The 72,089-nt window shown below is 40.4% G+C and overlaps 1 protein-coding gene and 1 long non-coding RNA gene across 2 annotated transcripts; one reads left to right on the top strand and one right to left on the bottom strand.

Annotated features, from left to right (window-relative positions):
* Positions 1–43,616: 43,616 nt before the first annotated feature.
* LOC311052535 lies at positions 43,617–44,494 on the top strand. Its single transcript, XR_014601516.1, has 2 exons — positions 43,617–43,757; positions 44,153–44,494. It is a non-coding gene; the product is annotated as an uncharacterized lncRNA (long non-coding RNA).
* Positions 44,495–44,596: 102 nt separating this feature from the next.
* On the bottom strand, positions 44,597–69,248 carry slc30a7 (solute carrier family 30 member 7). Its single transcript, XM_084067530.1, has 11 exons — positions 69,088–69,248; positions 67,726–67,827; positions 65,501–65,614; positions 62,635–62,722; positions 62,288–62,417; positions 61,390–61,599; positions 55,572–55,616; positions 54,722–54,857; positions 50,232–50,322; positions 49,818–49,967; positions 44,597–46,760 (listed from the first exon to the last, which is right to left on the bottom strand). The coding sequence occupies exons 1-11, from the start codon at positions 69,168–69,170 to the stop codon at positions 46,713–46,715; spliced, it is 1,197 nt and encodes a 398-aa protein (XP_083923656.1). The 5' UTR covers positions 69,171–69,248; the 3' UTR covers positions 44,597–46,712.
* Between the last annotated feature and the right edge of the window lie 2,841 nt (positions 69,249–72,089).

The following is a 72,089-nucleotide window of genomic DNA, read 5'->3' as shown; positions in this document are numbered from 1 at the left end:
CATTGAGCTAACAGATGGCTGACAAGTACAGCCTTCCTGGTAATCTTCACTTGATCTTCTGGAAGCCAGTCTGCAAAGGAAAGAATCATAGGAAAGACATCAATGGGATTTGAACTCATGGCCTCTGGATCATGAATACTGCGTCTCAACCCATTGAGCTAACAGATGGCTGACAAGTACAGCCTTCCTGGTGCTTTGACTTGAACAACAAACAAGACAAATACATTTATTTTTTCACCATTGTGTCACTACCGAAACGAAAGTTTGTCACTACCGAAACGAAAGTTAAATCAGAAAAAATCACTAACTGTGGAGGCCAAAATCGTCCCCCCAAAAACCTGTTAGGAGTATGTTTCAGACAATTTAGAGTTGATTGGTAATTTTCGTTTCGGTAAAATGTATTTTACCAAAAGGTAAAATTTATTTTACCGAAACGAAAGTTAAATCCGAAAAAATCACTAAGTGTGGAGGCCAAAATCGTCCCCCCAAAAACCTTTTAGGAGTACGTTTCAGGCAATTTAGAGTTGATTGGTAGTACTTTGTAGTGACTTTTTTTGGTCCCTAACATTGAATAACTTAAAACAAATGTGTTACTTTTCACATTGGGGTCCACTGCCCAAATACATGTCAATTTGGGGGGTTGACAACAAAAAGTTTTAGAACCACAGACTCCAAGGAAACAGCTGTAGGTGAATGGATAGAGTCACTGACTAGTGAGCCGCAGGTAACAGGTTCAAGGCTCAGCCACAGCAGCAAGTCAGGATGTCAAATCAAATAGGTATTATTAGGAGTGAAATGGTTGTGTTTTTTCACCCCAACTGCACAGGACAGCAGTTTTATATCTGTTTACATGTACGTGATTTTCAGTGATGGAGACAAACCGCACAGACGTTCACTGTACTTTAGTACATTTTGTAAACTTATGACTCTGAGTAGAGCATAGCCTGACTTAAACAAACAAATAACAACTTAGTATAGTCAGACTTTTTTTTACACAACTTACATTTTATAAAGCTTGACTCTGACTCAGTATAGTCAGACTTTTGTTTCCTTTCATTTTCTGACATGATGTTAATCAGAGTGCCATAGCAGACTGGTTAGTGGGCCTGCCTGGTGAACCAGAGGTCCTGGATGTCCTGGGTACGATTCCAGGTCAAGTCAACAATGTGGCAATCTTAGAGTGATTCGAGGCTGTTAGTTGTTAAAGTGCAGAGGACACATTTCACGTATGTGCCTAACAGTATATACTTAGCGAGCACACTGGCGTTATTGTCACTACGTATTCGTATGACAAATGAGTTGACATTTAGATTCACCTCAAGCAACTAGCCTTTCTAGCTTTGCATACAGAATACTATGTTATGTTGGGCTATAGTGCTAATTTATTTTTGGTTCATTATGAAAATGTGATGGGATGAACTGGACACCATATTCTCAGTAGCCTACACTATTTAATGGGAAACTGCAACTCAGTATCTGTTGTTTACACACAAACATTGACTGTATTGACCTCAGAGATGACTTCTGTGTACTTATACTGTATATTATTCAACTCATCATGAGCAGAGCTTTCATTAGAGCCTAATATTTGTTTTTACTTAAGTAAAAGTATCAATACTGCAATGGAGAAATACTCAGTAAAAGTAAAAGTCCGGAATTCAAAACTGAGTTGAGTAAAAGTACAAAAGTTCCAGGGACCACCAGGGACCACCTCATAGCTATGAGCTTTAGATCTGCTTTTTTTTATCGTGAACATTTGTGCAAATCTTTGAATTTACAATTTTTAAAGAGAACATTTGTAACTCAAATCTTTGCTACTAGGGGTCCCTGGCACAACAGCTTTTTCAGGTGGGGGTCCGCGGCCCCATACATTTTGGGGGTCCTTGACATGAAATTACATCTTTTTTTTTGTTGAAGCAAACATTTGTAACTCAAATCTTTTGGGGGGATTTGTCTTCTAAATCACAGTTTTTGGTAAAAAACTATATGTTGCTATAATATCAGTGATTCTTTTTTCATGTCAAGGACCCCCAAAATGACACGTATTTGGCCGCGGACCCCCCATCTCAAAATATGTTATTCCAGGGACCCCCCAGAAGCAAAGATTAGAGTTAAAAATGGTCGCTTTAAAAGATTTGCGCACATTTTCTCAATTCTTCTGAAATAGCAGATCTACAAGCTCCGTGCTATGAGCTTGTAGATCTGCTATTTTTGAGTAGCCAAAGAAATGTAAAAATGACACGGATGTGTTCCCGGTCTGAATGGGTTAATTAAGAACAATGCAAAGGTTCTACAGACGATATTCTGCTGACCGGCTGACAGTGGTGTAACTAAGTACATTTACTCAAGTACTGTACTTAAGTAAAATTTGGAGATACTTATACTTTACTGGAGGCTTTCCAATTGTCTATACTTTTACTTCTACTCTTATTTGAAAACTTTAGTTACTAGTTACTTTGCAGATATAAATGATTACATTATAAACTAGAAAATGTGCTCCTCGGAGCACAAGTCTCCGCCAGCAAATATTGGAATTTATTCCAAGATGATGGAACTTTGATGATACGTCAGATGGCACATTGACTGCATTACCGTGGATTGCCTTGAACTTGTTGGCAAGCCAACAAGTTTCATGAAGGCAATACGTTGACTTACCAACCTTTCCTCTAACGGGTGCAATTCCTGCAGTTCTCGGGGTATGGCATCCAGTAATAAGTTGTTAGCCCAAGCCTGTGGAGGGAGTTTCCCCATTTTAATGGAGCGATGACATGTGTGACAGATCCAAGTGTTGTTTTGCTTGATTGCAGTTGGGTCTTTGTCCAGGAGACTTACAGTATCTATTGTTGCTGTGTACTTTGCAGGTTTTAACTTGACCACTGTTTCTCTGTAGAGCATTCGTTCACAGGAGAAACAGACATAATTGGGTCCACTTTCTGACATCTTCTTTAAGAATGCGGCACCAGCTTCATCAGCTTGAACGTCTTCTTGTTCTTTAGGTGATCTGTAGCATCTCTTCTTATTGGTGTAATCTGCTCGTTGATGTTGTCTTTCATCTATTGAATACTGTGAGCAGTGCCTTCTTTTCCTTTCGATGTTCTTTACAGACTCTTGTACTTTTTATTCCAGAGAATGTAGCAATCTTTGCTGTGTCATGTTGTCAGCATTTGTGGCTCGTCTTTGTTTTTTGTCATTTAGGGATTCAAGTGGTCTTTGTCTCTGTTTCTTAGCTTTGGCTTTCTGCTGTCGGCATTGCGCCTTTGCTTCTTCATGAGGTTTCAGATGATAATTTCCTGCTTCTTCAGTTTGCGTAATGAGAGTTAGTTGCATTGTGTGATCTCAGCTGTGATCTCAGCTGTAATCTCAGTTTGTACTGGAAAGTGCTGTTCCTGACTGTTCCTGAGCACAAGTCTCCGCCAGCAGCAGGATTTTTGGTAAGGAATTTATTCCAAGATTGGAACTTTTTCTGCTAATATCTCCTGACTAAATGTTAGCTTGGCTGATGGCACTGATGTCACTTCGAAACATGCACCGCAATGTTTCGAAGTGATTCACCTATTTATAGGTGTGTATTTCGTCATGCGTCTCGCTAGCCAATCAAAGCACACCCTTTCAACATATTGTCACGTGTCACGTGTCACGTGTCAAGCTTGACCAATGTTAGCTTGGTGGAACCAACGAAAATCAAACGAAAACATACTCTCCACCATGCCTTCGGCCTGGCGGAGACAAACATACATTAACCACTTCAGCCCTATTTTACACCTAGGCTATTTGAAAATAGCAGATCTACAAGCGTAGATCTGCTATTTTCAAACATTTTAAGTACTTTTTGATACCAATACTTTTGTGCTTTTACTCAAGTCAATTTTTAATTCCGGACTTTTACTTGTAATAGAGTATTTCTACATTGCAGTATTGATACTTTTACTTAAGTAAAATATTTGAGTACTTTTTCCACCACTGCCGGCTGATAGGAGGGGAGTCGTTGCCATGGTGATACTGGACACCATCACCATGACCAGCAACCTGGGCTGTAGGAGGTTAACCCTTTAAGACCGGGAACGCATCATCATTTATAGATTCCTTTGGGCTATTCTAAAATAGCAGATATACAAGCTCATAGCGCGGCACCGAGTGCCGCGCTATGAGCTTGTAGATCTGCTACTTTTGAAAAATCTCGAAAATGTTTAAATATATGTATTTTTTACAGTGAACATTTGTAACTCAAATCTTATTGCTTCTGGGGATGGGGGGTCCCTAGCCTGGTAAACCCTCCCTCCGGAAATCTCATTTCCATTTGATTTCAGGAGTGAGTCTGGCCTGAACTGCCTTTCTGCAATATTGGCAGTGTACGCCGAACTGACGAGCCTATCAGCGTCGTCGCACATCGTTCTGTGATTGACAGCGACAGTTGGCCAATCAGGTGGCGAGTTCGAGTGAGCCCGAATGAAGCCGAGTGCAGCCTGAGTGGCGCCGACAAAAGACGAACAGCAGCCATTGTTGTTGTCCGAGTGCCTTCACTTCTTACTTTTGTTTTTAAAACGGTCTCAAACTTCTTTTTTGAGGCACGGAATTTACTATTAAGATATCGTTTGGATAGAATTTAGTTTAACTTCATATATGTGGTCAATTAATCATGACAGAGCCTATTTAAAAATATAAATTTAGAGAACCGGCAGGGGCGGGCAGTGATACACATGTATCCCAATAAGGCAACCTATTTTGGGCATGGCCGTCCCAAAAGTCCCGTTGCGTCACAAGTCCCGTTGCGTTTGGTAGTGACACAATGGTGTCACTACCGAAACGAAAAAAAAATTGTTCCCCCAAAAACCTGTTAGGAGTACGTTTCAGGCAATTTAAAGTTGATTGGTAGTGACTTTTTTTTTGGTCCCTAACATTCATCGAGCTCTGGACTTAGTAATTTTTTTTCCGTTTCGGTAATGACAATGGTGTCACTACCGAAACGAAAAATGTTTTTTTCCCCCAAAAACCTGTTAGGAGTACGTTTCAGGCAATTTAAAGTTGATTGGTAGTGACTTTTTTTTTGGTCCCTAACATTCATCGAGGTCTGGACTTAGTAATTTTTTTTCAGTTTCGGTAGTGACACTACCGAAACGAAAAAAAAATTGTTCCCCCAAAAACCTGTTAGGAGTACGTTTCAGGCAATTTAAAGTTGATTGGTAGTGACTTTTTTGTGATTTTTTTTTTCCGTTTCGGTAGTGACACTACCGAAACGAAAAAAAATGGTTCCCCCAAAAACCTGTTAGGAGTACGTTTCAGGCAATTTAAAGTTGATTGGTAGTGACTTTTTTTCCCGTTTCGGTAGTGACACTACCGAAACGAAAAAAAAATTGTTCCCCCAAAAACCCGTTAGGAGTACGTTTCAGGCAATTTAAAGTTGATTGGTAGTGACTTTTTTGTGATTTTTTTTTTCCGTTTCGGTGGTGACACTACCGAAACGAAAAAAAAATTGTTCCCCCAAAAACCTGTTAGGAGTACGTTTCAGGCAATTTAAAGTTGATTGGTAGTGACTTTTTTGTGATTTTTTTTTTCCGTTCCGGTAGTGACACTACCGAAACGAAAAAAAAATTGTTCCCCGAAAAACCTGTTAGGAGTACGTTTCAGGCAATTTAAAGTTGATTGGTAGTGACTTTATTGTGATTTTTTTTCCCGTTTCGGTAGTGACACTACCGAAACGAAAAAAAAATGGTTCCCCCAAAAACCTGTTAGGAGTACGTTTCAGGCAATTTAAAGTTGATTGGTAGTGACTTTTTTGTGACTTTTTTTTTCCGTTTCGGTAGTGACACTACCGAAACGAAAAAAAAAAATATTCCCCCAAAAACCTGTTAGGAGTACGTTTCAGGCAATTTAAAGTTGATTGGTAGTGACAGTTTTGTGATTTTTTTTTCCCGTTTTGAAACGAAAGAAAATGGTTCCCCCAAAAACCTGTTAGGAGTACGTTTCAGGCAATTTAAAGTTGATGTGTAGTGACTTTTTTGTGATTTTTTTTTCCGTTTCGGTAGTGACACTACCGAAACGAAAAAAAAATTGTTCCCCCAAAAACCTGTTAGGAGTACGTTTCAGGCAATTTAAAGTTGATTGGTAGTGACTTTTTTGTGATTGTTTTTTTCCGTTTCGGTAGTGACACTACCGAAACGAAAAAAAAAAATGTTCCCCCAAAAACCTGTTAGGAGTACGTTTCAGGCAATTTAAAGTTGATTGGTAGTGACTTTTTTGTGATTTTTTTTTTCCGTTTCGGTAGTGACACTACCAAAACGAAAAAAAAATTGTTCCCCCAAAAACCTGTTAGGAGTACGTTTCAGGCAATTTAAAGTTGATTGCTAGTGACTTTTTTGTGAAACTGTTTTTCCGTTTCGGTAGTGACACTACCGAAACGGAAAAAAAAATTGTTCCCCCAAAAACCTGTTAGGAGTACGTTTCAGGCAATTTAAAGTTGATTGGTAGTGACTTTTTTGTGATTTTTTTTTTCCGTTCCGGTAGTGACGAAAAGTGACGAGTGACGAAAACGAAAAAAAAAATGTTCCTCCAAAAACCTGTTAGGAGCACGTTTCAGGCAATTTCAAGAGGATTGGTAGTGACTTTTTTTGTGAATTTTTTTTTCCGTTTCGGTAGTGACGAAAAGTGATGAGTGACGAAAACGAAAAATAAATTGTTCCCCCAAAAACCTGTTAGGAGCACGTTTCAGGCAATTTCAAGAGGATTGGTAGTGACTGTTAAATGATTTTTTTTTTCCGTTTCGGTAGTGACGAAAAGTGACGAGTGACGAAAGCGAAAAATAAATTGTTCCCCTAAAAACCTGTTAGGAGCACGTTTCAGGCAATTTCAAGAGGATTGGTAGTGACTTTTTTTGTGAATTTTTTTTTCCGTTTCGGTAGTGACGAAAAATGATGAGTGACGAAAACGAAAAATAAATTGTTCCCCCAAAAACCTGTTAGGAGCACGTTTCAGGCAATTTCAAGAGGATTGGTAGTGACTGTTAAATGATTTTTTTTTTTCGTTTCGGTAGTGACGAAAAGTGACGAGTGACGAAAGCGAAAAATAAATTGTTCCCCCAAAAACCTGTTAGGAGCACGTTTCAGGCAATTTCAAGAGGATTGGTAGTGACTTTTTTTGTGAATTTTTTTTTCCGTTTCGGTAGTGACGAAAAATGATGAGTGACGAAAACGAAAAATAAATTGTTCCCCCAAAAACCTGTTAGGAGCACGTTTCAGGCAATTTCAAGAGGATTGGTAGTGACTGTTATATGATTTTTTTTCCCCGTTTCGGTAGTGACGAAAAGTGACGAGTGACGAAAGCGAAAAATAAATTGTTCCCCCAAAAACCTGTTAGGAGCACGTTTCAGGCAATTTCAAGAGGATTGGTAGTGACTTTTTTTGTGATTTTTTTTTTCCGTTTCGGTAGTGACGAAAAGTGACGAGTTTCAAAAATTCACAAAAAAAAGTCACTACCAATCAACTTTAAATTGTCACTCGTCACTTTTCGTCACTACCGAAACGGGGGGAAAAAACCACAAAAAAAGTCACTACCAATCCTCTTGAAATTGCCTGAAACGTGCTCCTAACAGGTTTTTGGGGGAACATTTTTTTTTTCGTTTTCGTCACTCGTCACTTTTCGTCACTACCGAAACGAAAAAAAAAATCACAAAAAAAGTCACTACCAATCCTCTTGAAATTGCCTGAAACGTGCTCCTAACAGGTTTTTGGGGGAACATTTTTTTTTTCGTTTTCGTCACTCGTCACTTTTCGTCACTACCGAAATGGAAAAAAAAATTCACAAAAAAAGTCACTACCAATCCTCTTTAAATTGCCTGAAACGTGCTCCTAACAGGTTTTTGGGGGAACATTTTTTTTTTCGTTTTCGTCACTCGTCACTTTTCGTCACTACCTAAACGGAAAAAAAAGAATTACAAAAAAAGTCACTACCAATCCTCTTGAAATTGCCTGAAACGTGCTCCTAACAGGTTTTTGGGGGAACAATTTTTTTTTCGTTTTCGTCACTCGTCACTTTTCGTCACTACCGAAAAGTGACGAGTGACGAACAGGTTTTTGGGGGAACAATTGTTTTTTCGTTTCGGTAGTGTCACTACCGAAACGGAAAAAAAAATTCACAAAAAAGTCACTACCAATCAACTTTAAATTGCCTGCAACGTACTCCTAACAGGTTTTTGGGGGAACAATTTTTTTTTCGTTTTGGTAGTGTCACTACCGAAACGGAAAAAAAAAAATCACAAAAAAGTCACTACCAATCCTCTTGAAATTGCCTGAAACGTGCTCCTAACAGGTCTTTGGGGGAACATTTTTTGTTTTGTTTTCGTCACTCGTCACTTTTCGTCACTACCGAAACGGGAAAAAAAATTCACAAAAAAAGTCACTACCAATCCTCTTGAAATTGCCTGAAACGTGCTCCTAACAGGTTTTTGGGGGAACAATTTTTTTTTCGTTTTCGTCACTCGTCACTTTTCGTCACTACCGAAAAGTGACGAGTGACGAACAGGTTTTTGGGGGAACAATTGTTTTTTCGTTTCGGTAGTGTCACTACCGAAACGGAAAAAAAAATTCACAAAAAAGTCACTACCAATCAACTTTAAATTGCCTGCAACGTACTCCTAACAGGTTTTTGGGGGAACAATTTTTTTTTCGTTTCGGTAGTGTCACTACCGAAACGGGGGAAAAAAATCACAAAAAAGTCACTACAAATCAACTTTAAATTGCCTGAAACGTACTCCTAACAGGTTTTTGGGGGAACATTTTTTTTTCGTTTTCGTCACTCGTCACTTTTCGTCACTACCGAAACGGAAAAAAAAAATCACAAAAAAAGTCACTACCAATCCTCTTGAAATTGCCTGAAACGTGCTCCTAACAGGTTTTTGGGGGAACAATTTTTTTTTCGTTTTCGTCACTCGTCACTTTTCGTCACTACCGAAACGGGGGGAAAAAAACACAAAAAAAGTCACTACCAATCCTCTTGAAATTGCCTGAAAGGTACTCCTAACAGGTTTTTGGGGGAACGATTTTTTTTTAGTTTCCGTCACTCGTCACTTTTCGTCACTACCGAAACGGGAAAAAAAATTCACAAAAAAAGTCACTACCAATCCTCTTGAAATTGCCTGAAACGTGCTCCTAACAGGTTTTTGGGGGAACATTTTTTTTTTCGTTTTCGTCACTCGTCACTTTTCGTCACTACCGAAACGGAAAAAAAAATTCACAAAAAAGTCACTACCAATCAACTTTAAATTGCCTGCAACGTACTCCTAACAGGTTTTTGGGGGAACAATTTTTTTTTCGTTTTGGTAGTGTCACTACCGAAACGGAAAAAAAAAAATCACAAAAAAAGTCACTACCAATCCTCTTGAAATTGCCTGAAACGTGCTCCTAACAGGTCTTTGGGGGAACATTTTTTGTTTTGTTTTCGTCACTCGTCACTTTTCGTCACTACCGAAACGGGAAAAAAAATTCACAAAAAAAGTCACTACCAATCCTCTTAAAATTGCCTGAAACGTGCTCCTAACAGGTTTTTGGGGGAACAATTTTTTTTTCGTTTTCGTCACTCGTCACTTTTCGTCACTACCGAAAAGTGACGAGTGACGAACAGGTTTTTGGGGGAACAATTGTTTTTTCGTTTCGGTAGTGTCACTACCGAAACGGAAAAAAAAATTCACAAAAAAGTCACTACCAATCAACTTTAAATTGCCTGCAACGTACTCCTAACAGGTTTTTGGGGGAACAATTTTTTTTTCGTTTCGGTAGTGTCACTACCGAAACGGGGGAAAAAAATCACAAAAAAGTCACTACAAATCAACTTTAAATTGCCTGAAACGTACTCCTAACAGGTTTTTGGGGGAACATTTTTTTTTCGTTTTCGTCACTCGTCACTTTTCGTCACTACCGAAACGGAAAAAAAAAATCACAAAAAAAGTCACTACCAATCCTCTTGAAATTGCCTGAAACGTGCTCCTAACAGGTTTTTGGGGGAACAATTTTTTTTTCGTTTTCGTCACTCGTCACTTTTCGTCACTACCGAAACGGGGGGAAAAAACCACAAAAAAAGTCACTACCAATCCTCTTGAAATTGCCTGAAAGGTACTCCTAACAGGTTTTTGGGGGAACGATTTTTTTTTAGTTTCCGTCACTCGTCACTTTTCGTCACTACCGAAACGGGAAAAAAAAATCACAAAAAAAGTCACTACCAATCCTCTTGAAATTGCCTGAAACGTGCTCCTAACAGGTTTTTGGGGGAACAATTGTTTTGTTTCGGTAGTGTCACTACCGAAACGGGAAAAAAAAAATCACAAAAAAAGTCACTACCAATCCTCTTGAAATTGCCTGAAACGTGCTCCTAACAGGTTTTTGGGGGAACATTTTTTTTTTCGTTTTCGTCACTCGTCACTTTTCGTCACTACCGAAACGGAAAAATAAATTCACAAAAAAAGTCACTACCAATCCTCTTGAAATTGCCTGAAACGTGCTCCTAACAGGTTTTTGGGGGAACAATTTTTTTTTCGTTTTCGTCACTCGTCACTTTTCGTCACTACTGAAACGGAAAAAAAAATCACAAAAAAAGTCACTACCAATCCTCTTGAAATTGCCTGAAACGTGCTCCTAACAGGTTTTTGGGGGAACAATTTTTGTTTTGTTTTCGTCACTTTTCGTCACTACCGAAAAGTGACGAGTGACGAACAGGTTTTTGGGGGAACAATTGTTTTTTCGTTTCGGTAGTGTCACTACCGAAACGGGGAAAAAAAATCACAAAAAAGTCACTACCAATCAACTTTAAATTGCCTGAAACGTACTCCTAACAGGTTTTTGGGGGAACATTTTTTTTTTCGTTTCGGTAGTGTCACTACCGAAACGGGAAAAAAAAAATCACAAAAAAGTCACTACCAATCAACTTTAAATTGCCTGAAACGTACTCCCAACAGGTTTTTGGGGGAACATTTTTTTTTTGTTTCGGTAGTGTCACCACCGAAACGGAAAAAAAAAATCACAAAAAAGTCACTACCAATCAACTTTAAATTGCCTGAAACGTACTCCTAACAGGTTTTTGGGGGAACATTTTTTTTTTCGTTTCGGTAGTGTCACTACCGAAACGGAAAAAAAAAATCACAAAAAAGTCACAACCAATCAACTTTAAATTGCCTGAAACGTACTCCTAACAGGTTTTTGGGGGAACAATTTTTTTTTCGTTTTCGTCACTCGTCACTTTTCGTCACTACCGAAAAGTGACGAGTGACGAACAGGTTTTTGGGGGAACAATTGTTTTTTCGTTTCGGTAGTGTCACTTCCGAAACGGGAAAAAAAATCACAAAAAAGTCACTACCAATCAACTTTAAATTGCCTGAAACGTACTCCTAACAGGTTTTTGGGGGAACAATTTTTTTTTCGTTTCGGTAGCGTCACTACCGAAACGGAAAAAAAAATTCACAAAAAAGTCACTACCAATCAACTTTAAATTGCCTGAAACGTGCTCCTAACAGGTTTTTGGGGGAACAATTTTTTTTTCGTTTTCGTCACTCGTCACTTTTCGTCACTACCGAAAAGTGACGAGTGACGAACAGGTTTTTGGGGGAACAATTGTTTTTTCGTTTCGGTAGTGTCACTACCGAAACGGGGAAAAAAATCACAAAAAAGTCACTACCAATCAACTTTAAATTGCCTGAAACGTACTCCTAACAGGTTTTTGGGGGAACAATTTTTTTTTCGTTTCGGTAGTGTCACTACCGAAACGGAAAAAAAAAATCACAAAAAAGTCACTACCAATCAACTTTAAATTGCCTGAAACGTACTCCTAACAGGTTTTTGGGGGAACAATTTTTTTTCTCGTTTCGGTAGTGTCACTACCGAAACGGAAAACTAAGTCTAAGTCCAGAGCTCGATGAATGTTAGGGACCAAAAAAGTCACTTGAAGGGTCCTTCAAGACATAGGAGCTCTGACTGGAAGGGTATAACTATTCTTTACGCTGCGAGGCTCTGTCTTCTGATATGACATTTTATAAAAAGTACACATGTGAAGCTAGAATTATGGGTATTGAATTCATTGTTATATGGGTATTGAATTCCCATTATATGGGAGCGCCAATGGAGTGGGAAGGCTGCTTCCGTACACGCTCCTCAGCGTGGCAGCGTTTTTCCTTTTTAGTATTTTTAAGCCTTTTCTTTTTTTCATACACCGTCGGGTGTCTAAGGAGCTATGACAGACAAGCACTTCTGGTGCTATCCCGTCACAGTTCATCCATTTACCAATTTAGTTTAACCACTTAACACAGCTGCCATGTGTTGTGTATTTTCGATCCAAAGGGCGGGCTATAATACCGATTTCCTGGAAAAGCAAGCTTAAAGTAGGGAAAAGTCCATAGTCCAAGGATTCAAGTCAAGCATCTTTTATTTCCGCCCGACATTGGCAACTGCCAGGTGGGTCTGATTAGCAGCGCTCCAGTCACAAGTAAAACACAACAACTTATACTCAGTTCGAATCTTGCACCAAGAGGTGGGGCCAGGTGGTTCAAAAGCCCAGCCCCCAATTTCTATAGTTCTGACAGGGAAGTCGGGGCCGAGTCCCCGCCCACAGTCAGTTGAAACACCTTAGAATGTATTCTCTTATATGACACATACAAATTATCAATTATACTTAGACACAGTATTTCAAAATATAACCTGGGTGCTAATTCTTATTCAGCATCTCTCAAGCTTTAAAATGATTCCACACACTTCATACTGTCATGTTTACAAACAGCTGTTCGAAACAATACATCAATAAAGCAACATTTACTCCAGAATGAATCTTTTCCTTAATGACATTTCTCTTTGTTAACAGCACAGGTCATGGTTATCAACGTTATTCATTTCAACTATAGCATATGTTTTCACACAAAATGAATAACCTTTAGGAATAACTTTGTTCATTTCAACCACATACGGCAATCATCTTGACCTGGTTTTCATCACTACCCATTTGTTGTCTGTGGCCAGCTGCCTCCTCACCAGGGAACAATGGGATCTTGATTCATTCAAATTAAGACAAAAGAATGGCTTGGTAACTTGTTTTGGGTTCACACTTAAGACTGGTATCTTCTGCTCCAGAACAAAAAGGCAGGAACTTCTGGGTGTGACTGATTGAATCAGACTTCACATAAACATTCCTCTGTATTCAAATCTCCTCCTGCTGACTTGGGCCCACTTGTATTTGTCTCAAAATCAACCACAGTTCTATGTTTACCAATTAGGATGAAATATCGTGATTATATCATGTTCCCATGTTTGGAAGGATGCTTCACATGTTAAAGTCCTGACTAAAATAACAGCCTTTTTTCCTACTTATATTGATCCCAAATGACTGCCCATGGAAAATTCATGAACAGACCATAAATAGGTAGCCATGTTTTCACTCCCCAAAAACCTTTAGGAAAACTCCTTAGACAGAGACTAAGCAAATATATTAGTGTTTTATTTTTCATGCTCATAAAGAGCTCCAAGTGCTAAAAGTGAAAAGTGCAGCAGCAAACGTTTGGGTCAAAGGACCATCGTCAGTGCCTCGCCTACTGACCGGTGTGAATAATGAAGCTTTACCCGCAAATGACAACACATAAATCCACATCACATACAGCGCCTATGGTCATATGTGATGTGGACTTATGTGACTTATAAGTGACGAGAAATGATAAGACGAGACGCAAATCAAATGACGCGAAATGATACGAGACATAAGTCCACATCACATACTACACTACACTACACTACACCACACACTATGGTCTATTATGTGATGTGGACTGACGTGATGAAGCTTTAACCGCAAATGATTAGATCTGATGATATAGCACTGACTGACGATGGTCCTATGACCTAAATGTTTGCTGCTGCACTTTTCACTTGGAGCACTTGGAGCACTTTATGAACATGAATCAAATAAAACAAAAATAGCTTTTCTTGGTCTCCGTCTAAGGAGTTTGTGGAGGGAGTCTTTTTTTCTGCCAGTTTTGCTTTGTTTTTGAGACCAGCTACAGTCAGTAAATATTCCTCTTTCCTTTTGGTTTCCTACAAATAAAAAATAAAACATTTGCAGAAATAAAGTTTACATTTTTTAAAGAACCTCATATATTTAAGGCAACAAATGGACCCTGGTCCACTGTTTCCCAAGTTATGGGTCGGGACTCAATAGTGGGTCGGGGACACATTTTCTTGGGTAATGAGCCCCCCCCCCCCCTGTTAATAAAGTATTCAATCAAAGCGTCCAGCAGGTGATTGGCCCGTGGATTACAGTTCATTGAACATTCATTTATTAAATACCTTTGAAAATGACATTGTTTGTTCTGCATGGAGCAGATACTGTATGACATACTGGAATATTGTTGATGTCCAAAAAACATTATAAAAAGTGAAAATAGACGATTATTTTCAATGTCACGAAAATAGTCAAACATTCAAAAGAATGAAATTTAAGAAAATGCTATATAAGAAATTCCATAAAGAAAAGAAAATAATGAAAATCTACAAGAGTGAAGATCTACAAGCTCACACAAATTTCACAAAGTAAATAAAAAGAGAGCAATTCTATAAAGTAGGGAGAAAAAAAAAGGTATTACGATACATTTATTTATTTTTCTCATTTGTTTAACGTACAACTTACATTTAGTTGAAATTTAAACCAGTGGTTCTCCGCCTAAATAATTGGCAAAAACTTTAAGATTTAATATAAAAAAGTTATACCAAATACATAACTTAGTACTAAGTTAGTTTCAATGGATTGATTAGTCTTTAAAGCATGCTCTGAAAAGGCCCACCCATCTGTCCATTTAACACGGCTGCCATGTTAAGTGGTCAGATCCAGAATAAGGTTGAGAACCACTGATTTACACATTTCAAAGATCTACAACTACGGCAGATGAAGACATAACCCTATCGATTAACGCTCTACATGAGCAACATTTAATTAACTTTCATAATAATTTTTAGAGGAACTATATTTTATTCAACACTTTTTTAAAGCTCTGTGGAAATTGTTTCTTTGTTTTAATAAAAACCTGATAATGCTTTTAATCGGGTAAACGAGATATAGATCATATTTTTTATCAAAAAACTAAAATGTCCACAGAACTTACAAGTGTGAAATCAAATCTCGACTCCTCCAACCATTTAAAAAAAAAAATAATAATTTAATCCTTTACAGACCATAAATGTGAAGCCAGGTTAACATCTTTATACAAAAGGAAAACCGGTAGAAGAAAACGCTCACTCCACAAAAACCTTAAGGAAAACTCCTTAGACAGAGACTAAGAAAATAAATTAGTGTTTTATTTTGTCATGCTCATAAAGAGCTCTAAGTGCTAAAAGTGAAAAGTGCAGCAGCAAACGTTTGGGTCAAAGGACCATCGTCAGTGCCTCGCCTACTGACCGCCGTGAATAATGAAGCTTTACCCACAAATGACAACACATAATTCCACATCACATACAGCGCCTATGGTCATTATGTGATGTGGACCGACGTGATGAAGCTTTAACCGCAAATGATTATATCTGATATAGCACTGACGATGGTCCTATGATCTAAATGTGTTTGGTGCACTTTTCACTTGGAGCACTTTATGAACATGGAAAAAATGAAATAAAAATATATTTTCTTAGTCTCTGTCTAAGGAGTTTTCCTTAAGGTTTTTATGGAGGGAGTCTTTATTTCTGCCAGTTTTCCTTTGTTTTTGAGACCAGCTACGGTCAGTAAATATTCCTCTTTTTCCTTTTAGTTTCCTACAATTTTTAAAATGAAATAAAATTTCATTTACAGAAATAAAAAGTTCTCATATTTCAAAAGAACCTCATACATTTAAGGCAAAAAATGGACCCTGGTCCGCTGTTTCCCAAGTTATGGGTCGGGACTCAATTGTGGGTCGTGGACACATTTTCTTGGGTCATGAGTAAATAAAGCCCCCCCCAACCTGTTAAAGTATTCAAAGCTTCCAGCAGGTAATTGGCCGTGGATTACAGTTCATTGAACATTGTAATTTATTAAATACATTTGAAAATTATATCTGTTTGTTCTGCACAGAGCAGATATGACATATTGGAATATTGTTGATGTCCCAAAAACATTATGAAAAGTGAAAATAGCCGATCTAAGTCGGAAATGGCACGAAAATAATCAAACATTCAAAATAATATATTTTAAGAAAATGCTAAATAAGAAATTCCATAGAGAAAAGAAAATGGAGTGAAAATCTCCAAGAGTGAAGATCTACAAGCTCACAAGCGCAAACACATTTCATAAAGTCAATTTAAAAAAAAGCAATTCCATACAAGTAGGGAAAAAAATATTAGCGAACATTTTGTTTTCTTCATTTGTTTAACATACAACTTACATTTAGTTGAAATTTAAACCAGTGATTCTCCGCCCGGCCCAAGTAATTGGCAAAGACATTAAGATTTAATATAAAAAAGTGATACCAAATAAATAAGTTAGTTCCAATGGATTGATTGGTCATTAAAGCATGCTCTGAAAAGGCCCACCCATCTGTCCACTTAACACGGCTGCCATGTTAAGTGGTCAGATCCAGAATATGTTTCGTTTAACTTTCGTTTCGGTAGTGACCACGCAATGGTGAAAAAATACATTTACTAAGTCCAGAGCTCGATGAATGTTAGGGACAAAAAAAAGTCACTACAAAGTACTACCAATCAACTCTAAATTGCCTGAAACATACTCCTAACAGGTTTTTGGGGGGACAATTTTGGCCTCCACACTTAGTGATTTTTTCGGATTCAACTTTCGTTTCGGTAGTGACCAACTTTCGTTTCGGTAGTGACCACGCAATGGTGAAAAAATGAATTTACTAAGTCCAGAGCTCGATGAATGTTATGGACCAAAAAAAGTCACTTGAAGGGTCCTTCAAGACATAGGAGCTCTGACTGGAAGGGTATAACTATTCTTTACGCTGCGAGGCTCTGTCTTCTGATATGACATTTTATAAAAAGTACACATGTGAAGCTAGAATTATGGGTATTGAATTCATTGTTATATGGGTATTGAATTCCCATTATATGGGAGCGCCAATGGAGTGGGAAGGCTGCTTCCGTACACGCTCCTCAGCGTGGCAGCGTTTTTCCTTTTTAGTATTTTTAAGCCTTTTCTTTTTTCCTACACCGTCGGGTGTCTAAGGAGCTATGACAGACAAGCACTTCTGGACATTAGCACAGCGATCGCACACAGAATTCTGGACTTTTTCGCGGAAAACCCTCCAACCCAGTTGGGTGGATGGGAGATCTTCCCTTTGTCTCGGCAGGGATCATAGCGTGGAAACGGCGAAAGAGGCGAGCGTGTCCTGTCCGTCGGGGGACAAGAGCGGGCCTTCGAAAATGTTCAAAAATAGCAGATGTCCAAGCTCACAGCGTGGCGTAAAGTGACACGCTGTGAGCTTGTAGATCTGCTATTTTTGAATAGCAAACATATAAATGGTTAAAGTGTGTCATGGCTGGCTCTTGCCACGACAAATAATCGGGGAGGGAGACCACGGAAAATATAACAAAAGTATTTACTTAACTAATAAACTAACACATAACTGAGAGATAACTGAGAGAATGTACAAGGAAAGCATAACAATACAGGAATGAGGTGTGTGGAGTCAGTAAATCAGCGGTGTAAGTGTGGATGAGTGAAACATAGTGTAGTGCAGGGTGTGTGGATGCAAAGAATAATCAAAGGGAACAGAACAAAAGCATGGGGAGTTGGCTGAAGAGGACAGCAGTCCTCTCTCCTCTGGATCTCAGCATGAAGTGATCATGGGCTGGAGGCACCGGGCCCAGGTGCTCTCCAATGAGCCATTAGTACATTGACTGCCAGACCCTGTTCACCTAGAAGGCACAGCATTAGTAGAGCACACTCCCATACTCCATATAAGGGAGTGGGGCATCACACCTCCCCCCTTAAAGTCGTGGGCCCATTAGGATCCACGGCTCCCCAATTTAATAATAATTTAACATAGCAAAGTATTAACCCAAATTCAATACAACCCAAATAAATTTGACATCACACAATTTTAACCTTAACATTTAAAATTATCGTATTTTGCTCTTGGCAACTTTGAGATTATTTTTTACCGCTGGAGTTAAATAACCTCCTTAGAACCCTGGCTTTGCAGCCCTCTGGACTCTCCTCCCCCCTCATAGTCAGGGGATATTAGCAGAATATTTTCCAATCTTGGAATAAATTCCTTACCAAGAAAAATCTTCACCAATGTGTTTGTAAAGGTGTCTAGTAATACATCTCACAAAGACTGAAATTCAGTATCCCTAGGATAATTTTTGACAGCTCCTTAAAGTTGGGGTACCATCCATAACCTTGGTTAAAAAAAAATCCCCAAAACATTTCAAAATTTAATTCTGTAGTAGCATGTGAGGGGTCAAACTAGGGTGTTTTTATGATTCTGAATCCATTGCAAGCATTTGTTTTGCACCAAAACCACTCCTTGGGCTAAAAATGGCCTAGTTTGGCCCTTTGACCCTAGTTTGACACCTCACATGCTACTTAAAACAGAATTAAATTTAGTTTTTTGGGGGGATTTTTTTTAAACCAAGGTTATGGTGGGTACCCCAACTTTAAGGAGCTGTCAAAAATTCTCCTAGGTATACTGAATTTCAGTCTTTGTGAGATGTGGTACTAGACACCTTTACAAACACATTGGTGAAATTTTTTTTTGGTAAGGAATTTATTCCAAGACTTTTTTAATATCCCCTGACTATCAACAGCTGGATCCAGGTTTTTCAGCATGCAATAGGGCTGTCGAGGAGCAGGACAGGCCAGGGACCACAACGCCAGGTTTCTAAAAAAAAACACAAGACATAAAATGTTAGACACAGACATTTAAACTGGAGCACGAGACAATGCATCTGCAACTACATTATCTTTGCCTTTAATGTGTCTGATGTCCAGCGAAAATGACTGCAAAAGCAAAGACCACCTAATAAGTCTTTGGTTAGGACATTTAAGAGAGCTAAGGAATCTGTATCCACTATAACAGGCACCCCAGACCCCACATACACACTGAAATGCACCAAAGCCCACACCAGTGCCAATGCTTCTTTTTCAATGACAGAGTAATTAAGCTGATGCTTATTAAACTTTTTAGAGAAGAAACTGACTGGCCTGTCCAGCCCCCCACTGTCAGCCTGCAACAATACTGCACCTGCCCCAACATGACTCGCATCAACCTGCAACTTGAATTGCTGATCCATGCGAGGAGCTGCCAACACTGGGGCAGAGCACAGCAAGATCTTAGCATTTTGGAATGCCTGCTGACACTGGGAGGACCAGACAAACTTCACCTTGTCCTTGAGAAGGTCAGTCAGAGGACAGACAACAGATGAAAAATTTCTACAGAAACTTCTATAATATCCTATTAACCCCAAGAACCGCATAAGATCTTTCTTAGTAGCGGGAGGAGGGTAATTCTCGACAGCAATGACTTTTGCGTGCACTGCACGGACCTCCCCCTGGCCGACCACACGACCAAGGTACGTGACCGTTGCACGAGCAAATTCACATTTAGCAAGATTGACTGTTAACCGAGCGTCAGCCAAACGCAGAAAGAGAGAGTGGATGCGTGCCATGTGACTCTCCCAGGTATCACTATACACAACCACATCGTCCAAATAGACGGCACAGCCCTCGAGGTCACCAACAACCCTATTCATAAGGCGTTGGAACGTCGCCGGCGCATTTCGCAATCCAAATGGCATGACCTTATATGAATAGAGACCGGATGGAGTAATAAAGGATGAGATCTCACAAGCTCTCTTTGACAGTGGGACTTGCCAATATCCCTTTAACAAATCAAATTTGCTGACAAATTTTGCAGACCCTACCTGATCAATACAATCATCCATTCTGGGCAATGGAAAGGCATCTGGTTTTGTCACATTGTTAACTTTCCTAAAATCTGTACAGAACCGAAATGACCCGTCAGATTTTGGAACCAAAATGCATGGTGAAGCCCAGCTAGATGAGGCCGGCTCCGCAATACCATTCTCCAACATATACCGGACCTCTGCACCCAACACCCAGAGTTTGTCTGCAGAGACCCGATAAAAACGCTGTCGAATGGGTTTTGCATCAGTCAACTCAATGTCATGCTCAATGAGATTGGTTTGTGAGGGTGTATCACCAAATAAACCTGGGAAACTACCAATTAAACCCGCCAACTCTGAACGTCGAGGCCTGGGGAGATGACCCAATAGGTTATCTAAACTATTAAGAGTCTCAGTGTTTTTCAACCGGCCATACACCAATGTCTCGTCAAATGTGCTGGTGTCCTCGGTCTCAGCCACTGCCACCGACTGAGACGTAGGACCCACACCGGCCGCCAAACACACAGGTAGAATCTCTCCAGACTCTCGGCCATAATATGGTTTACGTGACACAGTTGAGTAGGTTTACGATGGTTAGGAGTTGAAATTACATAATTTTCCTCTGAAATCTTTTCCACAACAGTGTGTGGACCTGTAAATTTAGCTTGAAAAGGGGACGTCACAATCGGCAAAAGAGCCAATACCTGATCGCCTGAACTGAACTCCCTGCGTTCAGCCCGCCGATCATAGGAGCGTTTCACTTTAACTTGAGCCTTTGCCAGATTCTCTTTAGCCAAAGTTCCAGCTACATACAAGCGCTGCCTGAACCCATTGACAAAGTCAATCAGATTTTTGGGTGGGTCAGGAGGCTTAAAGTTCTCATGAAGCAGTGCAAGAGGACCACGAACTAAATGGCCAAAAACTAACTGGTTAGGACTAAATCCGGTACTCTCTTGCACCACCTCACGAGCAGATAGCAGTAACCAGGGCAAGCCCTCCTCCCAATCTTTGCTCAACTCTGTACAATATGCCCGCAGCAATGACTTCAAAGTTTGGTGAAATCGCTCTAGCGCCCCCTGACTTTGAGCATGGTACGCCGATGACTGAGTGTGTTTCACCCGGAGCTGCTTCAGAACCTGAGCAAACATATGGGAGGAAAAGTTGGACCCCTGATCACTTTGGAGAACCCTAGCAATACCAAGTATGGACATAAACTGGGAGAGAGCTTTAACCACAGCCCTAGTTGTTATTGAACGTAGTGGATATGCAGCTGGATATCTGGTCGCCTGGCACATAACAGTTAGCAGGTACTTCGCACCCGACCTAGCCGGAGGAAGAGGACCAACACAATCAATTATGATGTGCTCAAATGGTTGCCCTATAGCAGGTATGGGATGTAATGGAGCAGGCTTAATAACCTGATTCGGCTTACCAGTCATCTGACATGTGTGGCATGTTCTAATGTATGCAGCAACATCCTTCTTTAACCTAGGCCAAAAGAAATACTGCAAAATGTGGTGGTAAGTTTTCTTAACTCCCAAATGGCCCGACTGGTCATGAGAGAGTTTCAACACTAAATCCCTATATTTAGCTGGAACTACCACCTGGAACACTGGTTCCCCTGCCCCCAGTTCCCCACAAGGCATCCACTTCCTCACTAGCAACCCATTATCCAGGAAATACCCATTTGCGCTATCCTCCACCTCACTACCTGTCAGAACTCCCTCAAACAGGCCTCTGATGGACGGATCGGAATGCTGCTCTGCAACCAGCTCTGTCTGGGAAACAGAAATAGGCACATCAGACAAAGAAAAAACGGCCTCCGAATTTTCAACTTCTTCACGTTCAATTTCACGAGCCCCGGCGCGCATCACGGCCGCAGCCGCAAACACCTGCGGAAAATCCCGCTCGCTCTCGTCTGGCTCACTGCCCACCATCGGAACAGAACTCACCAGTGGTGCCGGTGGCACCTTGGCCCATACAAGGCCACCCGCATGCATATTTCCCAGGAGGACATCGACCCCAGCCATCGGGAATGCCGAGCGCAACGCCACCTCCACCTCACCATGGACAAGTTCACAATCAAGTTCGAGTTTGTGTGTAGGAGAAGAGATGATGGACATGCCCATACCACGGCTCAACATGGCATCCCCAGTTGCAGACTTTGAGGAAAACGGTAGAACAGAATCAAGCACGTATGTGCCCAGTGCCGCTGTGTCCCGCAGAATTGTCACAGGTATTTTTACACTGGACCCAACAAGGGAGACAAAGCCCCTCTCCACGAATGGACGGTACGCCTCGTCTTCATCGCCGAGACTCCCCTCACGCCCATGTAGAGAACTTACCGACCGCGACACCACGGACACCGGCGCAACAAACGCTGCTGACTTCACGTTCCCGTGCGTTTTGTTCCGCTGTTGGAGTGAGTAACAGTCTGCTTTTATGTGACCTTTCTTGCCACAGTAGTGACATGTTTTTTCGCCGTCACGGGCAGCCCTACTTTTCCTATCCTCCATTTTAAAACTCCTGGTGGAAGGTGCGTTATTATTATAGCTGGTTGCGTTATAATGATGGCTGGGTGCGGCGTTCTCCCGGTACGCACTTTGGGCACCCCGCGGTACCCAGTCCCGGTGTGTCAAAACATATTGGTCAGCCAAAGCGGCTGCTTCTGCCACAGTCTTAACCTGCTGTTCTGTAATATACGTGGCTATACGAGCTGGAATGGCATTTTTGAACTGCTCTAACATCATCAAATCACCCAAGCCTTCACAGGTGTTCCCACCGGCAACCATACGCCACCGGTTGAAGTTGTTGACCAGTTCACGTGAAAACTCTAAGTATGACTGTTTGTCCTCCTTTCTGCCATTCCTAAATCTCTGACGGTAACCTTCAGGCACCATCTCGTACGCTTTAAGAACAGCCGATTTGACTGTGGCATAGCTTACACTATCTGTTACGGACAACGCGGAGTACGCCTCCTGTGCCCTCCCAGTCAGAACACATTGCAGCATGACTGTCCGATCCGCATCAGGCCAAGCTCTAGACTCTGCAAGTCTCTCAAACAACGAAAAAAATGTTTCTGGGTCTTTCTCGTAAAATTTAGGCATTAAGCGCAAACTGCTCACTAAATCAAAAGGGCGCTGTCCATAAGCTAAACCTACCTCCCCTACCAACAGCTTCTGGTCCATCTTACCTTCCCTTACCAGCTCCAACTTCTCCCTCTGTAAATTAAGTTTTGCCTGTTCTGTTGTATGTTTTGCCTGTTCTGTTGTATGTTTTGCCTGCTCTGTTGTATGTTTTGCCTGCTCTGTTGTATGTTTTGCCTGCTCTGTTGTATGTTTTGCCTGTTCTGTTGTATGTTTTGCCTGTTCTGTTGTCTGCCTTAACTTTTCCACTTCAATCTGTTGCTTGTTTCTATCCATCTCTAACTGTATTAACATCAGCTCCTTCTGCTGCTCAAAAGAAAGTTGTGTTTGCATGCTTTGGATTGGCAACGGCACCGCAGCGCCGCCTCCCTCCCCTGTTTCACCACCCGGTAAAACATCCAAATCCTTTAGGTTAACTATCAATATTGCTTTTAAAGTTTCCAGTTTACGTCTCTTATCCCCAATGTCTATTTTATAGTGTTCTGCAATTTCATAAATTTGCTCCTTTGTGCATCCATTCAAAAACTTCTCAGATGGAGCCACAAAAAAAATCACCAATTTGAGCCATTATCAAAAATCACCTGAATACAACGGACATAAGTCAACTAACACACTGAAAAACACTTTGACCAAGTATTCAGGAGCGTCCCCTAACTGCCTAAGTAATCTTCTCTAACTCACCCTATCTCTTCATGAGGTAAATTGCGGGGGTATTTATGCACCAAATATACGTTGGGGACAACGCAACCCGTTAATAATCACGTTGTCAGCCACGTATCGTGCCCCTTACCGCGTTCACCCCAACACTACCAAAACAATACAAGAAAAAAACAAATCCACGAAAGTTTAAACACTAACCGTGGCTATGCCTCACATGGGACAAACAGCAGCAGCTCCTATGTGAATACTTCATCTCAGTAACAGTGTGTAAAATGACCTATATTCCATCTATATTCAATTACCTCCATGCTTCCAATGAAAAAATGTACGGGGAAAAAACTACCATTTAACGGTAACGAAACATTAAACAACTCAAAACACGCACGTCCTGAAAAAGAGTTGAATTTTCGCGTCATAATAGCCCAAAAAAGGGAATCCCGAGCCAAGCCCACCAAACCCACGCATCTGATTGGCCTAGCTATACAGAGACGTCACGGGGAAAACCCCAATTACTTCAACCTGACCGGCTTTTAACACAAGCCTCAGTAGGTGCGCATAACCAATACTGTAACTTTAAATCAAACAATACTCACTTTTGGAACGAGCCCCCATTTGTCATGGCTGGCTCTTGCCACGACAAATAATCGGGGAGGGAGACCACGGAAAATATAACAAAAGTATTTATTTAACTAATAAACTAACTAGAGGTGGGCATAGATAATTTTTTTTAATCTAGATTAATCTATCTGCAATCCTGGAGTTAATCTAGATTAATCTAGATTAAAATGGCTCATTTGAAGTCTGCCGAAGGCGTTCAAAATATTGTTCTAGGGATGCACCGATGTGACATTTTGGCCGATATCGATATCCGATATGATATATTGCTGTTATGGCCGATAACCAATATAACCGATGTCGATATGATCGATAAAACAAAACAGTTTTATCCAGTCTGAAAAACATGTGTAAACACTGCATTTTAAAAAGCAATCCCTGTTTATTCCAAATTATTTTATATTATCATCTGGATAATCCCCAGAGCAAAAAACATATGTGTCAACTGTAAAAAGTACCAGTGACAGCAGCTTGGAAACTTGGCAAATATCATTTCTGTGAAGAATAAAAAGTTTGGCCCCCAATACTGACCCCTGGGAGACACCACAAGCAATGTCCAAATGATTTGAGCTGTATTTGCCCAGCTTCACAAACTGTTGACGTCTGTCCAAATAACTTTGTTTTAATCCAGTCTACTGCAATGCCTCTAATGCCAATTTTCTCCAGTTTGTTTATTAATATGTTGTGATAGATAGTGTCAAAAGCTTTCTTGAGGTAAATTCATATTCCAATTGCATCTGTGATTCTTTCAATGGATTCCATCAATGCCTGAGATGTTGATCTGTTAGTTCTAAAAACCATATTGACTCTCTGAGAGTAGGCTACATTAAATCTTTCCAAAAAATAATCTAGTTTCCCTAGTAGGCCTATCTTTGAAAATTGTGACCAATTGGTTCCATTTGGACACTGAATTTACAGACCCATAAGGGTCCATTTGGTTTCTAACTACCCATCATTTAGCTGGGGATCCCCAGACCCCACTTTTAGAACCACTGTCCTACACTGTGTGTGTGTGTGTGTGTGTGTGTGTGTGTGTGTGTGTGTGTGTGTGTGTGTGTGCACCCGCACGCTTAGTTAGCACGTAGCACTCATTAGCATGCTCTATAGCAACAAGCATTGCCAAACAGCGCCCAACTACTGCTATATTTGTCCACCAACACGGTCGCGGAGGCTCTGCTTTTGCCCAATGACCACTTTAATAAGCTTCGCTGGGCTTACACTCCTGAATCAAATGAATTAACGAGTGGAGCAACACGCATGCACCGAGTAGCGACACACACTCAGCCTCTCTCTGTCTGAGTGAATGAGAGGCAGCGCGCACGGAAATGTGAAACCCGACACCTAACCCCCCCCCCCCCCCCCCACCCTAACACACACACACACACACACACACACACACAGAGTAGGCCTACTTCGACCAGGCGTTGGTACACACTATACATCAGCTAATGTAATCTTCTCCCAGACCCAACTTTGAGAATAGATTAACGGCGGTATTTTTTTTTATCGCACGATCAGAGTCCGCCGTTAACTTAGCCCGGTAACGGCGTTAACGGCCCGGCCTTAAAACTAACACATAACTGAGAGATAACTGAGAGGATGTACAAGGAAAGCATAACAATACAGGAATGAGGTGTGGAGTCAGTAAATCAGTGGTGTAAGTGTGGATGAGTGAAACATAGTGTGTAGTGCAGGGTGTGTGGATGCAAAGAATAATCAAAGGGAACAGAACAAAAGCATGGGGAGTTGGCTGAAGAGGACAGCAGTCCTCTCTCCTCTGGATCTCAGCATGAAGTGATCATGGGCTGGAGGCACCCGGCCCAGGTGCTCTCCAATGAGCCATTAGTACATTGACTGCCACACCCTGTTCACCTAGAAGGCACAGCATTAGTAGAGCACACTCCCATACGGGAGTGGGGCATCACAAGAGGTTAAAATGTTTACGACGCTATATTAACTACTTTAGCTGGGGACCCCCTGAAATCCCCCCAAGGACCCCTGGAGGTCCCCGGACCCCACTTTGAGACAGGCTAAGAGCTGAAGGGTGTTTGTAGCTGCGTTAGCATTGGGAACCGTATCCATCACACTGTCAGAGCTAAAGATAAAACATTACAATACCAGTGGTCCTCAAACTTTTACATTTCAAAGACCACCATAACAGGTCCATTTGTACACTAAAGAGTTAGACCTGTAATGGTCCATTTGGTCATCAACAATTATAATGAAGGATCTCAACCCTATACAATGAACATAAAGAATAAACCGGGTAAATACAACACAATGAACATAAAGAATAAACCAGGTAAATACAACAATGACTATAAAAATAAAACAAACCATGTAAGGCTAAATACAACACAATGAACATACAGAATACAACAAACCACGAAAGGGTAAATACAACACTATGAACACAGAATAAAACAAACCATGTAAGGGTAAATGCAACACAATGAGCGTAAAGAATAAAACATAAACCATATAACGGGTAAATACAACACTATGAACATAAATAAAACAGACCATATAACGGGTAAATACAACACTACGAGTAGGGCACTGCAGGGAATTGAACCCCATCCCAGTAAACCAGGAGAACCACACCAGAGCCTTTGTTTTTGTTTTGTTGTCATTTACAATCACATGGTACCATTCACATATTTACATTTCAACAGTAAAGTCATTTCACAATTTACAATGTAGATATTCATCTATACTCTTTATCCAGAGTGACTTACAATAAACAAAGTAAACACATACATAGAATGCAGAGACAGTGTATTGTCTCAGTAAACTAGGATCACAGGTAAACCAAGAAGATAGCATCAGTCTAAACAGTATAATAAATGAATAAACAGTATAATAAATTAATAATCTGTACATAGAAACTATAGGTCAACTAACCAGGTCAACAAATGAACCCAGCATCTGAGGTATTTTTTACTTTACTGGAGTATTTCCAATTTGCAGTACTTTTACTTCTACTTCACCACATCTCAGAGGCAAATATTGTACTTTTACTCCACTACGATTATTTGAAACCTTTAGTTACTTTGTAGATTTTGATTACTACAAAACATACACACACAAACATTAACCCTATTTAAACTTAGATCTACAAGCTCAAAATACGTCTAAGTGCTACAGGCTGAGGTGGAGTCTGAAGAGGAGAGTCTTCACATTACAACAATGATGAGTTACGCTGTTGGTCACATAGAATTCCTGAAGCAGCACAGCTGTACAGTTAATGAGCCTACTGAGATTAGATTCGGTAATGTTTAACGATATAGCGCCTTTTATAAAAAAAAAGGAATACAATAAATAAACAATACAAAAAACCATCACATTAAAATCCAGTAAATGGAAGTTAAAACAAAACATACATTACAACTGATTTTTTGTGTGTGCATATTACATAATTTCCAATGATATTATCCATCCAAGACTAATGCTATTATGTAATTTTGACAGACCTATGAAGTCATGACGACCAAGAAGAAAACAATAGCACAAAATACATGTCAATAATTAACAGTCCAACAATAAAAGGAGAAAAACTAAAACAAAATACAGATACATACAATAAACTAACAGATATTCAAATTAATATTTGTACAAAAAAAAAACTCTTGCTGACCTCCATCTATCCCGTCACAGTTCGTCCATTTACCAATTTAGTTTATCCACTTAAGGCTGCCATGTTAAAGGACAAGTCCGGACTAGAATAACAGCCTTTTTTTCCTACTTATATTGATCCCAAATGACTGGCCATGGAAAATTCATGAACAGACCATAAATAGGTAGCCATGTTTTCACTCCACAAAAACCTTAAGGAAAACTCCTTAGACAGAGACTAAGAAAATATATTAGTGTTTTATTTTGTCATGCTCATAAAGAGCTCCAAGTGCTAAAAGTGAAAAGTGCAGCAGCAAACGTTTGGGTCAAAGGACCATCGTCAGTGCCTCGCCTACTGACCGCCGTGAATAATCAAGCTTTACCCACAAATGACAAAACATAAATCCACATCACATACAGCGCCTATGGTCACATGTGATGTGGACTGACGTGATGAAGACTTACCTGCACATGACTTAAGTGACGAGAAATGATAAGACGAGACGCAAATCAAATTACGCGAAATGATACGAGACATAAGTCCACATCACATACTACACTGACTACACTACACCACACACACACTATGGTCATTATGTGATGTGGACTGACGTGATGAAGCTTTAACCGCAAATGATTAGATCTGATGATATAGCACTGACGATGGTCCTATGACCTAAATGTTTGCTGCTGCACTTTTCACTTTGAACACTTGGAGCACTTTATGAACATGAAACAAATAAAACAAAAATTGATTTTCTTTGTCTCCGTCTAAGGAGTTTGTGGAGGGAGCCTTTTTTTCTGCCAGTTTTGCTTTGTTTTTGAGACCAGCTAGAGTCATTAAATATTCCTCTTTTTCCTTTTGGTTTCCTACACTTACAAAAATATATATTTACAGAAATAAAAAGTTTAAGGAACCTCATACATTTAAGGTAACACATGGAACCAAATGGACCCTGGTCCACTGTTTCCCAAGTTATGGGTCGGGACTCAATAGTGGGTCATGGACACATTTTCTTGGGTCATGAGTAAATAAATCCCCCCCCCCCCCAAACTTGTTAATTAAGTGTTCAATCAAAGCTTCCAGCAGGTGATTGGCCCGTGGATTACAGTTCATTGAACATTGTAATGTATTAAATACATTTGAAAATTACATCGGTTTGTTCTGCATGGAGCAGATAAGACATATTGGAATATTGTTGATGTCCTAAAAACATGATAAACAGTGAAAATAGACAATCTACAAGATCAATGTCACAAAAATAATCAAAAACATTCAAAAGAATGTAATTTAAGAAAATGCTAAATAAAAAATTCCATCAAGAGAAAATAATAAAAATCTACAAGAGTGAAGATCTACAAGTTCACAAGCTCAAACAAATTTCATAAAGTAAATAAAAAAGAAAGAAAAGCAATTCCATAAAGTAGGGTAAACATTTGTTTAACATACAACTTGCATTTAGTTGAAATTTAAACCAGTGGTTCTCCACCTAAATAATTGGCAAAAACATTAAGATTTAATATTAAAAAAAGTTATACCAAATAACTTAGTATACTAAGTTAGTTCCAATAGATTGATTGGTCTTAGTCTTTAAAGCATGCTCTGAAAAGGCCCACCCATCTGACCACTTAACACGGCTGCCATGTTAAGTGATCAGATCCAGAATAAGGTTGAGAACCACTGATTTACACATTTCAAAGATCTACAACTAAGGCAGATGAAAACCTAACCCTATCGGTTAACGCTCTGTACATGAGCAACATTTAATTAACTTTCACAATTAAGATCATTTTTAGAGGAACTATATTTTATTCAACACTTTTTTTTAAAGCTCGGTGGACATTGTTTTAATAAAAACCTGATAATGCTTTTAATCGGGTAAGCAATATATAGATCATATTTTTTATCACAAAACAAAAATGTCCACAGAACTTACAAGTGTGAAATAAAATCTTGAGTCCTCCAAACATTTTTTTTTATTGTAATAATTTAATCATTTACAGACCATAAATGGGTAGCCATGTTAACATCTTTATACAAAAGGAAAACCGGTTGAAGAAAAGACTCACTGCACAAAAACCTTAAGAAAAACACCTTAGACAGACTAAAAAAATATATTAGTGTTTTATTTTGTCATGCTCATAAAGAGCTCCAAGTGCTAAAAGTGAAAAGTGCAGCAGCAAACGTTTGGGTCAAAGGACCATCGTCAGTGCCTCGCCTACTGACCGCCGTGAATAATCAAGCTTTACCCACAAATGACAACACATAAATCCACATCACATACAGCGCCTATGGTCACATGTGATGTGGACTGACGTGATGAAGACTTACCTGCACATGACTTATAAGTGACGAGAAATGATAAGTCGAGACGCAAATCATATTACGCAAAATGATACGAGACATAAGTCCACATCACATACTACACTGACTACACTACACCCCACACACACTATGGTCATTATGTGATGTGGACTGACGTGATGAAGCTTTAACCGCAAATGATTAGATTTGATGATATAGCACTGACGATGGTCCTATGACCTAAATGTGTGTTGTTGCACTTTTCACTTTGAACACTTGGAGCACTTTATGAACATGAAACAAATAAAACAAAAATAGATTTTCTTAGTCTCCGTCTAAGGAGTTTTCCTTAAGTTTTTTGTGAAGTGAGTCTTTATTTCTGCCAGTTTTGCTTTGTTTTTGAGACCAGCTACAGTCAGTAAATATTCCTCTTTTCCATTTTAGTTTGCTACAATTTATTTTAAATAAAAGGTTAGGGTTATAACATTGTTATAAAACAATTTTGAGTAAACAAAGTTTTTCAAAATAACCCCATACATTTAAAAACGAATCAATTGAATTCGGTTTAAAATATTAAAAGAGTAGTGAAAAAAGTCAAACTTGTAGATCTGCTATTTTCACTAAGTCCCAGAGACATCACGTCTCTTTTGTGTCTATAGTACAATTAAAATGAATTAAAAGAAAGAAAAAATAGAACATGTGCTATTTCATGAAAACAAAAGAAATCTAAGCAATAAATTATAAACCAAAAAAAGAGTTTGTGAAAATAGATTTACAAGCTTGTTGTGAGCTTGCAAATCTATTATTTTCACTAGTTTGGGTCCTGAGCTAAAAGGTCTGGGAACCTCTGCAGTGGCTCAATGCCTGGTAGCAGTTAAATATAGAGCTTACACATTTTGATTGACATCAGTTATGACTGTAATGTTTAGAATGCAATCACACAGTTATGACTGTAATGTTTAGAATGCAATCACACAGTTATGACTAATGTTTATTTTATTTTCCAGAAGTGATACAGTCTACAGTGACTGAACTGCCTCTTACACAGTGTCACAGTGGCTGCTAGCTGATGCCTATGAGTTCAATTCAAAGTTTACAATTTAAATGGTGCATTTATCTATAGTACCTTTAACCAAAGCACTTTGTAATGTGCATTACATTCGCCAACCTACTCACCAGGGGGAGAGATAGAGAGATGAGGGATAGAGAGACAGATAGAGAGATGAGAGAGATAGATAGAGAGACTCGTATAATTTACATCATTTTTGGACGATTGACATAAATTATACGAGGCGCATATGACGCAATGGCAGCAGCATTCTTTGCTTCACGTTCTCTGCATCAGTCTCAGTCCTGCATCAGTCCATTTTCTTCATTATTCTCCTGCCAAATGACGAGCATTGTACGCAAACAACGTGAAACGAAGTCCACATCACATACTGGTCATATGTATCGTTTATATTATTATTATCATTATTATTATTATTATTATTATGATGTGATGTGGATTGACGTGATGAAGTTTTACTCGCAAATGACGGCACAAATAACGAGCAACTATACGTGATGCACATGCCGACATCCGTCACACACCTTCACATCACATACTGGTCATATGTGATGTGATTTGGCGTGATTAAGCTTTAACGCAAATGACGCAACGCAAAATCAATTGTGCCAATATTTGTCAGCAATACAGCAACAGCATGAATGACATTAGTACACAACATACAACACTATGAATGACATTAGTAAACAACACACAACACTATGAATAACATTAATACACAACATACAACTGGTTATTCCTGTTGCTTGTGTTGTATCATACAACACAAGCAACAGGAATAACCAAAGTCATTAACCCTTTAAGACCTGAAGCCGAGTCTACATGTTTCCTAAATCCCAACAGTTTTCTGAAAAACATAAGTTTCTATATCAGTGGTTCTCAAACTTTTTCATGTCAAGGACCCCCAAAATGATATGTATTTGGCCGCGGACCCCCATCAAAATATTTTGTTCCAGGGACCCCCCCAGAAGCAAAGATTTGAGTTAAAAATATTCACTTTAAAAATGTATGTATTCAAAGACTTGAACACATTTTCACGAATTTTCAAAAATAACAGATCTACAATATCATAGCGCGGCACTCGGTGCTGCGCTATGAGCTTGTATATCTGCTATTTTTGAATAGCCAAAGTGTAAAATAAAGTTTTTTAGCTCAAATCTAAAAATGACACAGTTCCAGGTCTTAATGGGTTAAATGCATATGATATGAATGATGGCCCTGCCCCATCTCTCCCTGTTCTGACCTACTGTAAACAACGGCGTGTACCTCGCCTAAAAGAAAAAAATGCCGACCGATGTGAATGACGAGCTATCCGCAAATGTCGTGAAATATCACAAAATCACCTAAATCCACATCACATACTACACTACGACCAGTAATGTGATGTTATTATTATTATTATTATTATTATTATTATTATTATTATTATTATTATGTGATGTGGATTGACGTGATGAAGCTTTACTCGCAAATAGCCTGAAACGGTACAACGTCAATAAAATTACGCGAAACGACACACGACGTAAAGGACGACATGCATCACATAGCTCCACATATGTTCATATGTGACGTGGAGTAACGTGATGATGTTTTACCCGCATATGTTGTGAAATGACACAACACAAGACATACATCACATCAATGCACATCACATACGGCCCCCCTGTACGGTCGTATGTGATGTGGGCTGACGTGATGAAGACTTACCTGCATATGACGGAAGCGACGTGAAATCAAATGTAATTTTTACCCGCATGTGTTGTGAAATGACAACACATACATCACATCAATCCACATCACATACTACACTACACTACACCACACCATGGACTTATGTGATGTGGGCTGACGTGATGAAGACTTACCTGCACGGATGTTACGTGAAATCCTGAGACGCGACGCAAATCAAATCAAAACGCAAATGACGCGAAATGCTACGAGACATAAATCACACAAACGCTGGCCGTGACCCAATAATAAAAAACACTGGTCCAGTCCCTTCTTACTTATTCTTCACGAATGACGGGCATTGAACGCAAACGACGCAAACCGCTGGCCCGCCACCCGTTAAATGACGCAACGCAAGCGGCGCAACGCAAGCGGCGCTGCGCGAAAAAGCTAAAAAAAATGTTTAGTTGATACTATGACAGGGCAAAAAAAAGCTATATTTTTAACTTTATCAAAAATAGATAAAGCACAAATAGGTTTAACTATGTGAGTTTGCTATGTGACCAAGAGCCACATATACTATACCCTGTCACTATATTATACAACCTAGTATACATACTGTACCCTGTCACTATATTATACAGCTTGGCGTAGGCCTACATATACTGTACCCTGTCATTACATAAACAGCCTAGTATACGTATGCTGTCAGTACTACAAATGGAACCAAATGGACCAATGACTGGTCCATTTGGTTCCATTTGTACACAAAAACCACACAAAGACACACTAGGGGGAAAAAAACGTAATAACTTTATTAAAGCAAATAATAAAGAGAAAAGAGGGAAAGTTAAAGTATGGAGGTCAGGTAGAAACCATTTATGTCCAAAACTGTTACTTTTTAACCCATTGAGACCTGAAGCCGATTCAGCCGATGTCTCCTAAATCTCAACAGTTTTCTGAAAAACGTATGTTTCTATATCAGTGGTGCTCAATCTTTTTCATGTCAAGGACCCCCAAAATTATATGTATTTGGCCGCGGACCCCCATCAAAATATTTCGTTCCAGGAACCCCCCAGAAGCAAAGATTTGAGTTAAAAATGTTAGCTTTAAAAAAAATATATATATATATATATTCAAAGATTTGCACACATTTTAACTATTTTTGAATAGCCCAAAGTGTAAAATAATGCTTTTTAGCTCAAATCTAAAAATGACACAGTTCCAGGTCTTAATGGGTTAAAATGGACACAAAAAATAAACTGTGTTCCAACGGAGCCAATGTAATTATCATGATCTTTGCTTTGTGAGCTTGTAGATCGGCAGTTTGTACTGCTTTAGTGTGTGACACTGTAGTATGACCAAGTAAAGAAATGTATTTACAAAAAATAATGTTTAAATATGGAGATACAAGGTTTCTGCCCGACAACCAATGATAGACCGTGTCACTACTAGCACTTACCTTCAACAGCAGCCAGCAAAAAACACTAAGAAAGGAAGCAAATGACACGTCGGACATCATTTGCTTTCTCTATTAGTTTGCACAGACCTACAGCACAGATGGATGTAAACACAGTGTTAATGGGGCTACATGCTACCATAATGATACCAGACATAAATCACATAGCTCCACATCACATACATTTGTACACACAAACCACTAGTGAAGAACTAGTGCAATAGACAGGCAAGAAGAAAGAAATGTGTTTGTGAAAAGAAAGATAGACAAAAATAAAAAATCGATCAAATGACTCAGACACAAAAGTAAATAAAAACAAATAATCTTGTTATTGCTTTATTAAAGCAAAGAATAGAGAAAAAGAAGAGAAGTTACGACCACATATGGTCGTATGTGATGTGGACCGATGTGATCAAAGTTTTGGGCGCAAATGACGTGAAACAATAAATAAAATCACATAAATCCACATCACAGAAAGGCACATGGTCCTGTGTGATGTGGACCGACGTGATGAAGCTTTACCCACAAATGACGCGATGCAAATGACGTGAAACAATAGACGACGCAAATGACCACATACATGGTATGGTAGCATGTAGCATGTAGCCCCCTTAACAAGCAGCAGCTGCAATCAAAAGGTTCCTACCTTCCTGCCATCTTCACTTACGGACGTCTACTTCTTGTCATCTTCGTGTTCTGTAAAGACACAAAAAAGAAAACAAAAACGTTGAGTTGAGCAGGCCTTACAGGGTGACATTTTGGAAGCCAAGATGGTCTGTAGAGCCATAAGCTGGTCACTGACAGGGCTGTGCCACCATTATGGCATTTTATTTGAGTAATTGTCACAAATAATTGCGATTAAGGATTTAAATTGTATTGTACATGAACATTGAACATGTTTGAAAATAAATCAACATTTTTGTAACCAGAAGAGTGGGCACCCAGGAAAAGTGGGCACTTCAATGTGTAATTGGCCATTTCTATTCCTCAAAGTAATTAAGTAACTTAAAGGAGTAGTTCACCCACAAAATGACTTATTTTCTATCAATTGCACATGCCATGAAGCCTTGAATTCATGGATTTGTTTTTGTCGCATTCCTATGCCAATAATTAGATTCCCGTCTCCTACCAACAAAGTAAATTATTTGTGTCTCCTACCGGAAATACACCCGGTCATCAAATGATTGGCTCATGGGGTGTGCAATTTATAGAAAATAAGTACTTTTTTGGGTGAACTACTCCTTTAAGTACATGATTTGAAGATGCTTGACTGGCCTACAGCCACTGTGGGCATAAAACAATACGTTTTAGGTCTGAAAATGATGTACCCACCCGTACATGTTCACATCATGTATACTTTACATTACTTAAAAAGGGATAGTTCACCCAAAAATGTACTTCTTTTCTATCGATTAGTCACCCCATGGAGCCTTGAATTATGGACCGGTAGGCAGCGGTTGCGGTAGGAGACACAAAGGAGACTCTTTGTGTCTCCTACCGGAACCGCTGCCGGTCATCAAATGATTGGTTTAGGAATGAGACAAAAACTAAAACATATCCATGAATTCAAGTCTCCATGGGGTGACTAATCCATAGGAAAAAGTGTTTTAAACTATCCCTTTAAGACAGGGGTCTTCAACGTTTTCAGGCCAAGGACCCCCTAGCTGAGAGAGAGAGATGAAGCAGAGACCCCCTCTATATTGTATAAAATTGTGTTTGAGATAAACTTTTGCTGCTCTTTTTTCCCTCTACACCTATAACTCTTTGCCTTCATTAGCAACATTGGTAACACCTGTGAAGGGAAGTGAGGAAGAGGCCCAATTTATTTCCAATATGGCCGCCGATTCCAAAACTCAGTTTGTGCCTCCCTCCTACAATGGTGCCGGTGGTGTTACAGTGTAATTGGTGACCTTGAGAAAACATGTGACCATCTCGTAGACTTCACACAAACATCGATGTGACAGAGCAACTCTGTTCATAAACTAACAGCAGTGATCACGTTGGGCTTGTAGATCGCCCATTTCCACTCCGCTAATTCCACTATTAATGGAAAAATGATTGCATTCACATGTTCCAATGTTCAACGACAAACACAATTAAATCATTAACCCTTTAAGACCGGGAACGTGTCTGTGTCATTTTTAGATTTCTTTAGGCTATAAAAAAAAATAGCAGATCTACAAGCTCATAGCTATGACCTTGTAGATGTTTTTTTTTTTTTTTTTTTTTTGAAAAAATCGTGAAAATGTGTGCAAATCTTTGAATATATATATATATTTTTTTAAGCAAACATTTGTAACTCAAATCTTTGCTTCTGGGGGGATTCTACAAATGTAGAAATCCTCAGACCCCCGCAGACCCTCCCCATCTCAAAATATTTTGTTCCAGAAGCAAAGATTTTAGTTAAGATTGTTAGTTAAAAATATATATAAATTCAATGATTTGCACAAATTCAAGATTTTTCCAAAAAAAATAGCAGATCTACAAGCTCATAGCGCGGCACTATGAGCTTGTAGATCTGCCATTTGACACAGATGCGTTCCCGGTCTTAATGGTGACACAGCCCTATAGTTTATAGTGTTCAGGTGTGATCCAGGTACGTACCGTGTGGGGTCTCCCGCCGCGTGGTTGAAGATAGCTGGTATTAATAGAGCCGCGTAGGTTGTATGGCACCACGTCCCGAGCACCGTACGCCTTGTACTTCCGACGGAGAGCGTTCGTTGGCACCGTTATACGTTTCAGCTCTCAGGGCTCGTTGCTGCGTCGACTCCATCGAGGTTCCATCTTCAAGCCCCTTGTCCTGAGTTACAGACACTCTATTACCAGCTATCTCCTGATGACTCCATCCATCCTTTGAACCTTCCCTGAAGCATTCATACAGCGAGTCAAACGCTGAGTCATAGCTAGAAGCCATGACTCAGCGTTTTTAACTCACTGTATGAAGTAGATTTAGTCCACTCTGCAGGAGGTCACCACCATTAACCTGCAAGACACAGATATACACCAACATTACATTTAATATATTGTAGAATAATAATAAAAAAGCCAGTTTTTAAGTAGGCTATAGTGCAGGGGTGATGCAACTTTGATGATGTAGAGCAGTGGTTCTCAAGCTTTTTCATGTCAAGGACCCCCAAATTGACACTTATTAGCCCACGGACCCCCATTTCAAAAGATATGCCAGGGACCCCCATAAGAGAAGATTTATTTACGGCTAGCAGTGATTCTCAACCATTTTAATTTCAAGGACCCCCAGTTTGACATGCATTAGGGGCTACGGACCCCCATTTAATGGCATTTCTATCACTTGGGCCGCAATTTATATTGTAAAATATTGTAAAATCAATGTAACTCTGAGAGTGTACAAATGGTTCCATTTGTACACTCTCAGAGTTACAGACCATAAGGGTCCATTCGGTGCCTAATCTATCATTTAGCTGGGGACCCCCTGGAACTCCCTCAAGGACCCCTGGGGGTCCCCGGACCCCACTTTGAGAACCAATGATGTAGAGGACCACTATACTTACACACTTACTCCAGAGGGACACATTGCATATTGTTGCCGTCGGGCAGACCCTCTTATTTTATTATAATATACATTTAATTATCTCATTATTTTTCTACTTTTTCCGTAAATGAAATTCGTCATTCTAGTATGTCACACAAAAGTTGCCTTAATAGCAGATCTACAGCTCAAAGCTCGTCGCGGTGCGCTTTGAGCTTGTAGATCTGCTATTTTGGAATTGGAATCTTGATTTATTTTTTGATATTTTTTAATTTGAATCCTGAAAAGTATTTTCTTAATTTAATTTCAAATACATTTAGTTATACTTAAGTTAACTTTATGAACTTAAATACAAATACATTGGACATAAAGTCATTAAAGGAGTAGTTCACCCAAAAAATGTCAATTACATCTATCAATTACACACCCCATGAAGCCTTGAATTCATGGAGATTTCTTAGGTTTTGTCGCATTCCTAAGCCAATAATTTGATGATAATAATAAAGATCCTTATGTATCCGGTAGGAGACTCTTTGTGTCTCCTACCGGATAGACCGTTGGTAATCAAATTATTGTCTTAGGAATGCGACAAAAACAAAAAAATCTCCATGAATTCAAGGCTTCATGGGGTGTGTAATTGATAGAAAATAAGAATTGTTTTGGGTGAACTACTCCTTTAAACTGATAGTATAGACTGAAGTCATTAAAGCGGGTGATGATTGCATGTTTGGAATCATAACAGCTGAAATCAATAATATATCACTATTAACCTGCGGGCCGCATTAAGGTGGGGGCCGCATGTGGCCCCCGGGCCGCCGCTTGCCCATGTATGCTATAGCAGTGGTTCTCAAACTTTTTCATGTCAAGGACCCCAAAATAGACGCTTATTACCCCACGGACCCCCATTTGAAAAGATAAGCCAGGGACCCCAATAAGAGAAGGTTTTTATGGCTCTCTAGCAGTGATTCTCATCCATTTTAATTTCAAGGACCCCCATTTTGACATGCATTAGGGCTACGGACCCCCATTTAATGGCATTTATACCTCTGGGACCCCAATTCATATTGTAAAATCAATGTTAATTTAACTCTGAGAGTGTACAAATGGAACCAAATGGACCCGTTAGGGTCCATTTGGTTCCATTTGTACACTCTCAGAGTTACAGACCCATAAGGGTCCATTTGGTTCCTGTCCATCATTTAGCTGGGGACCCCCTGGAACCCCCTCAAGTACCCCTAGGGGTCTCCGGACCCCACTTTGAGAACCAATGTGCTATAGTGTCAAGTATACGTTTGTTGTTGTCGGGCAGGAACCTCGTGTCCTATTTGATCAAACTACAGCGTGGCATAAAAGCATCAACAGTAGCAGATCTACAAGCTTGAAACGCACAAAGCAACATGTTTAGAGCTTGTAGATCTGCTGCTTTTGCCATTTTTGAATCGTGAAAAGTAACAGTTTTGTGACATTCTGAGGTTTCCTCCTGATAGACCATATTATAGTTTCATCTTAGCATTGGATCAAGACTCAGTCTTGTTATGGGTTTTGATATGGATATTTACTTTAGATTACTTATTCTCCTGCCTGAGTGTTATGTCACAACGTAGCTCTGTTTCCTCTATCCTTAGGCTTTCACACAGTGGTGGGAAAAGTACTCAAATGTTTTACTTAAGTAAAAAGTATCAATACTGCAATGTAGAAGTACTCCATTACAAGTAATTGTCCGGAATTCAAAATTGACTTGAGAATAAAAAGTACAAAAGTATTGGTATCAAAATGTACTAAAAGTACCAAAAGTAACATCACTGTATATCATTGGTTCTCAAAGTGGGGTCCGGGGACCCCCGGGGGTACTTGAGGGGGTTCCAGGGGGTCCCCAGCTAAATGATGGACAGGAACCAAATGGACCCTTATGGGTCTGAAACTCTGAGAGTGTACAAATGTAACCAAATGGACCCTAACGGGTCCATTAGGTTCCATTTGTACACTCTCAGAGTTAAATTAACATTGATTTTACAACATAAATTGGGGTCCCAGAGATAGAAATACCATTAAATGGGGGTCCGTAGCCTAATGCAGGTCAAACTGGGGGTCCTTAACATTAAAATGGTTGAGAATCACTGCTAGAGCCGTAAAAAAAAATCTTCTCTCATGGGGGTCCCTGGCTTATCTTTTCAAATGGGGGTCCGTGGGCTAATAAGTGTCAATTTTGGGGTCCTTGACATGAAAAGGTTTGAGAACAACTGCTGTATATATCATTCAATGGGTGTAAGTGGCGCTGTTGAAGGTGCAGCAGGTGAACACCGGTATTACACCCCATGTAATCCAGGAAATACAATGACGTTCATCCACAGACGGGATTAAAACACTTCTTTATTAAACTATACTGAACATTAACTGAACACTAACACCCCGTATGTACAGATACCATCTGTGGCGTTAAGATTATCACTTTATATTTACAATGCATACATAAATGTAGACGCAGGAGCCTTAAACACAGAACCACAAACTATTTGGGAAAGTGGCACTGTTACAGCAGGTGAACGCAGGTACTAGAACGGCGTTCAGACACACACGGGATTAAAACGCGTCTTTATTAAACTTTACGTAATATTACGGAACACAACAGACCCGTATGAACTGGTAACATCCGTGTCTTTGTGTTTAAACACTTTATGTGTTGGATTGGGTTCATTTATGGGGATTTATGAGCCGTTTAAAACTACCAACAAACATCAGACTCGATCACCATCAATAAACTCCCTGACCGTCTTGATCCAAAGCTTAAATAGACTATCAACGCACATATGTATGTATGGCGGGGTTAGATCTACAAACCCCCTCACAGTGAGTGTGGTTTAAGGTTTAAACTTTAGGTGACAATTTAGTTTAGTGATCATTTGGAGCAAATGTTTGTTTGATGATAGTCTTGGATCAAGACTATAATAGATTAATTTAATCGATGTATTCATTTGCATATTATATCTATGAAGTAAACGTCAAGACTCGATCAAAATGACTAGTTTGATGCGTTTTCCCCCTCGGTTATAAAACACAATATTTCACATATTTATCCATGTTTGTGTCATAATAATTCACAGTCCTACAACACCTGAAAGCTTAAATAATAATAGTGTTAATATTGGTGATAAAAACGTGTCATGTTGATATAAATCAAACATCAGTTTACCTTCTATAATATATGTATATAAATATATATATAAATACCTTCTACAGAACCGCGTGGCGCGTTATGATTGAACCAAACAATTCAAAGCAAACGGGCGTCGTGAGCCTGCGTCCATTTTAAACACGTATCACATCCGGTCTAAAGCCCCGCCTACTGGATCCGGTGTGTTGAAAACGTTCAGGACGCACCATTTCCGTTTCCGTTTTCTGACCGGATGTTCAATCTGCAGAGTGAATTGATCAGTCATCAACACTAATATAAACCATCTACACCTGTGTGTGGAGTCACAAAGATACACATTTTATACTTTGGCTTTTCAGAAATATCAGATCTACAAGCTCACAGCGCGTCACTTCGTGGCGCGCGGTGAGCTTGTAGATCTGATATTTTTTAAATGTTTTCAAAAAACCTTGAAAATGTTTGGAAAAGTTTGAATAATGTTGCATTTCTTAACATAAATCATCTCTTCTGGGGGTCCCTGGCACAACATGTTTTCAGATGGGGGTCCGTGGGCAAATGCATATATTATTAATATGAGGGTCCTTGACATGAAAAAGTTTGAGAACCACTGACTTAGACCATTCAATGGTCGGATAAAACGTGATAATGACCCATTCAGTGCATTGATAGCATCCCAATAAGGCAGTGGTTTTCAACCAGTGGTCCTTGAGGGAGTACCAGGGGGTCCCCAGAGAAATTAGTTAACATAGCGTCACAATCATTTTAACCACTTAGCTTTGGCTATTCAAAAATAGCAGATCTACAAGCTCATAGCGCTATGAGCTTGTAGATCTACTATTTTTGAAAAACCTTGGAAAAAGTGTGCATATCTTTGAATATTTATATTTTTTCAAAGCGAAAATTAACTGATATCTTTGCTTCTGGCGGTGCCTGGCACAAAACATTTTCAAATGGGGGTCCGCGGCCAAATGTATATCAATTTAGGGGTCCTTGGCATAAAAAAGGTTGAAAACCACTGGAATAAGGCATATGTGACAGGGCCTGATATCCCTGTGACAGGGCCTGACAGGGATGTTTACCTGTTTTCATAAACATAAATAATATATATATGTATGTGTGATTGTGAAACAGCTGAACACTTTATGGACATTATGTTTATAAATGATAAATATTCACACTTACTTCATAAGAAACTGTTTATGTTCTGTGTTTTCTCGTAGCATTATTATTGCGTTGGCACAGCCTGGAACAGATGCTCTGTTTGAATAAACCGTGATTTGATAATTATGTGGTTGTCATGGTAACATGTAAACATACCGGTCCAATCCTGACTGACAGACAAACAGCTGCGGGGAATTAAAGGGACATTTCACATACAATGAATGTAGTATGCATACTATAGTATGCATTCTAAATAGTATGCATAACATGTAGAACATTGGTTCTCAAAGTGGGGTCCGGGGACCCCCAGGGGTACTTGAGGGGGTTCCAGGGGGTCCCCAGCTAAATGATGGATAGGAACCAAATCAGAGTTACAGAACCATAAGGGTCCATTTGGTTCCATTTGTACACTCTCAGAGTTACATTAACATTGATTTTACAATATGAATTGGGGTCCCAGAGATAGAAATGCCATTAAATGGGGGTCCGTAGCCCTAATGCACGTCAAACTGGGGGTCCTTGAAATTAAAATGGTTGAGAATCACTGCTAGAGCCGTAAAAATCTTCTCTCATGGGGGTCCCTGGCATAGCTTTTCAAATGGGCGTCCGCGGGCTAATAAGTGTCAATTTGGGGGTCCTTGACATGAAAAAGTTTGAGAACCACTGATGTAGAATACATAACATGTAGAATGCATTCTACATGTCGTTGCTGTCGGGCAGAAACCAGCTTCAAACTCCATTTTGAAGCTTTTGCATTTCTTTTCCATAAATCAGTGCTATTGAACACCCTTACATCTGTCTGTCTGTGTGTGTGTTGGATCCTCAAACCTTCTGCTAAACCAGCTATAGGTCCACCAAAGGGGGGGTGGAGTTAGCTGCTTTCTGCCCCACAGAGATGTGGACAGAGATTAGAGATGTCCCATATGGTATACCAGTGGTTTTCAACCTTTTTCGCGTCAAGGACCCCCAAATTGACACATATTAGCCCACGGACCCCCCATTTGAAAAGATATGCCAGGGGACTCAACCATTTTGATTCCATGGGGGCCCCAGTCTACACTGTATCATCATCATTAGTGTTCATTTAAACTCAGAGAGTGTACAAATGGAACCAAATGGACCCTAACGGGTCCATTTGGTTCCATTTGTACACTCTCAGAGTTACACACATATAAGGGTCAATTTGGTTTCTAACTATTCATTTGGCTGGGGACCCCCTGGAACCCCCTCAAGGACCACTGGTGGTCCCCGGACCACTGGTTGAGAACCACTGTGGTATACTATCGGCCCATATTAACATATAAATGTAATATCGGAAAATATTGGTTTTCTGTCGTGGAATGAACACATTATGACTAATTTGATTATAAAATGCTTCATAATGTGTTAATTCCAGGACAGGAGATATGTATGTGTTGTTCCCTGACATTAGTATTGGTGATAAAAAGCATATATCGTTATCGGTTGATATCGGAATCAGAAATTAAGAGTTGGACAATATTAAATCGGCAAAAAGGCCAATATGGGAGGTTCCTACATGGTATGAAGGGGGCACGGTGGCGTAGTCGGTAGCGCTGTCGCCTCACAGCTAGAAGGTCCTGGGTTCAATTCCCGCCGGGGATTTTTAGTTAATACCCTCACAAAAACATGTAGTAATCCTGGTCTCTATATACTGCCTCCCCCTGGTCAGCCGGGGCGCCTGATGGAGGGGAAGGAACTGGTTGGAATAACGTGTTCCTTCCACATGCTACGTCCTATCAGGGAAACTCCCCCCTGTCAGGTGACATGAAGGTCAGTTGGCTCTCATGCACTGAAGGAAGCATGAGCTTCCCTAGGCTGGTGAGGGGAGTGTAGCGCCCAGGATCACTTAGAAAATTGGCACCGGGTGAAAAATAAGGGTTACAAAATCGTGGGATAAAAATTTAGAAGTACATGGTATGAAAATAAAAAGCCGTCCTCACTCAAAGCTAGTGTTTATTTACCATCATGAGAACACTTCTCTCTGTCAGGTACAAAACTTACATCCATCATTCAATGTTTCTGTTTTTGTAAATTAAAGTAGTTCAAATAGCTGATCTACAAGTTCACGACACATCGCAAACATGAGCTTGTAGATCTGTTATTTGACACACTTTTTTTTAAGTCGAAGTGGTTAGTGTGTGTGTGTGTGTGTGGGGGGGGGCTTTTATAAATATTGAACCAATGAAAAGTATTATCTTGTGACAAATGATTTTCATAAAAATAAGAGTTTTGGACGTGACAGAGACACTATATATATATATATATATATATATATATATATATATATATATATATATATATATATATATATATATATATATAACAGAGATGTAAAGTAGCAGATTTTACCAGCTGAGATTGAAAAAGCATAAAGCCAAAAAAACAAACGGAAAAGAAGATTTTTGGGGGATTGAGCCTTTAAATCCAGCATGTTAATAATAATGAGATGGTTTATATATAAATGACACAGTTCAATGATTAAACCCAGAATTATAAAAGAAACATTTTTACAACCAAACATGGAATGAACGTAAACAAACATCAAGATGGGTTTTGGTTGAAATGTCCCTTTAAGACGTCAACTTAACCACTCTGTTTTAGTCCTTCTTCTGTTGGGGGGGAGAGAGGGGGGGTCCTCACATCATGTGACAGGAAGTCCGGTGGTCCAGTGGGAGGAGCTTCCGATTGTCTCCGATTGGTCGATGAAAAAGGCACTTAAACATTGATGAGATGAAAACAAAAGAGAGAGAGAGAGACGGCTCAGAGGAATACGGTGTCTCTCTCTCTCTAGACTAATCCTAAAACTCTGTCATTTCTGCCTCCTCTGTCCTCCAGCGTGTTACAGGGACATTGGTGACCTGCAGAAATCTGTGACCATCCTGTGGACTTCACATCGATGTCAATGTGTTAAGGTTTGTTTGGTAACACTTTAATCTGGTTGAACGTGAACACATGAACCTGGTTGGCATTTTTCAAGATGGTCACATATTTCCGCAGGTCACCAGTTTCACTGTAACACGTCAGAGGAGGAGGAGGCGGCAGAAATGTGAGAGTTGTAACTTTTTCTCTGTAGGTACGTCCACACATACGTTCCATCCACTGCCATTATATGGGGTTTTTCCCCATAGGGTGCATCCACACATAAGATGCAAGTCATCAGAAGTCCCATCCACTCCCATGTTATAGGAAACACTGGAAAAACCGCCCGATGCCCGTCTGAAACTCATATCCGGGTTCCGCTTTTCATTGAGTAACGGCCAGAAAAGGCCGGACAACTAGCGTCAACTTGTATTTCATGTGTGGATGCACCCATATGATGATATAATGTATTATTTCATGTGTGGATGCACCCATATGATGGATGGAACTTCCGGCCACTTGTCACGTATGTGTGGACGTTCCTTCTCACTGTCGGCTGGAAATTAACCGACTGCTTCCTGTCTTAACAGGAAGTACAGGATGTTCCCGTACCTTGTACTTCCCGGTACTTCCTGGTACTCAAGTCACTGTCGGGCAGAAACCTTGTATCTCCACTTTGCGGCATAACTTTTTAACGTATGTTTTAGTTTTCTTCCGTACATTAATGCCCTTTCACATCATACTAGTGTCACATCATACTAGTGTCACACAGAACCAGCAGAAATAGCCGCTCTAGACCGGTTATTTTCGGGAAGAAAAAAAAGAGAGAAATAAATCAAATTGAAGTGATTAGTTTGTGTTTGTGTTTCATAAATATGTAACCAATATTTTTTTGTTAAATCGTGTAAAATGTGTGCAAATCTTTTATTTTAAAGCGAACATTTTTTTTAACTCTGTTACAACTTCTGGGGGTCCCTGGAACAACATATTTTTACATGGGGGTCCACGGTCCAAATACATATCGTTTTTGAGAACCACTGATATTATAGCAACATACGTTTTGTTTTTCCCTTCAAAAAAACAGTTTATTAGACATTTGTAGAATCCACCAGAAGCAAAGATTTGAGTTACAAATGTTCACTTTAAAAATATATATATTTTAAGATTTGCACACATTTACACCATTAAAAAAAAACCCACAGCAGATCTACAAGCTCATATTGCGGCACGCGATATGAGCTTGTAGATCTGCTGTTTTTGAATAGCCAAATAAATGTTAAAATGACACACAGATGTTCTGAAAAGTAACCGTTTTAGACACAAGGTTTCCACCTGACAGTTCCTGTACTTAGACAGCTTTTTTTATTTTTTTATTTAAAATGTTTATGTCCATTTATGGAGAGGAGGTTTAAGCTCCCATCGCTGGCCGGTCCGTGTCCTTCTATTGGCCGTCCAGTTAGCAGAGCTGCTTTGTCATTGGTCCGTTGGGCTTTGGCCGGGGGGGGGCGGGCCAGTCAGAGCCTTATAAAGGTGGGGGGGGGGGAGGAGCCGGGGGCGGAGCTTCTCCACAGACAGCAGCACAGAAGGGGAGGGGCTTTGGTCCCACAAGGTTCACAAAGAACCTTATTTTATTACATCGACGCCATGTCGATCTGAATGTACAGCTGTCTCACACCCACCTACACACACACACACACACACACACACACACACACACACACACACACACACACACACACACACACACACACACACACACACACACACACACACACACACACACACACACACACACACACACACACAGTATTAGAATACTTGTGAGGACATCATTTTAAGAGAGTGAATGAATGCCATTTTTAACCTTACAACTAAAGCCGAAAAGTTGCTGATCTACAAGCTCACAACGCGTTGTAGTGCGACGTGTTATGAGCTTGTAGATCCGATATTTTTTCCGGTGCACGATGCAACGTGTTAATCAGGCATAACTCTATCTCTAATCCTAAACATAACTTCTAAATGTCTAATCATAACCCCAAGCTCAATCTTTTTTTAAATTGTAAACGTATCTCTAAACAGATGTTTTTCAACCATGAAACACATCTCCCCCATTTTAAAACCATTCCCCTTTACACTAGCGGAGATGATGTTTCACTTAAGTGACCAGGGTTCAAATCCTGGGTGTTACACTGACGTGTGTGTGTGTGTGTGTGTGTGTGTGTGTGTGTGTGTGTGTGTGTGTGTGTGTGTGTGTGTGTGTGTGTGTGTGTGTGTGTGTGTGTGTGTGTGTGTGTGTGTGTTGGGCTGATGTTACTTTGAAGTGGGTAGGGACTAACTCTGAGGCGATGGCTGTCTCAGAGGACTTTATATCTGACCCCAGTATCTCTGTCAGAGCATCTATGACTGTGTGTGGAACAGAACACCAACTCACACTGACTAATGCCCGAGGTCGCCTCTTATGGGCACAACAGCAAAGGCAGCGACAACACTGGACTAGAGCCATATGAAATCCGTTTTATTTTTTTCCCAATTCCGTTTTATTTTTTCCCAAATTCTGTTTTTTCCATTTTAATATTTCTGAATTCTGTATTTTGCTTTTTATGCTCATTTTTACCATAAAAAAAAGTGTCTGGTAAGTGGAAATGAATAAATGTTCAAGATATAACAGTCCATACATGGCCCTTGTTGTGTTATACGCAAAAATGTTCCCAAAATAATTCGGTGACTTCGGTCTGAGCATGCGCAAAATGGCGTCGCGCATGTATTATTGTTTCTATCGTCTTTCTAAGACTATTTCTACGTGGATTTTACTGTTTATAAAGTAGGATGTGGCCATGCAAAATGGTGGTGTCCCGTGGATTTGTAAAAATTCGCGGTAAAAAAAAATATTTTACCGCGATTTTTTTTTTTTTTCAAATTCTGCAATATTCCGTGTTTTATTCCAATTCCATTTTTATTGGTAATTTCCGCGATTCCGTCCGCGATTCCGTTAACACGGATTTCATATGGCTCTACACTGGACCGAGCTGAGGTTGCAAGGGAAGACTGCATGTCTCCCTGCTGTCCATTCTGTCTCTCTCTCTGAAGACTGCATGTCTCCCTGCTGTCCATTCTGTCTCTCTCTCTGAAGACTGCATGTCTCCCTGCTGTCCATTCTGTCTCTCTCTCTGAAGACTGCATGTCTCCCTGCTGTCCATTCTGTCTCTCTCTCTGAAGACTGCATGTCTCCCTGCTGTCCATTCTGTCTCTCTCTCTGAAGACTGCATGTCTCCCTGCTGTCCATTCTGTCTCTGTCTCTGAAGACTGCATGTCTCCCTGCTGTCCATTCTGTCTCTGAGACCGCATTTCTCCCTGCTGTGGATCATTCTGTCTCTCTCTCTCTCTCTGAAGACTGCATGTCTCCCTCCCACCATTCTGTCTCTCTTTCTGAAGACTGCATGTCTCCCTGCTGCGGATCATTCTGTCTGTCTCTCTCTCTCTCTCTCTCTCTCTCTCTCTCTCTCTCTGAAGACTGCATGTCTCCCTCCCACCATTCTGTCTCTCTTTCTGAAGACTGCATGTCTCCCTGCTGCTTTAAATGTTTCTTTAGACAAATGCATTGTTGTCTTTACTCTGAAAGCAAGGTTGCAGGTTTTACCATCTAAACTTAACCTCTCCATCTGGTTTCCAGGCAACCATGCTCCTCACTGTATACATCATGGTCATGAACAAATAGCTGAAACCATGTCCCACATCTTAAACGGGTGCCATGTATACAGGGGACTCTACATAAGTAGGCATGACAGAATAGTGAATCTGATATCAAAAGATATCACTTCTATTTTCAGGTCCTCCATCATGCTGTATAAGCATTCTACTGTGAAGCCGAGCATGTTTAACCTGTGTAATGATGATTCTGTGTTCTCTAACATTATAACATGTTTAACCTGTGTAACGATGATTCTGTGTTCTCTAACATTATAACATGTTTAACCTGTGTAATGACGATTCTGTGTTCTCTAACATTATAACATGTTTAACCTGTGTAATGATGATTCTGTGTTCTCTAACATTATAACATGTTTAGCCTGTGTAATGATGATTCTGTGTTCTCTAACATTAGAACATGTTTAACCTGTGTAACGATGATTCTGTGTTCTCTAACATTATAACATGTTTAGCCTGTGTAATGATGATTCTGTGTTCTCTAACATTATAACATGTTTAACCTGTGTAATGATGATTCTGTGTTCTCTAACATTATAACATGTTTAACCTGTGTAATGATGATTCTGTGTGCTCTAACATGTCAGCTAACACCCTGATGTCATTGTTGTTAATGAAAACCATAGGGAGGTGTTCATTCTGGAGGTCGGCTGTACTTTTGATTACAGCTTAGAGGAAGCCTTCCTAACCAAAGTGCTAAAATATCATCAGCTAGAGCAGACCATCTCTCAGCTAGGCTACAGATGTAAACTTTTTTATCTTTGGTAGTCTCTAGGACACAAGTTGGTTGTGAAGGGCCTGCAAATGGCCGTCCTCTCCAAAAGGAGGGCTAAACAATTAGCAAGGTACTGCTCAATATCAGCTATTATAGGAAGACGCTCTATTTGGTATCAATATTCTGCCTTACATGCACTTTGTAACTGTCTGTTTTCCCTTTATCTGACTGCAGTGTTTATGTCCTTTGTACAAGGCATTCTTGTACTTCTGTTTATGTGGACATAAATATTTCAAGTGTGTGTGTGTGTGTGTACCTGTGTGAAGATGTTGTGTGTCTGGCTGAGGACCCATCGTGTATCGGCATCGGGAGCGACCAGCAGTTTGATGGTTCCGATGTAAACGTCTGTGCAGAGAGTCCAGAAATGAGGCTCCTGGATGTTATACACACCCTGGAGCTGTTGTACCTGTACACACACACACACACACACACACACACACACACACACACACACACACACACACACACACACACAGAAAGTGTTACAGTAATCTCGCGACCGGACACATTCTTTTTCCTCTACTACGACACCCCTGTGTGTAATGAGTGTGTGTGTGTGTGTGTGTGTGTGTGTGTGTTGGGAGGAGAGCAGACATAATGATTACAGATTTTTTTAATCAATAATGAATGAATTCAAACTAAGATAAGATGATAAACATGGTGTTCTTACCCTCTGGTAGCACTCAGGCAGGGTGTGGTCTAGAGAAGGAGGAGTTCTCTGCATCAGGATCCCGATAGACTCCCTCAACAATGGAACCACACTGAAAGGTCAAAGATCACACACAGGTCAAACACAAAGGTCATGAACATAGATATATAAACCTAGACACCTCATTGGCCGATGCAGTTCATAGATATATTACCCTAGACACCTCATTGGCCGATGCACTTCATAGATATATAAACCTAGACACCTCATTGGCCGATGCACTTCATAGATATATAAACCTAGACACCTCATTGGCCGATGCACTTCATTGGAGCGACCAGTCTTTTCCGGGACTTGGCAGAATCTAGTCGTATGAAAACCTTCATATCTTTATACAGCTTGCCTTCTCCAAAATGGCGGCCGAGGTTGTGTCTGTTGGCTGTTTTTAAAGGTATCTGTTAAAGGGCTATTTAATTTAAAGTCTACACAGGCTTTTGTGATTCACTCCAGACAGTTTATTAAGTTCAATGAATTAATAATAATGAATTGCATTTTTATAGCGCTTTTCCAAGTGCTCAAAGCGATTTACAGCGCTATGGTTCATTCATTCATACATTAGGAGGTGAAGCGGTGAACAGTCGACCCCAGCGTCCTCACTTTTCCCACATTCACACCAATGGTGGCAAAGCTAGAGCTGACCCACTCATTGGAGGCAATGTAGGGTTCAGTGTCTTGCTCAAGGACACTTCTACACTAACTCAGGGGGAGCCCGGGATCGAACTGGGAACCTCACGTTACCATCCAGCCGCTCTACCCCTGAGACCTACCTACCACCAGAATTAGTTCAGTCACTAGAAGCAGAGACGTATGTTTTAAGAGTCTAACGTTCATTAGAAGTCACACACCTGTGACTGGCACACACCTGTGACTGGCACACACCTGCCTGCAAAATGGTACCAGGGCTGACATCAAATAATGTGTAATCTGCAAAACGGAACACCAGCTGTACTTGCCCTGTTGCACAGGCCTTATCCTGAAGGGACAAACGTGGCATCTTTCCATGAGGTCAGTGTTACTGCTTGGAGCATCAACACTAACTCAACAAAGTTGCAGAACCCATGTTCAGGTTCCAGTCACTCACCTGTGACTACTGACACACACCTCTCAGCAGGTATACTGGCAGGTCACTCAAAACAAGAGCGATTACCAACGCTCTTGGTAATCGCTTATTGGGTGATTTTGGCAAATTCTTTGGATCCGCTACCCACACGTTTAGCTGTGTTGCTCATTCCACGAATGCCCGATCCTTACAAGCCGCACCTCGTTGTAAAGGTGACTAATCAACGATAGAAATGATATAAAACACAATACCAATTGTTATTATTAAAGTTATTATTAAAGTATAATTGACAGAAGTTAAGTTTCCGAACTTTTTTTGAGCAGTTTATATATTCAAAGATTTGCACAAATTTTTATGATTGTTGTTTTTTTTTAATTGCAGATCTACAATATCTGCTATTTCTCAATAGAAATGTAAAGTGACACAGATGCGTTCCCGGGGTTGAATGGGTTAAGATGAGAAGACTGTGTTTCCATTAGAGAACATGAAGTATGCTATGAGCTCACAGCTCACACAATGTTCAGCGCTTTGGTTAAAGGAATTCTGTTCAGACCCAGAGTTACTGTGGTTCACCACACACACACACACACACACACACACACACACACACACACACTAGAATGTATAAACGTTAAGCCAGGTTATCATGGCTCTAATGCAGTGGTTCTCAAACTATGGGGCACGGCCCCAAGTGGGGTCGCGGGCTCTGGCCTAGCGGTCCAGGCTCATACCACATAAACTGGTAATCCAGCATGACAGTGTGTCGCGGGTTCGACTCCCGTTCCCGACGACCTTTGCTGTATGTCTCCCCCCATCTCTCTTTCTCTCTCCATTTCCTGTCAGCCTACTGTCCTGACCAAATAAAGGCATAAAAGCCCCCCCCAAAAAAAGAAAATAGCAGATCTACAAGCTCATAGACCTAGTTGCTTTTCTCTCACAGAAACAACACTGTGTAGAAGCAGTGACCATGATGTGGCAACGTGCTAGATGAGGTCAAAGGTCACGGTACGGAGGCCTGTGAGGGTCAAACATCACAGAGTCATCAACCAGCTATGAGCCAAGGCCATTGGAGGACAGGTCTGTCATTAACGTGAAAGCCCCGCCCACCACAAAGCCAACACACACACACCAAACCACTGGAAGCACTTTGAAACATCTGGCTCAATGACACACACACACACACACACACACACACACACACACACACACACACACACACACACACACACACACACACACACACACACACACACACACACACACACACACACACACACACACACACACACACACACCCCTCCCGAACGTATGTCATTTTTCTTGTACATATTTCTTATGTCTCATACCAGTAACCTGTAAGCTGATTGTATGACATTCTGTATAGTAGTGTGTATATCTGTCTGTCTCTTATATGTATCATGATTTGTGTGCATGGGGAACTCATTTGAAACAAGCTCAGTGCTTTTATGAGTCTTCCAGTTTAGTAGACCTTGTATTGTGAATTTGTACTTCCATGTACTGTTGTTCTCATGTCTTACTAAATAAAGTACATCAATCAATCAATCACTCACACACACACGATCTGATCATTGTACTCAATATACAAATAGTCCATTTATCAGCCATGATCTTATCCTGTGTGACTTACAAGTGTGCGGTCAGAATAAGCATTAACGCATCCGTGTCAGTTAGATTTCTTTGGCTATTCAAAAATAGCAGATCTACAAGCTCAGAGTGTGACACTGAGTGCCGCACTATGAGCTTGTAGATCTGCCATTTGTTTTCAAAATAGAGTACAGAAGTCCTGACGTCACTCGTTCATCCCCAGGTTCATAAAGTAATGTCTCTATGGAGAATAACATTGTGTCATCTTAGAATCGTCTCATATAAGAATTGTGGTCCAAAAATAAACAAACTGTCTCTGTGATATTGTCAGGGAGGAGGTTCTGTATCGTTTATGATAGTCAGTCACTTATAGTTGATACAGTCTGTTTCTGGTGAAAATGTAACTAATTTGTCGGAAGTAACATTATGGTTTTCTCACCGTCAGTTGATGCTTCATATCCATAAGAGTCAAACCACCGGGGTCATTTGTTTATTTTTGGAACACAGTTCTTATTTGACGTGATATTAAACACGTCTATGGGATTCAGAACGGGGGGGGGGGGGGGGGGGGACCGTGACCCAGGTAGGATGTGTAAATTACGTCAGACTTCGGTGCTCTATGGTGAATATATTTAGCACATCTTTGAATATATATATATATTTTCAAAGAAAACATTTTTAACTCAAAAATCTTTGCTTCTGGGGGATTCTACAAATGTCTTCTAAATCCTAACATTTAAAAAAAAACGTATGTTGCTGTAATATCAGTGGTTCTCAAACTTTATCATGTCAAAGACCCCCAACATGATATGTATTTGGCCACGGACCAGAGTCCTGCACGGGTCCAATTTTGAGAACCCTCGCCCACCCCGCCCGTCTATAATCAGATCCGTAGACCGACCCGTCACCCGTGATTATTTCAAAATACGATCCTGTAATGGACCTGTTGTCCGCCCGTTTACCCCGTGATTACAAGCAGAGTAAAATATAAATAGCCTACAGACAGACTCAATGTAAAAGTGTGTTGAAAAAGAGAGCAGCCTTCAACAAAGCCTTCAGAAATCAAGTGAAGACGGAGGGGTGAGCTTTAGCCACACGCGCGAACGTGCACATAAGCACTACGCATTGTGTCACTATTTACGTTGTCAGATGGTTTTAATCTGAAGGTTTAACAGGATGTTCAATGTGTTTTGTGAGTTCAGATAAGTGATCAGCGTGCTCCATGCCGTTGTGCTGTGTTAAGTTACACAAGTCACGTTGTTTGGGCAGAAACAGTGCTCTCTGATTTTCACCCTGTTTAGTTCAGACCCGCCCGTCCCCGTCAACGTATAAAAGTATATTTTTCACCCATCAAACGGGTATCCACGGGTACCCTGCCCGTTACAGGACCGCCACGGACCACCATGTCAAAATGTGTTGTTACAGGGACCATGTTGTTTGTAGAGTAAAGGGTACAAGGTGGTGTAGAGGGTGTAGAGTACAGGGTGGTGTAGAGGGTGTAGAGTACAGGGTGGTGTCAGGGAGGGTACAGGGTGGTGTAGAGGGTGTAGAGTACAGGGTGGTGTCAGGGAGGGTACAGGGTGGTGTAGAGGGTGTAGAGTACAGGGTGGTGTCAGGGAGGGTACAGGGTGGTCTTCAGTCCCACCCTGTGGTCTCTCCAGCTGCTCTGCTCCCAGTAGAACCACTAAACATGGTGCTGTGGTTTAACCCCACCCTCTGTGTGTGTGTGTGTGTGTGTGTGTGTGTGTGTGTGTGTGTGTGTGTGTGTGTGTGTGTGTGTGTGTACCTGACTCCTATGAGCAGAGAGATGAGCATGGAGCAGACAGGGTCAGCGATCATCAGGTCATATCTCTGCATCAGGAGAGCAGAGATGATCACTCCTATAGAGCCCAGTGTGTCCGCCACTATGTGCAGGAACACACCTGGAACACATTACATATTTTACATTACATTACATTACATTACATTACATTACATTACAGTCATTTAGCAGACACTCTATCCAAAGTGACTTACAATAAGTACATTCAACATATGTAGGCAAGAACACTACTAATCACCAGAAGTCTGAAGTGCATTCTCTTCTAAAACAAGCAACTACGAGTATACCTAGAGCTAAGGTAAAAGTGTAATATATCAGCTTCCTACTGTCTTAAACAGATGAGACACAATAGGACAAACAAATGAGCAAGAGCTAAAACAAATAAATGTATCAAATAAACAAGATCCAATAAAACAAGAGCTCGTATAACTAATTGACAACAAGTAAGAGGAAGGGTAGTGTTTCCTGAAGAGGAGGGTTTTCAGTGTCTCTGCTGTCCTGACATCAGTGAGGAGTTCATTCTACCACTGTGCATGGGCCTCAACATTTTGGACCAATTACTTTAATATCAATATTGTGGGGATGACTATTGGAACTTAAAATGTGTACACAATGATAACCACACACACACACACACACACACACACACACACACACACAGAGTATGTCTCTGTAGTTGACAGTGTATGACTGCCGCCTACTGGCCACAACACCACCGGCAGTAGAGTAGGAATCCTCTATTATGAAACAGAGCAGTACTACAGACAGACAGACAGACAGACAGACAGACAGACAGACAGACAGGTATATTCACCTTGTAGGATTTGTTTACTGGCACCTTTCCCTGGTGTGTGTTCATCTGAAACAACACATTAAACACACTTTTATAAATAACACCATATAAAAACATCACATCGTTTATGTTTTGAAACATTTTAACAACACAAGTCTTGTATGGGGGTCCATGGTAGAGATGGGGGGGGGGGGGGGGTACGTGGTAGAGATGGGGGGGGGGTCCATGGTAGAGATGGGGGGGGTCCATGGTAGAGATGGGGGGGGTACATGGTAGGTTTGGGGGGGGGGGACCAAATAAACTCCTAAACTAACTTTGTGAACTTTATTTCTAGAGATGCTCCGATCGATCGGCGACCGATTGCAATCAGCCGATAACCTCTATCAGCTTTGATCAGAGTGATCAGAAACAGATCGCCGCGGGCCGATCAGATGACGTTTCAACATAGATCATGTTATAGAGTTCATGGCCGTCTCTACATGTGGGTGAAAAACAAAACAACAATGACGTCATCGCTCTGGAGGTTTTACAAAGTGTTGGAGAAGGACATCAAATTTACCGTTTGGGTTCAGGGTTAACCGCTTCCAAAGCATTTCAACACCATGACAACACCAAGACATTTGAAATGTCACATCAAGGAATATGATGAGTATAAAACATCAGCTCGCGCTATATTGGATTAAAGCTAAATTAAATCTCACGACTGAAAATGTCCTAAATGTGCGATTTGTGAATCCTTGTGAAAGGATCCCCCACACGCACGCTAGCGCCGATTCCTAAACAATGAATACAATATGTAAAATTAGGACGCTTTAGTAATATTGTTCCTGCCGTTCTACATACTGCCCAACCATGTGAAGAAGACACAGATTCTTTGCTTTTATATGAAACATCCGAGACAATTAAGATATTATGGAAGATGCTTCTGAACATATTGCTAGTTTGACCACTTCAAATGCTCTAATCTTAAAATAACCGAAAAATAGCCTTTCTACAAGCTCTCAATGCGTCGCAGACGCATTGAGAGCTTGTAGATCGGCTATTTTTTGCTGCGCAACATGCTTCCATGGAAGATATGCTGGCTTCTATGGAATCCAAATGACTGAAATCAGTCTTGGCGACTGAGAACTTTAATCCATGCGCTAATAAGGCAGGGAAAGAGAAAGAAGAGCGTGCAGCAACCCAAACGTCACTCACTCAGCTGACCGTAACAGAGACTTTGAAACGACAGCATCCCTACAGCAACGACAGCTACAAACTAAAAGGATTAAATACAAAAGCAATGGAATTCATACAGTATGACTCCATCATCAGCCGCTGTCTGTTGTGGAAGACGTCGGGTTCAAACGCCTCGTTTCCAGCTTGGATCCACCATACACGCTTCCAGGTCTTAACATTTCACTGATGTTATACATGACCATATACGGGCACATCGAAAGCCTTATGGAGGACGACAAGATGGCGTCAACCGGCTTCACGAGAGACATTTGGAGTTCCAGTGTGTCTCCTTTGTCCATGTCAGTGTTGATTTAGTCTACAAAAACTATGACAAAAAATGTTGGACTACCTTTTTTCACTGAAAAAAACGAAATAAAAACGAAATAAAAACTAAGCCATGATGACTAAAACTAACACTACATTTATTGACATTTTCGTCAACAAATAAAAAGTATACTAAAATGTTAGAGAGGGATCTAGTGGAGAAGAGATCCAGTAGAACTAAAAGACAAGTCACTTTATGTTTGGTTCCGCTCTGAAAATAGCAGATCTACAAGCTCACAACGCATTGCACTGCGACGCGTTGTGAGCTTGTAGATCGGCTATTTCCACATGCACCAAGTGTAAAATCAGCCATTACGACGCCATCAAGGCACCGCCAACATACACTTTAGTCGACTAAATCAACTGTAGATTTAGTCTGCTATAATCTTATGATATTTAGTCGACTAAAACTAGACAAATACTAAAACATTTCAGATGACTAAAATATGACTAAAACTAAATGGAATTTTATTCAAAAGACTATGACTAAAACTGAGCCTAACTGTGCAGTTTATTGATGAACAGTTGGAGATGAACTTGTGTTTCACTCTGGGTCACACACACACACACACACACACCGTGGAAACTATGGCTGAGGCTTTCAGAGCCGTGTTCACAGCATGGGGATCCCAAAGAGAAATTCTACGGGATAATGCCAGGAATATGGAGAAGGCTATGAGGGATGCAGAAGTCTCGTGCATGGCTCACACACACTCCAGCTCGATGTGAACAAGGGCGTTTTGGCACAGCGTGCCATCACTGATATCATCACAACTGGGCGACGCATCGTCGGTCATTTTAGACGTTCTCAGCTTGCCTACTCCAGACTGTTCCATATTCAGAACGAAATTAACGGCCCTGACCATCACCTCAAACGGCTCCAGCAGGACGTCCCCACCCGGTGGAACAGTACTGTTGCTACGCTTTAATTCGTCTTCTGGAGAAAACTCAAGAGACTGACCATGGTGTGAAAACAACCAAAGCTGTGAAGAAGAGATTCAGTGACATTGAATCTGAGCGTCTGTACACCCTGGTGACAGTCCTCCATCCAAGGTGAGAACTTCACATTCGTGTGTGTGTGTGTGTGTGTGTGTGTGTGTGTGTGTGTGTGTGTGTGTGTGTGTGTGTGTGTGTGTGTGTGTGTGTGCGCGTGCGTGCGTGCGTGCGTGCGTGCGTGCGTGCGTGCGTGCGTGCGTGCGTGCGTGCGTCGACAGAGAGAAGAGACGAGAGACATATTATTATTATCTAGTAGCTTTGGCCTAAATGATTGATAAAAGAGGCTATGCTTAAAGATAAAATTGAACAATAGTGTTGTGTTGTGTTATCCTGTAGTGTAGGATAGGATGGTTTGCATTTCACTCAAATTCACCTGAATTTGATTTATAAATAAGTAGTTAATATAAACTATAGAATAAAAACACATGTGGACTATGCTGTGAGGCCAGGCAAGCCCATGACTCATCAAAAGTTAAGCAAGACCTACGAAGTCCATCATGATGAATGAATGAATGTTTCATGTTGTTTTGTTCTGATAGGTATAAAGACACATGTTGTTTTGTTCTGATAGGTATAAAGACACATGTTGTTTTGTTCTGATAGGTATAAAGACACATGTTTCCACGGCGCCCTCAAGCCACAGATACGGTGCTTTCTGACGTCCTCCTGGACACTGCAGAGGAGCAACAGACTTTAGCAGCGAGCGGCTCAGACACAGAGCCCCCACAGAAGGTACCACCAACTGGCTTACAGGCTATATATGATGAACTGTTGGCTGAAGATGGGCAACATGAAGCCGCTGACAACACAACATCACAGATAACTATAAGTATCTATCAGAGACAGTTATCCCAGGAAAACAACAACCACTTGCTTTTTGGAAGGACAATAAAGGCCTCTTTCCTGCTCTCTCACAAGCAGCACCATCCTATCTCTGTGCAGCTTGCACTAGTGTAGATAGTGAGCGTCTTCTCAGTACAGCAGGACTTATTGTAGATGAGAAGAAGAACAAGTTAACTCCCAAAAATGCTGAGATGTTTCTATTTACCAACATAAACCTGCCATTCATGCTGCTTAATCAGAAGTAAGCTTTGTGAACTCTAACCTCTCCCTCTCCCATTCTTTCTAAAAGTCACAAGAAATGCCTCAGGACATATAACCATTATCCATTATCCATTATCCATTATCCATTATCCAGGCCTACAGATAGAGCTGCAATGTTTATTTTCTTTTCTTTTGTATTTACTGTGCACTTTATTGCCCATGGCTCTCTCTCTCCCTACTCTCTAAAGAGTACATAAACTACCTCAGCTGACATAATGTTATAGATAGATAGACCTACAGACAGAGATAAACTACCTCAGCTGAAATAAAGTTATAGATAGATAGACCTACACACTACACAGATATTATATATTGTTATATTATTGCTGTGAACTTGTTTGCCCACTTATTATTGTGTCTGTTAGTTTCTACATGCAGACAAACTGACTTGAAACTATATTTTATATTTTTGTTATATCCTGTTTATGTTGCAGTTTGAGTTTATTTGTTGACAGTAAAGCTACAGTATAAGTTCTGTCTCTAGAGAGAATGTTTCTCATGTGACTGTGTGTACATTAGTTATTCTCATTTTTATTTTATGACGTATTTATAAAATGTTTCCACAAAAAAAGCTTGCATACAGTAAGCAGTTCTCTAAGAAAGAGATAGACTAGAGAGAGTGAGATGTTTATTGTTGGTGAACATGTTGTGTGTTGTACAGAATGAGCACATAATCTATTTTTTATTTTAAGATTTAATTAATTAAGTTGTTCTAAGTTGTGCCTCTAAGAGAGTCTGTAGAGACTGAAATGTTTATGGCTGTCTGTTGGTGCACATATTGGCCCTCATTTATCAACGCGGTGCAGCCCGAATAATGAGCGTACAGCGAGATCACCGCACCTTTCGGCATTTATCAATATATCCTGACGTGGGCTTCATCCTACGGTACGCTGAAATCTCACGTCTGGTCGAGACCAGTTGTTGACGTTGGCTGCACCCGTTTATTCCATTCTAGACCTGCGGAGCAGCATTGTCTGACTGTCTGACAAGCATCTGGACACACAATCCACTCCTAAATCTGTATATCTACACTAATAAATAATCGCTGTGAAAATATAACATTTTATAAAGTAATTTAAACAAACTGCTTTAACAGTCATTCAGATAAGATTGTAGATCTGTCTGTATTGAAAATAGCAGATCTACAAGCTCACAAGCCAGCGTTGCATCGCGACGAGTTGTGAGCTTGTAGATCTGCTATTTTCAAAAATATACGAGCGCTTTTGCGCCGGCGGCCACCTTTTCATGGACAGTGAGGTCTACAAACTTACAGTAGCTTGTCCTATGTTATGGAGTTATGTCATAGAGAGTTATGTAGGCTACACAACCTGGCTGGGTTAAGGATATAAACCCGACGCTCCAATATTAACGTGGCGGCACGGAATCACTGCATTCCGCCCGAGTCTCATGTACCGCTACGCTACGGACACGGACATGAAAGACAAAGTTGGGCGGGCGCGTGTGTGTGTGTGTGTGTGTGTGTGTGTGTGTGTGTGTGTGTGTGTGTGTGTGTGTGTGTGTGTGTGTGTGTGTGTGTGTGTGTGAGAGAGAGAGCGAGAGAGCAAGAGAGAGAGGCATGACATTTATCAACGCTGGGACCAAGTGTAAGCTCGGATCAGCTGTGTAGGATGCGTTTATAAATGTGACTTCGACGTTGGTGTACGGCCGAATATATGGAAAAATATACGCTGGTTTATACGCTGCGTTGATAAATGAGGGCCATTGTGTGTTGTACACATAATTATATGTTTTATCTTTCCACAGGAAAGCTACAGTTTACTGTAAATCTCCAAGTTGTGTCTATAAGAGAGTCTCTAGAGTGTGAAATATTGCACGCTGCCTCAGCCTGCAATAAAACACTTGTCAATTCATGTTACTTTCTCATCTCCTCATTTTTATACTTAATATACAATGTCAATGTTGTGTAAGAAGAACCATTACATATATAAATGCTGCTACAGTAACAGAATAAGTAGAAGAATGTATGGATTTAACTGTGATCGGTAAGATCGGGATCGGCAGATACTGCTTCCAGTGATCGGTCCCAAACATCTTAATCAGAGCATCTTTATTTATTTCTCCTCTAACAGTTGGTATTGTATTTCATATCGTTGGAGATCGTGATTAGTCAACAAGGTACAACTCATGGATGAGGTCTGTGGTGCTACATCACACAGTGTAGAAGTGGATCACTCACCGTGACAGGGTGGCTCGTCATGAGCGTGCCCGTGACCTCCGTGAGAGTGCCCGTGTCCTTCGTGGGCGTGCCCGTGTCCTTCGTGGGCGTGGCCGTGACCTCCGTGGGCGTGGCCGTGATGACTGTCCCCGTGTTTGGAGGCGTGGTCGTGTTTGGAGGCGTGGTCGTGGGTCGCACTGCCGTTAAATAGAGCATGACTGTGACCATGACCTGAGAGACAGACAGGATGAGAGACAGACAGGATGAGAGAGACAGGATGAGAGACAGACAGGATGAGAGAGACAGGATGAGAGACAGACAGGATGAGAGAGACAGGATGAGAGACAGACAGAGAGAGACAGACAAGAGTGAGACAGGATGAGAGACAGACAGTCAAGGATCTTGCACAGTGGGTCAGTATGTTGTCCACATGTTGTCCTATAACTCTTGAACCATACAGTAGGTCATACAATAAACATGTTTTATTCTCTGGATTCCTTAATTCAGGAGCAACTTATAGGCAAATATATACAAAGCCGCTCCTTCTCAGCCAGGCTTGGCGTTCGTGGAACTGAATAAACCAGGCTGAACAGCGCAGGCTTGTCAAACCTGGATTTGCCTTTTAAACCAGGATAATGTAATTCCGCTTTCGTGAAATAGACCCCTGGTGATTGTTTCACACAAACAATTCTCAACCTGTTGTTTTGCGCTGGTTTCATCACACCCCACCCCCCCCTTGTGTGTTGGCTAGTGAGGCGTGTCCTAGTGAGACCTGACAGAATGGGGTTCATTGCGCGCATACTGGTTCTTATCAGTGTGACGTCGTCTATTAAGGGGTCTATTGTTTGAAGGGTTATTTCACTGCTACAGTGGAGCTACAGTAAAATGAAACACACACACACACACACACACACAGTACCTGAGTCTCCATGTGAGTGTCCATGTCCTCCATGTTGGAACACAAATATTCCCACCAGGTTGACCAACAGTCCAGCTATGCTGACCGGCAGCAAACGCTCATGATGCACGTCTGGAGGCTCCAGCGCCCTCTGGTGGCAAACATAGAAAGTACATGTTGATAAAGACCATAGAAACATCACATGTTCTCTCCTCTGTTCATACAGATATTTATATGTGATGTATTAATGTGTTACTATTCTGCTCTGTTCATGAACTCAATACAATGGAATGTTATCCTTTCAGCCTGAATGTTTTACTGTAATAATAATAAAAATAATAATAATAATAATAATAATACTACATTACCTCCACTCCTTCAGAGAAGATGAAGAAGGCTGTGAAGATGAGGAACAATCCATTTACGAAGCCTGCCAGGACCTCTGCACGCACATACCTACACACACACACACATTATACATCTGTTAGGACCTCTGCACGCACATACCCACACACACACACACACACATATATAATATATTATATACCTGTAAGGACCTCTGCACGCACACACCCCCCACACACATACACACACACACACACACACACATTATAGACCTGCCAGGACCTCTGCACACACACACCTATACTCATATTATTTCATGTGAAATAACAACCAAATGAATGTAGAACAAAAAACATGATCATTGTTCATTCATTAATAGTGTCATTAATGTCATTATTAATGGAGCTGCATTTAGCTGCAGGTGAAACATCACTTAAAGCAAACATTGAATACATGAACTATTCATTGTGACACATGTTTATATTGAGATCAATATGTGTGTGTGTGCGTGTGCGTGTGTGTGTGTGTGTGTGCGTGTGTGAGAGACCTTTGTACTCTTGATTAATGTAGCGTGTTGTGGTTTATCTGATCTAGGATCTGTTGTTAGGATTCAGAGCTGCTCTTTGGACACGTCTGACAAACTGTGTTCACAGACGTGCCCGTTAGGTACAGGTCATGTTCTACTTGCCCGTTAGGTACAGGTCATGTTCTACTTGCCCGTTAGGTACAGGTCATGTTCTACTTGCCCGTTAGGTACAGGTCATGTTCTACTTGCCCGTTAGGTACAGGTCATGTTCTACTTGCCCGAACAGTAAATGGTGATAGGTACAATTTCAATTACCGTTCATTTTAACACTCTTTTTTAAATGTATTTTACTTGTGAATTCTGGGGCTGAGAGATATGGACAAACCTCAATATTTATGCCAAACATCTCAATATCTATACAATTGACTTATTGTAAATTCCACAGACATCTTGAGTTGTGTTTATAGTGAACTAAAGACAGTTGCTTCCCCACTTAAACACACTTTTTAAAACTTTTAATCCATTTAGGGCAGGAACCCCTATTTGTAACTTTACCTTTCAGGACAGGAACCCCTTTGGGGGTTGTTCTTACTGTGTACAGTATATGTACAGTATAGTAACATACATTTTGTTGTAATTTTTGAAGTTTTTCAGAAAACTGAGGTCAGGATTTAGAAGGTGTTTTTAGAATGGGCCTCAGGTCTGAATGGGTTAATGAAAAATCAGAGACCATTAGGGTTTTCTGGAAGATGTATTGCATCACTAGTGTGACCACTTCATATACTCTCTCATCTTAAATTAATCACTACCCTAGGCGGGGTTGGTGAAAGGGTCTTTCTGTGTGGAGTTTGCATGTTCTCCCCGTGTCTCCTAGGATAGTTAATACCCTCACAAAAACATGCTGTAATCCTCAGGCATGCAAACTGGCTGGTGAAAAAGGTGACACTGTGCCTCGCACACTTTGTTTTTGTAATGGCTTGTTCAAAAACATTAATATAAACTTTACTGTGTTCCAAAATAGCCAGTTCAAGATGTAAAAACATATCAAATATTTTCCAAATGAGAGGAACGGTGTGTGTGTCTGTGTTTGTCCGGCGGTCTGCATGGTCGTGTGCTTGTTGGCTAGTCCTGCTTGTGCATGCTTGTTGATTCCCATAGAGTTGAGCCCGCTTGGAAATGGCAGCAAGAGTGGTGTGGGATAAAACAGTGCCATGCAAATTGTGCAACACAAAGTATGCGTATCTCTCATCATTAACATCAGTGATGTCAAATCACATTAAGGCCAGACGCCGGTCCCAAAGCCCTTCACCCAAGCACAACAGAATGTCAGTCTTCACCGTGAAACCTCGCCATAGTGATGACCAGCGGGCAGAAAGGATCACTGATTTGACAGCTGATAACCTGAGATATTATGCTTACTATCAGCGTGGTCGAGGAGAAAGGCTTTCGTGAGCTGATGACATTTTCAGAATACACGTGCTCTGTCGTCAAACAATCACAGCGCCACGAGAGAGAGAACATACGCTGAGGTAACCGGAACGATCGCCCCAAAACACACTCACCCCCATTTATTTTACTGAGGTTTTACATGTAGGAGTACCTGGCGGCCGCCGGATTTGATCCGGGGCGACCGTTTTTTTTTTGGGGCGAGCATCTCGCTGAGGTTACCAAACGCTCTGTAAGATGTTATAAAAGTTTATATGAGGCGGCCTGAGGCCTATAGCTACATATTGTTGAACATGTTGTGTTGTTACTATTATTATTTGCCATAGGGACAGAGAGCTCAGTCTGGCATTATTGTAAAAACGTCAGCCTCATTAGTTAGGCTGTAGCCTACGGATTAAACAAGTGTTCTGTGTTTAATAAACACATGTTTACAAAATAAAGTCTAATTTTTATCATCATTAGGGCTTTGATACAAAGTCTAAACATGATGGGTAAAGCTGAAGAAGTTGTGTCTCTTAAAGGAAAGCTCAATTTGTCTCTCCACTTTAACACAAACCGTTTTTTACCGTGTTTTCAGAGAGTAGAGCTTAGGTGCCGAACATGGTAAAAACTGTGTTATCAATCTTTTATTTTTTTCGTTTTTTTCCACAAGGGGGGGGGGGGCTAACACGACTTTGGAACGACCCACGGTGACTCTTAGAAGGAAGGGACACATGGATCACTGTGACAAAAAACCTGTCTCCAGTCCGCTCCCATTCTATCTCCTTGATAAAGACCTCTGTATTTCCTTAACTTTTTACAGTGGGCTCAATTATACAGATCAAAGTATTGTAATAAGTACCCAGATAAAGTATTCTTACTCAGATAAAGTATTCTTACTCAGATAAAGTATTCTTACCCAGATAGAGTATTCTTACCCGTATGAGAAGGAGTCGTTGGATCTCCATCTAGAGATGACTGAAGCAGCCAGACCAGCCAGCAGAGCCGTGCAGTCAAAGAACATGTGGAAGGAGTCTGAGATGAGGCCTAAACTAACAGACACACATGGAGACAGATACACAATGTTAACTACACACTACACAGTGCAGTCAAACAACATGTGGAAGGAGTCTGAGATGAGGCCTAAACTAACAGACACACATGGAGACAGATACACAATGTTAACTACACACTACACAGTGCAGTCAAAGAACATGTGGAAGGAGTCTGAGATGAGGCCTAAACTAACAGACACACATGGAGACAGATACACAATGTTAACTACACACTACACAGTGCAGTCAAAGAACATGTGGAAGGAGTCTGAGATGAGGCCTAAACTAACAGACACACATGGAGACAGATACACAATGTTAACTACACACTACACAGTGCAGTCAAAGAACATGTGGAATGAGCAACCAGGTAATAGATGTTGATAACAGCCTAAATACTGGTATCTGTATGGGTGAGTATGTCAGTCTATGTCATACCAAGTCATTTATCACAGGATGATGTCATTTAGAGCAGTGGTTTTCAACCATTTTCATATCATTGTCCATTATTTATTTGATGAACCATCGTTTGATGACATTTAGAGTCTCAGACCCAAGACTTAAAATATTTTGTTGTCGTAGGATTGTTCACAATTCCATCCATGCAGTGTTGATGTTGGTTCCATAGGAGAGATGACAGGCAAACGTTCAAACGATCAAAATAACAATTCTTTAATAAAGTAATGCAGATGTTTAACAATAATGTAACTCTTGAGAGCCTAAAATGAAACCAAATGAACCCTTACGGGTCAAGATTTACACATGTACAGTATTAAGGGTCCATTTGTGGTTACCAACTCTCCATCATTTAGCTGGGGACCACCTGAAACCCCCTCGAGGACCACTGGTGGTCCCCTGACCACTGGTTGAGAACCACTGATTTACAGTAATCCATTATTTTGTATTTTGAATGTTTCAATTTAATATTCTTACTGTAATATTTACAATATTATTGTACTAACTTGTAGCAGCACTTGATCAGTGGTTCTCAAACGTTTTAATTTCAAGGACCCCCAGAACTCTGAGAGTGTACAGATGGAACCAAATGGACCCGTAAGGTTGAGAAACACTGCTCTAAACCAGATCTACTATTATAGATGAGGGGGGGGGTACTAGTATAGAGCCCTGTGGGACCCCGGGTGTGGTCAAAAACAAATATAAACAAGGCGGTGCTTTGTTTAGATTTCCCCCAAGAATTTACATGTTTGACACTCTGAGATAAATGACACAAAACCATTCAATTCTATTTCACTGAGTTTTAAGCTCCACAATCTCTCTCTGTGTCACACACACACACACACACACACACACACACACACACACACACACACACACACACACACACACACACACACACCCTTGTGATGACATCAACATTTTAGGACGGCAATTTTAATAATGTCATCTTTTTAAAAAATTGCAATATTTTAACTCCAACACTAAAGCCGAAAAAAGCAGATCTACAAGCTCACAGCGTGTCGCAGCGTGCGTGACACATCGTGAGCTTGTAGATCTTCTATTTATTTTTGCTATATTCTCTAAATAATCTGAATATTTCCCTGATTGTAAACATAATTATCTCTAAAAATATGTTTTATTATCATAAAACCACCATTTCTCTGGTGAGAACCAGGAACATGTCCTTACAATTACTATTACTAATTTATTATTATATATTTATTTAGTAACTTATTATTACTATTATTCTACTGTAGATCCTCACAACTATAGTCACACACACACACACACACACACACACACACACACACACACACACACACACACACACACACACACACACACACACATTATATACAGCACTGTTTACTTCAGGTGTTTCCCCCCACACACACACACACACACAGTATGACAGACAGACACACACTTACTATATATACAGTACTGTTTACACGCATGTTATTACTTCAGGTGTTTCCCCACACACACAGTGTGACACACACACACACACACACACACACACACACACACACACACACACACACACACACACAGCAGTACACATACGTGGCAGTAGAAACAGGAACTAGAGGTTAGCATCAGACACAGGATTAGCACGTTAGCTCCATCATAATAACATGGTGACTGACCTGTTGCTCCAGATGCCCACAGTCAGCTCTACGAAGGCGAAGCTCAGGTTGAGACACAAGAAGAAGAACAGGTTCCTGGAGGTCTTATCGGCCAGGATAGATCTGATCAATAAATGCATTAAAACACCAGATCAATACTTTATCATCAATACAACATCAGCTATCAGTACACTAAACATGTGGCAGCATGTCTATCAGCTATAGAGTTATAACTAGTTAAAGTCACATGATAAAAGTATTAAAATGAGCCTCAGATCAAGACTATAATAGACGTTTTTGATCGAGGTTTTTTTTTATTTTCGTATCTATATGAGAGTCTTATCTCCAGCCTCTCAGTTTGACCTGGAACGTCACCAGTAAAGCCCCTATTTCTCCACACATGTATAAATGATAAATATAAGGTGTTTTACCCGCTTGCATCAAATGTTAACTATGTGTCCGGTGTGTGTGTGTAATGTATTAATGCATGTTATTCAATAAAGAAGTGTTTTAATCTCGTCTGTGGCCACACGCCTCGTTTACTTCCTGTTTACATTGAGTGTAATTCCAGCTTTCACCGGATGCGCCCCATGACTACCGTCCGTTGAGAACTTCCAACAGAATCGGCCACAGACGGCATTAAAACACTTATTTATTGAATAATATGGATTATTACATTACATAAACACACCAGACACCTAGTTAACATGTGTGTCAAGCGGGTAAAACAGGTTATATTTATCATTTGTTCATGTTTGGAAAAATACAGGCTTTGTTGGTGATGTTTCAGGGCTAAATGGAGGGGGTGGAGCTAAGACTCTGGTAGAGATTTATTTTTAAAAGTCAAAATCGATTATAATAAATCTACGAGAGTCTTGATCTAAAAGGCTATAAAGTCACATAAAAGTGGCGTTAAAATAGCAGATCTACAAGCTCACAACGCGTCGCAACGCGACGCGTTGTGAGCTTGTAGATCTGCTATTTTCTTTTGCTTATTCTCTAGTCCTTTAGTCAAAGTTAGCCCAGCTAGCTTTAGCCCTGATGCTAACCAACCACAACAGACACTAAGTATAATAATATATATAATAACTATTACGTCATCACTGTGTCAACAGACACCATGTGACTAAACATCTAAAGGAAACAATTATAAATATTTTAATTGAATTAATCTGTTGTTGTTGTTATTATTAAACACATTAAAACACAGCTAGCCAGCTAGAGCTAGCTAGGCTAACATTAGCTCCAATACACATGAATGGCATCAAGCAGCCGGCTAGTTAGGAAGACTAGCCTAGCATGCTAGCATGTGTTTAGTTTTTAATAATAAGAGAGTTTAACAGAACTGTTATAAGTTATGAATATTCATATATCTATATTTACCTGAACCATCCAGAGACTTTAACCAGCAGGTTGAGTTTAGCAGGTTTATATTCATCATCTTTCACTGACAGAGGCAACATCATGAGTGTGTGTAGTTACACCAAAACACACTCTCTCATACACACTCACACAGACAGACACACACACGCACACACACACAGCTGGGAGGAAAACACACACAGGAGACGACACACACTCAGCTGCTCGTTCCCATGACAACTATGGTCTGGGGCAGCGTGATGTAATATGAGAGTGACGACACTAAAGCATAGACTCCCATTGTAAGAGTGGAATGCGGAAGTCCTCTGTCTGTCTCAATGAGACAGTTCCAATGTTTGGAACTAACAGCCCATCGAGACCCCCGCTCGGCGGCAAGATCAAAGCGTGTCGTAACTCTCTCTCTCTATGGCTCTGGTCTGGGATCAATACCGTTTTCGGGGTTTCTGATCCGGTCTGGAACGGAAGTGATGATACGTCATCGTGGTGGCCGGAACCAACGAGCGGAACCACCGGTGCCGTGCATCTCCAAGATGATTGATTTTTGATCGAATACTTTATTTATAAGTTTGCAGAAAAAAACACATGAAAAGTACAGTTTAAATATGTTTATTAATCACATTAACTATGATGTCCATATTTTTGGGGCAAATAAAAAAATTAAACAAAATAAAAAAATACTTAAACAAATGAATAAAATAAAAAAATCTATTCTATCATCAAGTATTAAAAGATTCAACCGAAATGTTCTGCATCAAAACAACAACAAATTAAGATATTTTATAAATATGCACACTACTATAATTATTCATTTATTTATTATCTAATGAATCAAATCAGAAATTCATAAAACACATTCATTCATTCATTCAGAGGTAGAGTCCGTCCTAATGTAGTGAAGATCACCCTTTTCACAACATCCTGTCCATAAAGTAAAGGTATTCTCAGACACATACAGATGTTTGACATTTCACCGGAAAGTGACATTTTTAGGACGGGGTTGAATAACCTGTTTAAATGGTTTATTTATTCAACCTGTGGCCATGTTTTCCCTTTCAACCTGGGAGAGCCCCCTGGCGGCAGGTGCCAGTACTGCTCCGGGCTACGATGTGAAAACATGACACAGGCTGAATAAATAAGCGATTTAAACGGCTTTTTCAACTCCTTCGTAAAAAAATAACTTTCCGGTGAATTCTCAAACATGTGTCTGTATATCAGACTACGTTTACTTTATGGATACAATGTGGTAAATAAGGTGATCTTCACTGCAGTAGGACAAACTCTACCTCTGCTGGACCCGGTACAACTACTGTGTGTAGTTGTATCAAAACCACACCACTAGTGCCCTTCCTCCTGTTGTATAAGTTACATCCTGCATCAGGGGAAACACAGTGTGGTTTTCAGCAGTGGTGGTAAATGCTCAACATTTACTTAAAAGTACAAAAGTATTGGTATCAAAATGTACTAAAAGTAACAAAAGTAAAAGTACTCATTGTGCAGAATGTCCCATTTCACAAGTTTGATTGATTGATTGATTGATTGATTGATGTACTTTATTTAGTAAGACATGAGAACAGTACATGGCAGTACATAACAGTACATGGAAGTAGATATTCGCAATACAAGGTCTACTAAACTGGATAGCTCAGTTAAGCACGTAGCTTGTTTAAGATGAGATCCCCATGCACACAAATCATGTTGACATATAAGAGACAGACAGATATACACACTACTATACAGAATGTCATACAATCAGTTTACAGGTTACTGGTATGAAGTATGAAGGGTGAAAAATATGTACAAAAAAGAAAGAGAGGGGGGGGGGGGGGGGGGGGTAGGTTAGGTTAGGACATGGGGTAGGTTAGGACTTGGACAGGGGCCATTTTTGAATTGCAGCCTCCTGAAGGTGTATCTTTAGGGCATTTTTGAAAGTAAGTAGGGTTTTACACTCCTTTACTCCTTTTGGTTCAAAATGTATGGCTGAAATGTATGTAGGGCTGAAGTGGTTAATGTGTTTTGTAATCATATTTAAAATCTACAAAGTAAGTAACTAAAGTTTTTCATATCATTTAGTTGAGTAAAAGTACAATATTTTCCTCTGGGATGTAGTTGAGTAGAAGTAAAAGTACTGAAAATTGGAAATACTCCAGTAAAGTAAAAAAAAATACCTCAAAAGTGTAATTAAGTACAGTACTTGAGTAAATGTACTTAGTTACTTTATACCGCTGGTTTTCAGATATTAAGCCCTCCCCCTGTCCTCTGCTGCAGGTCTCAGTATGAACACTTTGATGTCAGTGATGCATAGATAATATACATGAAACCATTAAAGATCTTATAAAACCCTACCTGACTATTAAAGGTCATAATCATAGACTGAGACATACAGTAAATGCATTCAAGTCCTTACTGCTACAGTGAGTTAATAAAATAGTTATATAAGACATAATCAGAGATCACTCTGTTCTGATGGCTTCCTAGAGGCAGAGGCACCCTGGAGGAATATTTTATTAATCATAAATGTAAACAGTACGACGTACAGTCAGACATTAAGGCTAAAGGATAAAACAATGGAATTCACTGACTGGCTTCCTTTAAAACAGCCTGAAAATCCACTTGTTTATTTTTAAAACTGGTCAGTATTCAAAAAATAAACAGTGTGAATAAACATCAGTCCTGTTTCTGGGGTTTCTTTCAATAATAATCACCTCACCTTGTCAACGGGCCTGAAAAGTAAGGCCCTAACTGGGCCCTATAACTGGGCCCTATAACTGGGCCCGCCTAAACAATTACCATAATTTTAGGGCCGAAAACACTTTTTTTTTTCATGTAGCCCGAGGCTCAGCATGGCCCAACTAACCACAGTGTGTTACTGTTGTACTGGGAGCTGACCGGTACAACCACAGTGTGTTACTGTTGTACTGGGAGCTGACTGGTACAACCACAGTGTCTTACTGTTGTACTGGGAGCAGCTCCACTGAGCAGTTGGGGGTTCAGTGCCTTGCTTA

The sequence above is a fragment of the Gymnoscopelus microlampas genome (genome assembly GCF_963454915.1).
Source record: "Gymnoscopelus microlampas genome assembly, chromosome: 9".
Classification (NCBI taxonomy): Eukaryota; Metazoa; Chordata; class Actinopteri; order Myctophiformes; family Myctophidae; genus Gymnoscopelus; species Gymnoscopelus microlampas.
The sequence above is the reverse complement of the archived record's forward strand: the minus strand, read 5'-3'. Positions and strand labels throughout refer to the sequence as shown.

Excerpts from the sequence above, each read along its gene's own strand:
- slc30a7 (XM_084067530.1), bottom strand. The coding sequence starts at position 69,170 with ATGATGTTGCCTCTGTCAGTGAAAGATGATGAATATAAACCTGCTAAA. Across the intron at positions 65,615-67,725 it reads GTGGGCATCTGGAGCAACAG|TTTAGGCCTCATCTCAGACT; the intron begins GTCAGTCACCAT and ends TGTGTCTGTTAG. Across the intron at positions 61,600-62,287 it reads ACACTCACATGGAGACTCAG|GTCATGGTCACAGTCATGCT; the intron begins GTACTGTGTGTG and ends TCTGTCTCTCAG.